Raw genomic sequence first — 72,089 nt, 5'->3', positions numbered from 1 at the left:
CAGACTCTCTTTATAGCTGGAAGGGGAACTGAGCATTTCTAGGGCACATCCCATCAGAGGCAACTGGCATAAATCATGACCTACAAGTGCCTTCTGTATCAGACATCAGACTTTAGACAGCTGAGACAGATGTGTCCTTTCAGGCCAATATTCATGTTCTCTTTCTACATGTCAGCCTTACTCACTAACATTCTCCAATGCAGGACAAAGTGTTATCACCAGCTGCAACCCAATTCACTACCTATGCAACAACAGTTTGTTACTGCAAAGGAAAGTGACCTGTAACAATACAAAATTATGTAATTATAAATAGTAATGTAATAGTGCTGCCTGAGACAAAAAGAAGCATTCCCAGGCAACAATGCTTCCTAGTTTCCTAGCTTCCTAGCTTTAAGACTGTTGGAGCAGAGCATTTAAGACAATTGCCACAAACTAGAGCTGTGCATTTAAGCCGTCATAAGTTCCTGCAAATTTGCCCAGTAATCTCAGCTGTAAATAGTTTCTTCATAACTTGTGCTGAGGTGCCACAGCAAGTGGGTGTGACACCAGCTTCATCAATTCTTTGGCTACAGAGACTAACTCTCATTAATCTCGTATTCTACATAGCCTATTATAATCCATGGACTTTGTAATCCTAGTAAGAATTTTCAAACAGCTTTGCATGTGGATATTGATCTACAAAAAAAGAAAGGGTCAGCCCAATGTGAAGCTAATTTCTCTGAAGTGTTTTAGAGATCAGCATGAAGGGATTTTACTTCAACATGTCTAGAATCATATTAATTATTAATTATTATTGGACCTTTTACCTCCCTCACATCTCCTTGGGACATGCAAATTTGAGGAGAGTTGGTCCCTTTTTGGTGAGTTCAAACCTTGTAACTACATACCGCCATGGGCATGTTTGTCTGCATAACTGTCTAACTTCCCTTGATCAGTGATGTGACAGGAGGTGTCAGTGCAGCCAAATCTGTTTTTCCAAGGAAAACATTCCTTAAACTTATTACTAAATGTATATTTTATCTGAATGCAGTTTTGTAAGCTAATTAGAAACAGAAATAGACATTCATTCCAGAAAAGATCTGGGGGAGGAGGGAGTTATGTGGCCATAGTTTCTGGATGTGGATTTACCCTTTGTTTTAAAGGCATTTAAAATTGCTGCAGGATTTCTTCTTGTACATTTGTTATTAGTATTTTTGTCAACTGTGTATACAATTAATTACATAAATGAGGTGAGGTTTTTTTCATTATTTATCCCCATTTTTTTACTTTTTTGATCTACCTATCACATTTGGAGATCATCCACAGAAAAACAGATCTTTCCTCCTTATCCATTCTGAAGGAGACATAGTTCTTCCAAGTCACACGTGCTAGTATTGTTTGAAATCCAGAGATTACAACAAAATGTGCTCTTATGTAACATACCTTGTTCTCTGTATCACCTTGTCATTGCCAGCTTCATGCTGACAATCACTGATTAACTCAGTCCCAGCATATCTGAAGTGAATCCTGATGTGATGTCTGATTCCTCAGCAACATTTCACAGAGACCAGATTTTTGCTTTTAACTACAATTTTAGGTAAGTAAATGTGAACATACTGGAAGATTCAAATAATATGATGTACATTAGACTCCCAGCTGCAGACTTATCATATTATCCTTTACAAACTTGGCTCAAAATCCAGCAGGACTCTGGACTACTTAATTAGTTAATTTCTGTTTTGATTGGAAAGACAAAAGTAAACCTTTTGGAAATGAATTCATCAATTCAAACTGCATAACAGGCTTTATTGAAATGCAGTCTGCAATGTTCTTAAGTCAGCCTCATCACTGAATGTTGGAACTTATCTTAATTATGGTTGGTTGTAATACTGTACTTATATTAATAATGTTCTTATGTTAAAGAGATTTTTTTGACCTTTTGCAGTACAGAAATCAATGAGAAGTTGATAAAGCCAAGTTCATTGCTGCCTAAAGTAAAGCAAGCCTGATTTGTTTACTTACCTAAGCCTTCATCTGTCAGACCCATTCTGAAATGATTTATAGACCTCTACCCAATGAAATCATTTAAAGTAGATTAGATTCAAGGAACAATCACCTCTAATATGACAAGCTGATGGAGGCTGACAGGTAACCAAGTTGCTCTGGATGGCAAACAAGTTCCTGAAATTCTGATTAAATTAAAATATTAATGGTACCACTGGGAAAATAAGATTGAATCATGTTAGGCGAATTCAGTATTAGGACCAAAATGCAAATAGAGAATCATTCTGTATGAAGAAAGCCAGATGAGGTACCAAGGGAAGTTACCTCCAGTAAACGAGAGAGCAGGAAGCGAATTCAAATGAAAAGCATTGTGTCAAGAGCTCACCTTCACCTTTCTGAGGTCTCTAAAACAACAAGGCCTAACAGGCTCTGGGGTTGGTCTGAACACTTTTGAGAGGTTACGTATTTATTTGGACTTGAAGCCTAGTACTAATGAACAACTCCTGCTTTCCTAAGGTTATAAGGTTATTCTTTGAAGCACTGATCCATGCTTTTCCCCCCTTTTTTCATGTTTGTTTAGTTTCTGTTTTCAATCCTGTACATTAAGTAGCTCTGGCTGCACTATAATTGCTATATAACTAAATGTATTGACACTGCCTGCTTTGGGATCTGTATTAATTTTGACATACAGGGTAATTAAATGTGCTATGTGTCTCACGTGCATTAAAGGAACAATAGATGCCTTATCTGCCAGACACACTGAAGTCTGCAATTACAACATGTTAAGAGCAGTTGTTTTTTGCTTCACAACACCTTTTATTAAGGTTCTTTTAAATATCTCTAGATGTTATTTAATGGCAGCTGTGAAGTAAAAACCATCCACCCCAAGTAACACTGATGGGATTTATCTCACCTCACTTTAGACAGGGTAAACATCTTCATGTGACCTAATTGCCTAACCCCGTTTTTAGTCAGCAGAGAGAAAGAGCTGTTATAGATTGCCAGTCTTCTGGTCTGTTTTTTATAGTTGTGTTTGGATGAAATAAACTACAAACTGGACATACATGCTCCCCCATTCTCTATCTTATGTGGGAAGAATCTTGGTGGAGGCAGCAGAAAGCACCTCTCTGAATAGTAAAGTGGCAATCTAGTTTCAGAGTACAGAGTTCTCCTGATTTTTCCTAGTAGGTACTATGTAAATTATGGTGAAAATGGTCAGTCCATTCTTCTAGAGGAAGAATGTGATTAACAGAAAAACAAACCAGCAGCTAGACAGCAGCAGAGGGAGAGCCTCTTAGGTACCATTATCTACAAGGAAGGTTAGTTTTGCTGGACAAAAAAAAAAAAAAAAAAAAACCGAAAAAAAACTTTATACAATATGAAAGCAGTGAAAGGAAGGACAGGACATGCATAGAGAACTGACCATGGTGGGATAAAAATGAGAAATCTAAAGCTTTTTTATCATCTCGGGGCAGGGAATGGAGGGGAGAGGGAGGTCTAGAAAAGGGTACTGCCAGGAGAATGTCCTAGGCAATAATCAGCTCTCAAAGGTATTTGATGAGTTTTGTGACTGCAGAAAAATTGAGGCACTGGAGAGGTGCTCATCTGGGGACTTGGGCAGAAAAAGAGACTGCTGTTGTTTTCTGACCTGAAAGCAAGACTAGGAGAGGAATGTATTTGCATTTCAATACCACAAACAATGACTATGTCAACACTGACATTACTAGATTAAAAGTCTGTTTAATACTAGCTGGACTATTGGAATTTCTGCAGTGTAATCTCACCAGTGGCAACACTAAATTGAAAATCAGCAGCAATGAAAAGAACCTGAAGCAGGTTGGTCAAGCCAAAAGATTGAGGTGCAGATGGAGCCTCAGGGGACCACCAGAACAAGATGCAGCTCAGGAGAAAGAAGTGTCCCACTGATCTTTAGCACATTTAAGTCATGGATAACCAGCTTGACAACTAACATAGTGGATGTTGGAGAATGCCAGCAAAGACCACACTCCTGGGATGACTTTTCCACTCATGTATTGTGGTCTGAAAAATCAGGCCTGTACATATATCACTTCAAAATTACCTGTAATTTCTCCCAGTTTGTAGGCACTATAGTAATAGAGAGGAAATTTAACCTTAGCAACAAAGGAGTCTTTGTGTTCTTACCATATGTGCCAGATGAAAAAAGGTAGAATATGGTAGTGTGTAACATATACTAAGAGCATTGCTAGATAAAATCCTGGCTGCTCAGAAGTTTAACTCATGTCATTAGGGAAAAGGATAGTAGAGCTCACACAATGCAAATTTTATGTATGTATCTTCCTCAGTGTCTGAAACAAATTCTCACACATCTGTGAATCATTATTTCCACAGTTCAACTACTTCTGTCTATACAATGCGGCTCTGAAGTACAGAAAAATCTCCTGTGGCCAAGTGGGCAAAGTACCATGGGAAACTACCATTTTCCTACACTCACTGTTCAGCCCATAATGATCTTGTTATGTTGTAAACTTCAACAGGACACCATGTCCAAGGTATAAAAAGAATAAGTCCAAGTCTTCATTTCCTAATGATGTTAGAAATTACTTTTTTCTCAGATGTTTCTTGCATGTTTCAGCAAGCCATCATTTCATGAGAGCTTTGAAAATTATTCGATGTCCTTAGGTACCAAAACAGCGATGAGGTTCTTTGAAGTTTTCATTTTTAAAATGTTTGACCTCTAGGTACATTTCACATTGTAGTAATGGAAGTGTGTCTGTAAGGTATTATTTCTAGTCTTGTTATATCTCTACCATTCAAGATATTAACTACTTAATCATTAATTTCAGTCCTATCACTGTCTGACACGTTGTCATACAGAAAAACTCTAAAAGTCCAGTTACTCTTAAGCTTCAAAACTAATATATTCTAGTATTTTGACAGTTAGCTTTGATATCACTACACAATTAATCCATCATTACATGAAACGGAGCAAAACATCTGTTATGTAAAATGCAGGGCAAACAGAAGTGGAAGCAGGAGGTAGAAAATCTGAGCATTTCTCCAGTGAAGAGGATGGAATAAAGGTTCAGAGCAAAAAGAAATCTACATCCTTCATTGATAAGAGCAACCAGCAAAGGGAAACACAATTTTGAGAGAACTAAAGTTGAGAGTTCATGCAAATTTCAGTTTCAAGTTTAATTTTGCCCCTGAATTTCCTTTTAAAATTCAAAAATTTAAATGAGACAGTAATGTCACTGTCTTGAGTACTCCCTGTGAATACATCCATGAACAAATCTTTCCTTCTTCTTTCAAGAACGTGAGTAATATTTTGACTGCATTGAAAAATATTAAGATTTAAGTTGTCTCCTATATTTGTGTTCTTCATTCTCCCTTTCTCTCTTTCTTTCTCTGCATAGATCTATATTTAATGTATATATGTATACACAAAAACCTGTTTATGCATATATATTTTTGTATGCATCTATCTATGTATAGCATGCACATATCTTAATAACTATCTATCTTCCTACCTAACTGTAGTGGCAGACATTTGTTTGAATTAAGATGATCACATTTCACTGCTTTTATGAAACAGAGATTGAGACTGTTATTTGTACCAAAAGCAATATGCTTCAAAAGACCTGGTGGTCATGGCTAAATATGATGATTTGATGTTGTCTTATATGTAAAATCTTTATATGCAATCATAGAATAATCAGGGGCATATAGTACTTTTTTTCTGTCCATTATATAGCACAGATTGCTAATATATGGTTTGCCACACGGTTCCTATCTTTTATGCACTCGCCCCATGCATAAACTGAAAGCATTGAAAACATGTGAGTAGCTGTTGTTGACACTGGGTAAATATGGAATCCATATATTAAATTTCAACATCAACTATGCAGATCTGAATTTCCTGAAGCTTTGATTCTAATGCCCTAGTAATGTTTATGCTATCAGTATTAGCTTACATAACCTTCAGGCTTTGGACCTGGGTAAGATTAAGCTGCTTCTCATTCTAGCAGAAAAATTTTTAGCTTTCTCCAAAACTCTAAATACTACAAGACTGCTTCATGGAAATATAAAGAGGGTCTACATTCACTAAAAAATTCTACATTTCATCTACTTTTGACAATTACTCATGGCCTATGGTGCATTCCAAACAAATAACAGTCAAGTGTTTTTTCAAATGGCAGGATTTTTTTTGCCTATTCTTGCTGTCTTGTGATTTGCCTTGTCACTTATGCCTGGAATATATATGGCTTCAACATAAAATCAAGAAAGTAGCCTCGAGATTCTTTCCTCATGGACTTCTGTTCTTGAAACCAAGTTCAGTGTAAAGAGTGTTTGTTGACTGATCAGGCAATGCTGATGGGAAAAAATATTGGAGCTCTCCAGCTACCTTTTGCAGAAAAGTCTCATTTAAATATGGAAACTTCGCAGCATCTCTTAAGGCAGATAGGTTGTGGACCCACCTGGGCTCATCTCTTATGACAGCCTGGAATTGGGGAACATGCCATTCCTGTTCTTCAAATGTTCCACCCTCAGTTTTCTGATCTACCCCAGGAATTAGATTTTACTTTTGCTGCAGCTAGTGAGCCATAAATTCTTGTGAAAATTAAGTTCTAAGATTAGAACCAAAAGCTGGCATCAAAAGATGACTGGCTAGTATAAAGATTTGAACAGAGGCTTACCAGAGCAGGAGGCACGAAGAAATGAGAAAGGATTCATCAGCTGTATCTTTTTGCGTCAGTTTTACTTTCAAATCAGTGGTACAACTGGGTCATCCAGGCAAGAGATGCTCACGCACTTATGTGAAATGAAAGATTGAAGGCCTCTGTGAGACAAAATGGGGAGATATGTTCCTGGAAGCAGGTACTTCTCCGATGTTCAAACACAATAAGCACTCAACAGAACTTCAAGATTTTAAATGGTATTGCCAAGTATCTCAAGCAGTTTCTGAGCTGACTCAGTGCAGCCTGGACTCTTTCTGACTGACAGCTGCCCTTCGTTCCCCTGTGCTATCCTCAAAAGCATAACAGTAGGTAACAGTAGGGCTTGCTTGTTGCAGAATCTGAGATTAAATCCAGTTTGGTGCATATTATTAAGGAGTTCTGACTTACAAAATCTTTGATAGTTCAAAATTTAAAAAACTGAAATAAAGGTCCAACTTCGGAAAGCTTCCCCTCAATTTAAATTTGACAAATAAATGTACTGTTAGCGTCTCTGAACAATGTGTTTATCTGGTTTTGTGTTTCTTATGGTTAGTGGAGGAGTTGGAGACCCCTTAAAGAACAAGAGGACTCTCATGAGGAAGTTTCTCAGTGCCTGCTGCCTATGACTATCCTAAAAAATTATGAGCTTAAGACAGAGCTGTGAGCAGACTTCTATGAGTTCTAGAAAATATGTTTACACGCCAGATTCTCAATTTTCTCTTATTTTCTGTGCTGAGCGCTTTATGAGTGCTTTGCCCCAAGCCTTAACTTTTTTGTGTGGTTTCATGATTCATGCTGATATATCTATTTTACTTCAAAACTTCTACTGCATTATGTGGTGCTTTTCTAATTATTTTCAAATATTTTGTTTAAATTAACTATTTTAATGTAAGCATAATTTTTATGTAAACATTTTAACAAGTGCATAATTCAGAAAAAGTAACTAGAACATCTAAGGTTAAGCTTCTGAATGCAAAAACCCACAGTCAGATATTTCAGTGAGACTCTATCTGGCAAAATAAAGTTAAATTCCTTCTTTGCATTAATTAACCAAATTGTAGGTTTAGCCATATTTAGCATATTTACCAAGCTCTAGTCTGGTTGCCATATTAATACAGGACCATCTGGGAGAAACAACTTCCTTAGACCATGTGAATATGACCTTTAATTTGTAAACAACATTCTCCTTTATTCCCAGTCTTTGAGTTATAACTGTGTCTAGAATGATTGATTCTTATCAGACTGATTTAACTTAATTGTTGTGGTTTCATATTTAACCTTGATGATTTTGTTATGATGCAAGATAAATAAACTCGTATATGTTCTTTCCTCTCTCTGTAGATCTGGAATACTTTCAGTCATGCAAGTAAATCTTGATGATTTCTTTCAAATACTTATTGCCTTTTTATACAGCATTTACTTCTAACACTGTCACAAGGAAACAACTGTTGCTGTCTTCCAGCTGGTACAATCTGTTCCCTAAGCAAGATGGTTTTCTGATAGCACAGACATTGATTTTAATTGTGTGTCGTGTCATTATTTGCTTGTTACTACTGTTTCTAATGGTGGGTATTTTCCAGACACATATCCACGAAAGTATGAGAACTGTGAAGGACCAGGAATCAGTCAGAAGTGGAAAAAGATGTACAGTGATTGAAAGGACTTTATGATACAGACTTTATAGTTATTATGTATATACACATTGTATGCTTCCCCAGAATTTGTATTTCCCGGGCATGTTTAGGCTTGTCCGCTTTCCTGCGGATTGGCTGGAGAAGGTGCAGAGAGGGGACAGCCTCCATTCTCCCCTTCTCTCCCCGGTTCCTCCCACGTTCCTCCCTCTTTTGCCCGTGTCCCTATCCTGGTTTGTCCCCCCGCTTGTCTGTCTCATGCTCCGCCCTATGTTCTGGCCCTTTCCCCTCCCGAGCTGATAAAAGACCGGGTGCACGCATGAATAAAGCATTCTACCTGCATCTCACCTTTGTGACCCAGAATCATGCAGTGCCACGGTCCCCCCCCCCCCCCCCCCCTTTTCGGACCGCGGCAGAGAACTGCTCAGATTGACATGCACAGCCAGATACTGCAATTCTGCAGGCAGTCTGAGGCTTTTCCCAGTACCTAGCTCTCCACTACTCCCAGCTGGTATTGCACAATAAACTATGTGAGTTCTAAAACTGCCTCTTAGATTAGTTCCTTCTCTGTTGCCCTTAGTTATACTATGTCAGTGTGGACATAGGGACATGGTATCTCTGCAGTGAACACTGAAGGGACTCTTGCCTGGGCCCAGAGCACTGTCCTTCAGGAATCACCGGGCCTGGGATGGATGACAACATCAGGAAGACGTGCATCCTTCTGTGGCACAGCTGACAACTCTCTCCCCTTGGAAAGGCAGACTGGCATCGCTGGTTCGGAACAGCTGACTGAGGTCATTCATGGTGTCCCAGCTTCAGTCCCAAAATAACAGCTCGATCTCATGTCTAACGTGCTGCAGGTGCTGGTTGTGTATTTTCTGTTATTTAAACTATTGAATCTTTGTCAGTATGATCTTGCCATGCATATACAACTAGGCCCAAAGACTGTAAATCACCCTTTAAATACACTATCAAAGAAGTAGTCTCATAATAGGGTTAGAAGAACACAGTCTATTGGTCTACTCCAAAATAGGATCACTAATATGTAAAACACATTTAACAGATCCTTTGCTAGCCTGTTCTCAAAAATATCGAGTGGCAGATGTTGCCTTAGCCTGTGTCCTGGTATACCAGTAACTGACCAGCTTCTTTCCCCACCTGCTCACTGATTACACTGGAGGTGTTGGGGCAGAGCTTGTACTTTCACACTGTCTTTGCACCCCTGTATAAAAGGACTCCATGTTCGTCTAAGTATACCAGAACAGGCATTTTTCCTTTCCTAGTTATCATTTTTTTTCAGTTGGGAATAAAGCTCTGCCAGCTGTACTAGTTCAGTCAGCAGCTGGGGGATTCTCATGCAGGTCACAAACTGGGCAGCCCAGCCCCATTCCCTGGCACCAGGGCTACAAACTCTCTGTTCTCCTTACCCCTGGCTCATGTGTTGTGGACTCTTTTTTTTTTTCTTTTTAAATTAAATTTTACATTCAGGAAAACACAAAGCTGAGTACATCACATTTATCTCCAAATTCTTGTCCATAGACATTTTTGCACTTACCTGGTGCTTATGCAAGGGCAAAGCGGAATAGTCTCTAGGTTTCACTGCAAAATAAACATCAAATTCTATTATCAGTAGTCTCAGCATGGGTTTGCACTATAAAATATAGACTATAGCTGCAATAATAACTGTAGAAATATAGAATGCATAAGCAATAAATACAAATGTAACTGAGAAAGCAGCTATTATATCCATTCAAATCAGTCTCTTACCAACTTTGTCCATTGTTTTCCATGACCCTGTACCTGATCTTCTGGTAATGGCTCCATTCATCATAATGAGTCCAAATGTCCTCGAAATATCTTCTTGTACAGATGAGGAACATTTGTTAAGTAGCAGGTATATGAAATTCATATATTTGTATATTTATGTGTATGCTGAAAGGTAAAATATTCATAACCCACTGAAGAAAGCTTAGGCCCTTCTTAAAATAGGGTAGCTTTAATGAAAATAACTGTGATATGAACTTTGCTTCCAGCTTCCTTTGGTAGATTAAAGGAAGAGCATAGAAATAAATATATTAACATGTTATTAATGTTTATTGTTGAAATATGTATATATGAGATGTGCTCCTTCATACATTATATAATGTCTAAATTACACAAATGTGGGGGAGTTTAATAAGTCATCCACATGGTTTCATCTTTTTATGTAATTTTGCTACATTCTAAATGAAGCAGGGAAAAGTCACTACTTTTATCAATTTTAAAAATTGTTTTACATGTGAAAGAAGCTGAACAGTAACACAGTGAAAATTTTTTAGGTAGCACTGCATTAAGGTCATTGATTTTTTTTTCTTCTTAATAAAGCAGGATGCATGGAGAACTGAAGAAAAATTATGATGAAAAATTATACAAGTCTCCAACACAGGCGAAGGAAGTAGGTTGATTAGCAGTAAACTTGTGATTGAAATATGCTGCCTGTAGAAGGTAAATTATTTTCTGTCAATACCTTTTTTTTTATTTTCAAGTTATCCCTAGTAGTGCATTTATTGAACCATATTGGTGAGTGTTGGATGGATGACAGAGGTTTAGTCAAGCTCTGGGCAGGAGTTGAAGGAGATATTAGGAATGTTTCAGAATAGCACTGAAAAAACAAAATGCTGTTTTGAGGTTCATGCTGCATAGATGATGACTATAATAAAAATATTCCTTGATGGCCACTTCAGAGTTGGGAGAACTCTGTAACAGCTCTTAGGAAATTTTAAGCATGTCAACTAGTAGTATTATTTAATTGTTGTTTCGGTAGATGTCTTCCAAGTAGCAGTATGCCTGGCAAAGCATATTTTAACGCACATGAACATGTGTCCCTTCTTTCTTACTGTATTGATTTGTAGCTATGAACATTTAGTAACTTCACAGAAGAGCTGTTGCAAATCAAATTGACTCTGTTGTGATAGAGAATTTACATACCCATTAACGTGGGAGCTCAAATCAGAGGGTGTTTGGCCATTAGCTTCAAAGACACCACAAAAGTGCTTTTGTACCTTCCCCTACTGCCTCCATCTTTGGGCTTGATAAAGGAGAATGGATACCCAAAAGAAAAAAAAAGTATTTGGCTTAAAACATAAGTTAAAATTTATTGCTTTTACAGTCCGTCATGATTTCAGAAATGTAGCTCGTGCTGCATATTCCAAACTTGGCACAATCACCAGGCTAATGCAAAACCCAGGATTTTTTTCAAGTCATAATGTAGTTTACTTCTGATTCTTGTCTGAGTCTCTGTCCTTAGACCACCTGACATGTATTAAGCAGTAAACCCAAAGCAGTGTAGCTGTTGCAGTGGTGAACAAGCAGGGAGTGCTGGCTTTCAAAATGCAATCTGAAAAAAAAAAAAAGAAAGGCAATGATGCCTAAAAAAAATCAAACAAAAAAAAACCCCAAGAAACAAAAAATTCTGCTCTTATAGTGAAGTCACTCAGAGCTTTTAGACAAGGTTTCCTCCTCCTTTCTCTTTTCCATTAATATTATCAGCTAGTGGATATGTCCCCTTGTGCTGGGGTGGTTTTGTGCAAGTTTGATGTCTTAGATCAAGGAAAACTGGAGGTGTAGAATTAGTTAATATTTTAAAAATAACTGTCAGTAGAACTTTTAAATCACTGTAAGAAGTTGTTCCACTTAGAACTTGTTATAAAATCTTAGATCAGTAGTCTTTTCCTTTTTGTGTCACAGTCACCCCTTTTCTTATTTATCTCAGGTCTCCAACACTCTTGTTTTTAAGCTCCTCCTAAGGCAATTGAACAATTGGAGGAGGGTGGTTGGAAACACTGGTAAATGTTTCAATCATCTGCTTTCTCTACAGTGGCAAAACAAATTTTGCTCTGCTATAAAACTGCATACAGGTTCATCTTGAGGGTGGAGGTGTATGTAGATGTGACAAACTAACCCCTGTGTAGGCAAAAATGTGGCATGAATATGTAGAGGAACCTGAAAGTCTTACAGGATGGTGAGCAAAGTGGTGTCAGTGGCTGCTGAGGGGTAGAGAAGGGCGTGGAGGAGAAGGTCAAGGGTGCTGCACAACTCTCAGCTGTCCATGAGAATGGACGGGTGTAGTGGGTTTCCCCTGGCCGGATACCAGATACCCACCAAAGCCACTCTCTCACTCTCCCTCTGCAATTGGACAGAGGAGAGAGAAAAAACCAGTTAAGCATTCATGAGGTAAGATAAGAGCTGGGAGAGGTCAGTCACTGATTACCTTCATGGGCAAAACAGAGTCAAAGTGGGGATAGTACTTAAATTCATTATTAACAGGATAAGAGTGAAAGAATGAGAAATAAAACATTCTTAAAAACGCCCTCTCCCCACCCCTCCTTCCTTCCATGTTCTCCATCCTCCTTGCCAGTGGTGCAGGGGGACGGGGAATGGGGGTTACAGTCAGTTGTTGTTTCTGTTGCTGCTCAGGGAAAGGAGTCCTTCCCCTGCTCCTGTGGGGTCCCTCCCACGGGAGACAGTCCTTGATGGACCTCTCCAGGGTGAGTCCATCCCAAACTGCTGCGCCGTGTGTCGTTCCTCTGCAAGGTGCAGTCCTTCATGAATGAGCTGTACCCACGTGGGTCCCCCCCAGGGGCCAAAAGTCCTACCCAGGAAAAACCTGCTCCAGTGTGGGCTTCCCTCTCCACTGGCTGCAGGTCTCCGGCAGGATCCTGGGCCTCCTACAAGGTCACAGCCTCCTTCATGCATCCACCTGCTCCAGCATGGGTTCCTCCATGGGCTGCAGGTGGGTCTCTGCACCCCGATGGTCCTCCATGGGCTGCAGGGGCACAGCTGCTCCACCATGGTCTGCACCACGGGCTGCAGGGCCTCAGCTCTGGTGCCTGGAGCACCTCCTGCCCCTCCTTCTGCACTGACCTTGGTGTCTACTTTGTTATTCCCATGTTCTCAGACTGCTCTTCCTTGGCTGGAATTCTTTCTGTGCAACAATTTTCTGTTCTTAAATATGTTAGCACAGAAGTGTTACTATAACTCTTGATTGGCTTGGCCTTGGCCAGCAGCAGGAAGCCTGTCCTGGAGCTGGCTGGCATTGGCTCCACAGGACAGGGGAAGCTTCCAGCAGCTTCTAACAGAAGGCACCCCTGTAGCCCCCCCCTGGCTACCAAAACCCAGCCACAGAAACCCACTACAACAGGCAGCACCTTTGGTGTGTTTCATCTGGTTAAAATCTCCACTTCCCAAGTGCTGAAGAAGTTAACAACGATGCCTCCATTCCCCTCTGGTTTGTGTGTTTCTTCACAGCTTAGATACCATCTCCCAGGGCAGCTGAGCCTTGAGGAGCCTCATTCCACTTTGGGACTGCACTTCTTCAGCAGCTTAGGACAGGGTCTATGGCTCTGAAACTCAGTACGTTGGAAATCAAACAGCAGGAGTAACATAGGATTCTTTTGAATCCAACCCCGAGCAAGCAGACTTTACTGCATGGAAGGGTTACTCAATGTAGAAGATGATAAGAGAAATTGTGGTTATCTTCACTGAGGCATATGAATTTCTAAGGCCTATAAAAGAAAAGTGGAAAGAACAAAAAGTTGCCAGGATAGCTGCAAAGAGGGATTGCTCAAAGATGCAACTGAAAAAAATACCTGTACAATAATTAATTAAGCTTCAAAATGTCCCTCTGAGGTAGGTAAGTATTATTAAACTAGAATATACAGAATTAATTAAGGTTTGCAGGGAAAAGAAAGGGCAGGGGGAAAAAAAAAGCTGAACAAATTAATGCTAGCCAAAGGGATAAGGAGAATAAGACTCCTACAGACAGAATCAAGGAAGAAACATATCGTAGGAAGAAAACATACCCATTAATAATGGAGTCATTATTGGAACTGATTGCCAGTGTTTTCTTCATTATTGGAACTGATTGCCAATGACTCCCTAAGGGAGAGCAAAGATGCCAGACTCTTTACAGGAAGGAGGAGAGAAGGGTATTACATCCTTGCTTAGCTTACCTTTTCCTTTATACTACCATTTTGTCAGGCAATCACCTAATTTTCAGACTTTCTTTGTGAAATGTTTTAAGAAAGGCTGTAGAGATACACACTCAAAACACCTGCAAGATGTCCCTGGGACTCTGTCCCTTTGTGTCAAGACCTGCCCCATAGCACAGTTATTAAGTACTTTCATGGAAGTTTCATGGATGCTGCCAATCTAGTTCTATTAGCTATCACTCCAAGAGGTAAGAGAATCACCAGACCCACATCTCATTGAATTCCAAAGGTGAGCTATTTCATCAGGACATGAAAGGCCAAATTCCTCCATTAAAAATAAAATAAATAACTTAAAACCCAAAATCCTATGTGGAATTTTCTCAGTAAGAGAAGGAGACACAGATCTAGTATATCAACCGCCATCACCTAATATCCCCCCCAAAAAAATATTTCATATGATGCTTCTAAATAGGTGCACTGGGTCTGGCTGCAATGGAGTTAATTTTCTTCATAGCAACCTGCAGATGCTGTATTTTAGATTTGTGACTAAAGCAGTGTTGTTAACATACTATTGTGGAGCAGCGCTTGCTTAGTGTCGGAGTTTTTCTCTTTTTCATACACTGCTTCTCCCAGAAGCAGTCTGGAGATGGGCAAAAGCTATGAACTCTGAGGTCTAAAGAAAACAAACTTTGGACCAATACTCGTTGAAGATGGTCATCTGGCTAATAGGAATGAAGAAATAGCAGAGGCATTGAAATCCATTTTTTACCTCAGTCTTTAATAATACTGACAGACATTGGGCTGCTGAGTCCCCTGAGTCAGAGGCCCATGAGTCTGTGATTTTCGATTTGTGGACACTGAAATTGTAAGGCACCAGCTGTATCAGCTGAATGTTCACAAGTCTATGGGGCTTGATGAGATTCATCCCAGAGTACTGAAGGAGTTAATGGATGTTACGGCAGGATCTCTCTCAATCATCTGCCAAAAGTCTTGAGAAATCTGGGTAGGTCCCTGCTGACTGGCAGCTTGCCAGTATTATTCCAGTCTACAACACGGGCATGAAGGAAGACCCAGGGAACTACAGACCTGTTAGTCTGTTGTCTGATTTTGGAAAAAAATACGGAGAAGATTACACTGGGCACTATCGAAAGGCATTTAAAGAACGCTGCAATCACCAGGCACAATCAACATGGACTCACAAAGGGAAGTCTTGTTAAACTACTTTGATATATTTCTATGATAAAGTCACCTTCCTCATGGATGAAGGGAAGGTAATGAATGTAGTTTTTCTGGATTCTAGTAAGGCTTTTGATACTGTCCCTCACAGGATCCTTCTGGACAAGCTGTCCAGCTGTGGGATGAGCAGGTTCACAGTGCACTGGGTGAAGAACTGAATGAAGGGCAGAGTCTAAAGTGTTGTAGTGAGTGGAGCTATAGCTGGATGATGACTTGTCAGCAGTAATGTTCCTCAGGGTTCAGCTCTAGGACCAGTTCTGTTCAATATTTTTATCAACAACCTGGATACAGGAGTTGAATGCACCATTGTTATTTTTGCTGATGCTACCAAACTAGGAGGTGCTGTTGACTCTTTGGAGAGACAAGAGGCTCTGCAGAGAGAGTCGAGATAGATTGAAGTGCTGGGCCATCACCAATGGGATGAAATTTAACAAGTGCAAATTCCAGATTCTGCACATAGGATGGGTATTTCCAGGCAGAAATATAAACTGGGAGAGGAGTGGCTGGAGACCAGCCCTGTAGAAAGGGATCTGGGAGTGCTAGTCAGCAGCAGGATCCACAGGAGTCAAAGGTAGCCCTGACAACCAGGAGGACAAACTCCGTCCTGGGGTGCATCAAGCACAGCATCACCAGCCAGTCAAAGGAGGTAATTGTTTCACTGTATTTAATGTTGGTGCAGCCTCATCTGGACTTCTGTGCGCAGTGTAAGAAGGATGTGGAGATCCCTAAATGTGTCCAGAGGAGGAGAACAAAGCTGATGAAAGGTGGAAGGCATGTCCTGAGAGCAGTGGCTGAGGACTGTAGCTTTTTCCAGTTTGGAGAAGAGGAGGCTGAGGGGCAACCCCAGCTTTTCTACAGCTTCCTAAGAAGGGGAAGTGGAGAGTGAGGTGCTGGTCTCTACTCCTTGGGATGCAATAACAGCAGATGTGGGAATGTTTCAAAACTGCACCAGGGCAGGTTAGACTGGACATTAAGAAGTATTTCATTACTGAGAATGCTGTAACATAAACATAAATGTAAACATAAGCAAACACTGGAACAGGCTTCCTAGAGAAGTGATCAGTGCCCCAAGCACATCAGTGTTTAAGATGCATTTAGATAATGCCCTTATTAACTTTTTGTCAGCCCTGAAATAGTCAGGGAATTGGACTGGTTGTTCATTGTAGGTCACTTCCAACTGATATCTTCTGCTCTGTTCTATTCTATTCTGTTCTATTCTATTCTGTTCTGTTCTATTCTACTCTATTCTAATTTTCCTGAAAAATTGTCATAAAGCTGAAAGATTCTTATGAATGTGTTTGCAGTTCAGAGTTGTTTGACACACTTGCACAAACAAATTTCAGCTCATTTTTTTTGCAAGCAGTTTGCTACAAATGCTCATTTAGGGAATTCGTTACTCACAAATCATGTTTTGATGTTTGTAATCATTCACCTACTTATGCACTTGGATGCCGCAATGATAATTAGAAGATATTGTTTCTTTTCCCCAACTGGATGACCTAACATGAATAGACAGAAGCAGTGCCTCAGCAAATCACCAGGGCTCATTATTCTCTCAGGGAACATGTAGAGAAAGATGGAGATACCCTGAGTAAAGTAGAATTGTAGGTTTGTTGGCTTTTCATATTTGTCTGCATTCTCAAATAAATTTAAGAGAAAATAAAAAGCTGTAAAATTTCAAGAAATATGTTTACAAGAGTTGTTTACATTGTTTTCAACTGTGCAGTATGTTTATTCCATTCACAGTCTAATTACAATCATGTAAAGTATCAGCCAGGGTTGGCCTGTATGAGTATAGCCTTCCAAAGGATCCAGGCATCTCTAACATTTGATTTGCTTACCTGAAATCTCACTAGAGAACAAAACTACATGGCATGCATTCTTTATTTTTTTCTTTAAAAACATTAATACCTTTGCAGATAAGAAAAATTTATTGAGAGCATGCTTAGTTATTGATATGAGAATAGTTGTACTAGAACCCTTATCATTTGTACTGTCAAATCTTTACAAATTAGGCTACATCTTTGCTGAATCCTGAAAGACAAATAGTTGTTCCTTTGTAATTACATATAATGAAGAGGACAGAGTGATAACATCTGCATTTGTTGCTCTTGGATTTTTGGTCTAACAGAGGGAAGAAGTTTATTCCTTGTTTTAATAAATTAAATGTTTTTGTTAATTAAAGAAAATGTGGATGTCTCCACTTTCTGTTACTCAGAAGATCGTTCACCCAAGGAAGATAGCACCCCTAACCACAAAACAGACACACTTTTAAAGAACCTAAAAAGTTGCTTTTAACATTTGTATTCTACTTTGAATTTCTATTCCATTTTAGAAAACGCATCTATGTATTAATCATTTCTTATGTTGATTTTCCACAGCATTAAGTAGGAGTTGCAAGTTGTAAATAACCTTCACACAGTTTATTGTAGAACAGGGAACCACACACTTGAGACACAGACAGACAAAAAGACTTTATTCCCTCATACAAAAAACTCATGTGATATAATTAGTATCTTTTTTTCAGCGAAGGAACCTTCTAAGATATTCCTAGTTTACTGAGGTCTGATTTTCAAAGAATGAAAGGTCTGATTTTGAAAGAATGAAAGGATGTTTTCTTTAGAAGAGAAGAGGTGAGCATGGATGTGTTATCAGAGCCATAAACCATGTCATAAGAGCTGACTTTCTTTCATTCATTCCTCAGAAAACTCTCAGTTTCAGCATTCTTGAAATTAATGCTGGAAAATACTTTTTGCATTCGTATGCTTAAGATTTCAAGTAGAAAACAAAGATTGGAAAATATTCTAGAAAAGACATTAGTTACTTTGGTCTAACTGATGTTTCCAGGAAAGAATGCAAATTGTGGCTATATCTTAAAAACTGGATATTAGCAGCTTGTCTTTGAAACTTCTAATTGCAAATCTTGTATATCCTTTGTACAGTTCTGGCAGAGTTTGTATAATACCCTTATAATTTCAGTGATGATGTGTCTTAGGTGCAGTATAAAAAAGTCCTGTAGAGTGCTGCAGATGATTCTTAACAAGTCTTTTGAGGAAAAGAACTTCATAATAGTTGTAGAAATAATCATAATAGTGTAGAAATATTTATGCAGCCATTTTTAATCTTATGAAGTGCAGAAACATAAAATCATTTTCAAAAAAACTGTTAAGACAAAGAAATCTTCAATGATTTTTCAGTTCCTACAGTGACTCTTTGAGCTTAATGAAGCTGAAAATAATACTTTTAACCTAGCTAACTCATATGGAACAAATGTGTTTAGACATTTAAACCAGAATTCCAGTTCTTATTAAACTCTCAAACTAAAATGATGTAACAAGAAACAGTCTGGTTAAAACATCTAATAGAAAGAGGTAAAACTAGCTTTAAAAATATTTCTGAGGTTTTCCGTCTACATGAAAAAGGCAGTTGGAGTACACTGTGTATGTGCTTGACATTCTGCATGTTCAGAACAAGAGACAAACCCAGGAAAGTGGTGAACCAGAGAAAGCATGAGGGAGAACATATACCTATCAAATCCAGACAAGCCTGAGGGAAGTATACATTCCTCTTTCTGTGAAATCATAAAGACTAACTGAAGGAAACCCTCTTGATTGCACAAGTAATGCTTTCTGAGCCTCTGCTGAACGACACTCCATCTATTTATTTTTCTGATAAGCAACCACTGAACAACTTAGAAGGAAAAATGGGAACAAGAGGAGGATTAACTGTTATTTCAGCGGTGTTCTGTGATGTGATGATGGCACTGAAAAGCTTTCAGGAAAATTAAGTTGTGAATTTTAATAGAAATATAATGTATTTATTTTTCTTTGATGGCTTTAATGGACCACAGTGATACTGAAATTTAAAAAATTTTACAGTGTTTGCTTATATAGTATGTTCATTAGGTCACAGTACAGACTGAAGTTTGGTAATAGGGACGCAGTGAGATTTCATTTGGATTTTAGCTTGTTACATATATGTTAATGTCTATCTCAAAATAAATCTGAACTGATCTAATTTGAGTGCCTGATTTAAACAATCTCTTTTCTTTCTGTTCCAGAGGAAACAAGTGTAGGTAGCTTTCCATGCAAAGAGACTTAGAAGAATAAAAGCCAGCATGATCATGCTGGAAGTCCATAGGCTGTCTTGTGCTATGTCTCCACCCTGCTTCTCTTCTACAAACAAATAAAAATTATGCTAAATTTTGAGTCTCTCTATTACTTTAATCTGCTTTCCTTTTGTGAGTAGCCTTGATTGCATGTAGGAATTCATATCTATGCTTCTAAAATGAGTTTTCTGATGTATTTTGTGAACTTTGTGCTGACATCTCATAGACATAGTCTGTGCACGAGGTTTCAAAGTGAGTTGTGTTTAAAGCTTACCTTTACATAAAAGTGTAGTCTGTAGAGAAAAGAAAAAAAAAAGTTAAAAATTGTGCAAAAATCAGTAAACAGTGTTATACTACACAGATTGTACTCAGTCATCAATTACATTATTTTGCCTAGCTGTAATTGGTTTACCTATCACTAATAAAATAAAAGTTCTCTACAGAGATACCCAGAGACTGCTATATGACCATAGATGCCATAATTTTTGCATGTGCAGATCTATTTTATTTTAGTGAGCAGGTTACGTATTGTGTCCTTATTTTCCTTTCTTACATCCCCAATATCAATACAAAGGGATGTAAATTCAGTCAGATCCCTAATTATCATGGATGGGACACAAATAGAAGTAAGACGAAATAAAGCAAAGGCCCAGATGATGCTCTGACAAACAAGAGACAGATACGCAACTTCTCAGGAAAAATAACTTAAAAGCTAATTGTAAAGTGGATTCTCTCATGCCAAGGACATATAAATACAGCCAACTGGATATTAAGACTACTGTAATTAGAAAGCAAAAAACGAGCAGACTAAGAGGTTGAGCAAAAGTGAGAAGGCAAGTATCTCTTAGCAAAGCAGGGAAATACCCCTTGCAGACAGAAGCTAGACCAGAGAGGTCATGAGCAAGACTTCCCTTTTCCCATACGTAATCCTGTATTGTTTCGCTACTACATTTCATTTAACCTGCCAATAAATCAATGTATCCTGGATGACTGAAATGGTCTCTGGTGTTGCTTGTTATTAATGGCCATGCACCTGCACCTGCTTGTGCTACACCAGGAAAGGTAGCCAAAATTCAGATCTAAGCAGAGCACAGTGCTTGATGACTGGGTAACTCCTGACACTAAAGGAGGGCTAGAGCTAGAACCAGTCAATAGGAAACATTAAAGGGGGAAGTACCTGTATTTCTACCCTCTTCAGAGCTACGGTTCCAAACCAGAAATTAGAGAAAAGCTTTCTCCATTAAAATCCAACCCCCAGGATCCTTAGCAAGAAAAAGCACCTGCCATTATTCTCAGACAGCAGAGAGAAAAGACCATTTTTCTTTTTTTTCTCAAGTAAGCTAGAAGCTGCTTTTGTGGGAGACAGCTTTAACTGCCTTCTTGGCTAAGGAATTTCATGCATTCATGACTTCCATTAATTCATTCATGGTTTAGCTTCTAAAAAAACCCTACCTAGACAAAAGATTCTGGGATAGTCCCCCCAAAGCTCACACCTCTCTGCTCTTAGAAATGGGTGACCAGCAGTTGGGTCAAAATCATGTTGCAGAGGGCTAGTAGAAAGGCCTGAACTGTGTACCCCACTTCCATTTGTTTAACTGGAATCCCACCATCTCAAAACCTGTCTAGGTCTGTGACAGGTTTGTCTGCTCTCAGTCTAAACCACATCCAATTCACTCCTAAAAGCCTCTGGTTCTTTAAGGCCCTGCAGAGGGATCTGGATAGATTGGATTGGTGGGCTGCAACCAATGTTATGAAGTTCATTAAGGAGTGTCAAGTCCTGCACTTGGGTCGCAAATACCCCAATACAGCAATACAGGCTTGGGGAGGACTGGCTGGAAAGCAGCACAGCACTAAAGGACCTGGGGCTGCTGGTCGACAGCCACTGAACATGATCCAGCAGTGTGCCCAGGTGGCCAAGAAGGCCAGTGGTACCCTGATCTGTATCAAAGATAGTGTGACCAGCAGGAACAGGGCTGTGATCGTCCTGCTGTGCTTGGCACTGGTAGGGACCACGCCTCAAGTGCTGTGTCCAGTTTTGGGCCCCTCACTACAAGAAAGACATTGAGGTGCTGGACTGAGTCCAGAGAATGACAATGGAGTTGTGAAGAGTCTAGAGAGTAAGTCCTATGAGCAGTGGTTGAGGGAGCTGGGATTGTTTATTCTGGAGAAATGGAGCCTCAGGGGAGACTTTATCACTCTCTACAACTACCTGAAAGGAGGTTGTAGAAAGGTGGGGGTTGACCTTTTCTCCCAGGCAACTAGCAGCAGGGCAAGAGGACATAACCTCAAGCTGCACGAGGGAATGTTCAGGTTGAACATCAGGAAGAATTTCTTCACTGAAAGGGCTTTTAAACTTTGGAATGGACGGCCCAGAGAGGTGGTGAAATCACCATCCATGGAAGTGTTCAAGAAATGACTGAAAATGGCACTTAGTGCCATTGCTTAGTTTAGTTCAGTCAAAGGTTGGACTCAATCTTAGACGTCTTTTCCAACCTTAATGATTTTATTATATTCTATTTTAAAACATGAATCTGGTGAGGACTATGCCTTCCAGAACATCTGGTGAGCACCTCAGATAGGCATCCTTGAATTTATTATAATACTGCATGGAAATGAGGACTAGTCAGGACTTGTGAGTTGAGCAGGAATATCTCTGTTCACATGAAAGTCATTCAAGCAAATAGCTGCTGCTGTTCTATTATTCGCAAGCACTGAAATAAACTGGGGTCTGCCCAATAGTGTGAAAATAGCTGTAGTCTTCAGTGTGCTGTCTCATATACAAAAATGTACTTATACCAAGTGAATTTATTTAAATGCATTGGTCTCCATTTTTAGTCATTGCTATCACTAGTTCGTGACAGCCATTTGTCACAAATAATTTAGTAGATGCATATGTGTTCTCTCAGCCCTAACTGTAAAGGACACATTAAGATCTTTTTAATAGCCTATGTGCCACAATTTTGGGGAACAAATCCATGCCTATGCCATATTATATTAAATAGTGTTCCACTAATAATGTTATATAATTAGTCATACCAGTTCACATAATAAGTTACTACAGTTGTAACAGTAGAAATGGAGATAGAAAGGAGCCTTAGCTGACTTAGAGATATTTTGGTTGCAGACAAAATGGTTAACTACTAACTTGGACACCCAAATCATATATTTGTTCTTATAAGCTGTCACATCTGGAAACAATAAACAAGGATGAATGGTTTCCTTAAAATACTGCCCCAATTTAGAAAACTTGAAATTCAGAAAAAGAAATTTTTAGAAAGAAGTCCTGCAAGAACTCTGTAAAATACCTACCCAGTGAAACTTTTAAGGATTTCAAAAATGCTTATTTTCCACAAAAGGACAGAAAATAGAAACATTTTAAGATTTGTACCCAAACAAATCAAGAAATGAAATGTCAACAAAAGTTACAAGATGATGATTCAGGGAGATTTGAATTTGATTTTCGCATATGGGAGGTAAGATCCCTTAAAAGTTCTTGTGAGGAAGTGCCTAACTTTCTCAAGTTTCAGAAGCTAAGGAATATTTCCTGACAAAAGTTCACCTGAAATAGTTATACATTCATTCAAAAATTTGACTGTGTTGCTCAGCACTTCCTAAATAAAAATTGCCTTGTTCAAGCTGAGCCTGAATCTCTGAGGACAGAAGAAAAACACCATTTACTGCTGAGATGCAAAAAAGCGTGTAAAAGTCTCAGTGGCTTATCCTGATGAAGATGACAGCATTAACAAAGAGGAACACACTATATTATACACCATTGCCATCTTATTCTTCAGGAAAGTCTCATAAAGATGTTAAAAAGTTACTAAGGCTAATAGGAAAAGGGAATCTGCAGTTATTAGTAAGGACATTGTAGTCTATTTTCAGTAACATTTTTTAATCTCCTTCCAGTATTTAGCTTGTAGGACAGTCGAAAATGAAGAGAATGAGAAATGAATGGCAGTAAATTCTAGATCTGTGTCATATATGTTTGTTCCACAGTGCTCAGCAGTTACCTTTAGTTTCAAATCCAACATTGATCTCCCCCAGAATTTCCTTGAAAATATTTTAGCATAATATACTGGGTTTTATTGTACATTTCTGTTTAACTAAATAATGGAAATTCAGGAAACGTACAGAAACTTTTTAGAAATGTTGTTTCCTGTTCTTCCTACAGTGGAAGAACAGTATCCAGAGGGTGAGGTTAATCCTGAGATACTGGCATGTATCCCCTGTGCACCTAAATCAGTACATTGTATAAAGGCAAAGGTGAAACATTTTTTGTGTCATTTTGGGTTTTTTTAAAGGTTACTCATACTCACGTTTGCCAGCTCTTATTTGACTCCAGCAACATTTAACCATAACTACTTTGAGAGAGGAATCTGGGTGAAAGTAGTAGGGTATAAATCGGTATCCAGTTTGGTTTTGACACCACTAGTGTTTAAAGAAAACTTTGTGTTATTTGCTTCTTCTGGGTCTTCTAAAAAAATTCTGGAGAAGCCTCACTAATGTTAAATTGTATTACAAGGAGTCTGACTTGCCAGATAAGCTACTATATCATGGTGGTATCTTCTTTAGTAAATAAAATAACAGTATTCATATAGACTCATTATTTTCTGAAGCATAAGCACTGTGGCAGAGTGAAGAAAAGGGGCATGCCCAACTGAGAACTAGAGGCTCATGGTATCCCTGTACTCTCTCAGATGTTTTTTGTCTAATGCCTGCTTTAAGAAGGGATATTCTTTTATTCCTATCTTCACTTCTAGATGTTCAATATTTAGTGACAATATAATGAACATCATACATTACTGACTGCAGCCACGTATAGTGCTGGAAAGCTTGGCTGAGGTTTGTTCCCTGAGGACTCTGATTGACCACTCTGCTAGCGCTAACGAATGGTGGCATATTTTTGTGATTGGGATTTATGTCCTTGTGGGGCTGATCTAAGAACAGCAAACTCATTTTTAACAAGTGACCTAACTTACATTTGAATTCAATCCTCCAGAAAATGAAATACTAGAGCATTAAATTGCACTAGATTTTAGACTATAAGGCAGGTTCTCATAGACTGACTAGTGACCAAAATCTAATTAGTCTGTTTAGTGAGCCTAGCATGTTCCATTGTGTTTGCTAAGTCAAAAAATTATATCTCAGAAATTCTACATTCCTGTAGTATGCCTTATGAACACACTACTACTGTAGTTTGGGTAACCATTCTCGCTAGACTTTGCTTAATAGACCTTATATTTTATGTTTTGAATGAACAACTCATACAGGGTTGAGCCAAGGGCTTAATCACTCTTAATACAATAAAGCAGCACTTTAAAATATTATTAACCTCATCTGTCTAGATTTGGAACTAATAGACCATTGTGTGTGTATTGTCTTTATCCCTGCCAGTTATGTACATATTTATTAATCCACTCTTCCAGAGGAAAAATTTCTAAAGGAAAACCAACAGTAACCTTCAAGTGAGCGGGCACAGGTTAGAAGGGCACTAATTAAATGTCAGACTTGACAGATTAAAATTATGAAATTTAAAATCACCGTGGAGCTCTTTGTCATTGTCAAATTAGGAGTCAGTGTGATGAGGAGCATGGAAGTGAATGGTTTAATGGATTGAATGGGAATGTGGCTTAGCAGCAGCCTTTTCTTGAATTCAGATCAGCCTGTAGTTCAGATCAAAGGCTGCTAGTTCAATTTCACATTCAAAAAGAGTTGTAGCTTACCTGCATCAGTAATAGATGTGTGTATATGTATGTAAGTTTAAAGAAAAAAATGAGAAAAAAATAAAGACAAATATGTTTCATGAGAAATAATTTTGCAGACATGATTTATGCATTTAGATTAGAGTAGCAACATCATTTTTTCTATTATTTGGCTATGGGGTGTTTAATGAGATTTTAAAGTCAAAGTGTTCATGAACTGCTCATTATTTGCTTTTGTAAGGAACTTTTCTGTTTAGGAAAGTGGAAGATATGGAATATTTAGTGCTGGGTAGGTTATGTTAGAGGAAACAAGGCTAAATACAAGTGACCAGTCCACATCCTGACAATACCTGTTCTAATATACATTAGGAAAAGTGCTGCTGACTTCAACAGCATTTACACCAATACACATGAATAATACTGAATAAAATGGAAAAAGGGATAAATAAAATGTCATGCGTCAAAACATTGTTCATATGTAAGTTTGCTTTATGAGGAAATGCACTTAAATGGTTGATATTGTTAGAAGTTTCATTTGCATGCACATACATAAATGTACATGCCTGAGTATTTCTATACGTGAAAGTGTATGCAACACTTTTCAGACATCGGTCATAGAAAATTTAATGATCCAAGTCCTGTAAATTAAACCAATAATGTATAAAATTAAAATATTTCCTCTTCTTAAGTCATTACCTTTATGTTCACAAAATTTGCAATACCCCTTGACTCCTTTCTTAAAAAAATCAGAAAATTATTACATTTCCATTCTGAAAAAAAACTTCCAATACAGGAACCGTTCATTCAAACATAATTTTGAATTATATAGGAGATACTGTACAACAGCAACTGAAATGAATAGGATCAGTTTTTAAACAGGATTTGGTAGTTATTTAAACTAGTGGAAAGTCTTTTAAACCACTGGGAATCTTTCTGTTGAATTCAAAAGATGTTGGATCAAAGCTGAGTTCTTTAATCAATATATCTAAATTTACATTACAAAAAGCATCAATAAAAATGTCAAGCCATTAATCGCATTCATAATGTTTGGGGTTATTCTTGAGAGAAGTGATACGTTATGACAAAATTATGCCAGGTAACTCTTGTCCCATGCTCCAGTTTCATCCAGGCACTGCTTAACACATTTGACAGAACTGGCATCTTCAATTCAAATGCAGATTTGTAGTAAGATGTCTTTAGCATACCGTAAACCCCACAATCAAGGCATCTACCTTCTACATCAATACACACATGCACTGAACAGGGAGACAAGACTGAACGTGAGTCTACAATAGCATTTCTGGGGAATACTGCTTGGTACCTTCATGTGTGATGACAAATTCAATCCTAAATCTCAGATAAATCACTAATCTGTTGTGATCAGTAGCACCCCAGGCAGACAGAGAAGTTCCTCAGCCATCACTTGGAGAAAATTTCCTTAATTCCCAAACTTTATCCATGTTTCCTGACCAAGGTCAAAGAGATGAGATGAGACACATCACACCCTTTCAATAATCTTAACAAAAAGAGGACTGTGGAACAATCACACACAATCAAAAAATGATTTCTTGAAAAAAAAGAGAGGCATCAGCTGCTGCCGTCAACAACAAAATTAGTTCTCCTACATATTTTACCTACTTCAGTGACATTACTCCTAAAAAGATGTTCTTGAAAAAATAATGTAAGACCTCTCTAAGCATCAAAGGACTAAAATTACTGTAGAAAAAAAGGCCACGTACTATCCCTTTCCCATCCTGCTTTGACAGAATCTACATGAACCAAACACATGGATTTCTAAATACAGTGTAAACAGAAATTCACAGAAAAGGGGAGGAAAAATAATTTAGGCTAATCTGAATCAGACAGTGTAGAGAACTGCTATTGGATTTTGTGTATGATATTGTAGAGGCCAAAAATAGTATTATGATTAGATAATAAAAGGAACTATAAACTAAACTCCCCAAAACAAAACAAAATTAAATGAAACTAAACTAAACTAGAATCTCTGTGGAAGACCTATTAGATTTCCTTGTGTAACTTCCGCCATTGACCCTTAAACTGTACACTCTTTCAGTTGCAAAGTCATTTGCAAACAAAAGTGTTGGGTGAGGAAGAAGTCACTAAGCATAGGCACCCAAGAGGAACCTTTGCAAAGTAAGAGATAAACAACTTCTATAAAACCATATTTAGGTGATTTATCTCAGGAATGAGAAACTTCATGGGGGTTTTATGTAAGTATTCCAGTCTCTTTACCCATCTGAGTTAACCCATGTGAAGAGTTTTTGGTAGAGATATCAAAGGATATTGAGTTTTTCTAAAAGACATTAGTCAGCATGGTCACTTTTTGGCATGGAAACAGGTATGGCATGAATGAAAGAACAGAATAAAAAGCATACAACTGAAAAGTCACTTAGTTCAGTTGTGTATTCTATTAACTGCTCAGTAAACTAGCTAACACTTGTAGTTCTGCATAAGCAAATAATAATTGTCAGTATTGACCATTAATTTTCCAGCAGCCACTGAATATCTTCCATTTAAACTTCAATGAGAATTTCTTCTCCTGTAAGAAATGGTTTCAAGTTTTACAAAGAAAGCAGATACTTCCACATTCAAATAAATTTTTATCCACATGAAGTTCAGAAAAAATACCAGTCATTCTAAAGAGGTTATGATGCCAAATGTGACATTTATTAAAGGCCTTTTCCTCATTTTTCTCTTTTATGAGCACTTCCTAAATTATTTAAAAAATGCCAATGATTCCTCTTGAGTTCAAAACTTTCATTTGCCAGAATCATACATTATTTATCCATTCAGAAATATCACAGTGACATACGTTTCCAGTACATTATCTTATCAAGGGGTGCAAGTCACTTAGAAGACAAAATCTTTAGTGCTGCTGTACGTTGACCTTATTTTAAAGGGGGCTGATGAATCCCTCATTGAGAAAAGCCCTCTGAATGGTACAGAAACAGAAGAACAGCCCCAACACTGGTATTATCTAAGCAGAAAGCTCAGAGAAGATGCAGGTGAACTCAGTGAGCACAGGAGATATCTACACAGTGACTGCTCCTGTGGGACAGCTCAATGAATTGTCTCTTTCTCTGGAGATCCCCCAGGAGGGACCAAGCCTTTACACAGCCCCTTACTCAGATCCACGGCCAAGGAAGTGCAAGCTTGCCTTGGAGTCTGTGTCAGCATAGGTTAAACTGCTGGGCAGGGCTGTGCAGGTCCACCCAGGTAGATCAGACTAAGGCCACTCCAACTGTGTACCACATTCTGCACCTGTTTTGAAAATATTGGCAATTGTATATAACATTAAACTTCCTTGGTTTTTTTCAGGATTTCCTCCTAACACCCCTAGTTCCCACACTAGAATCAATTTTCTTTGTTATGAGTCTTTGAGTTTAGGGGTGAAAGGATGAACAGTGGTCTTTGTTGTTGGGTTTGCTTGGTTACTTGAGTGTTTCACCGACCTGTCTCTCTGTATGCACTTCATTTGTAATACTACCTGACATAACACTGTTGGGCCAGGGAAGCAGCATAGACCTGTGAAATTAGTCCAGGTGGCTGACCACCAGGTTATTAAACCAACCAAAGTCTTTTAGGTGGTTAGAAGGAGAAAAGGACTATCAAAGAGGGATCCAATGTGTGAAAATACATCCAATAAGGGTGGAGATTTTTAGAAAAAATAGATACATATGCTTATCACCTGTGACTGACTTACAAGTTTCTTGTGGTGGATGGTTAATGCAGATGTAATTTGGTGAACAACACAGCTGACAGAGTCTGGATTCCTGCACATTTGTGATACAACTGATCTATTAGGCAGCTATGAAGGGCAAAGGCTGACTGAAGTTTTCCCTACAGCTGGGATGTTCACTATATTTCCCTCTTGCTCAGAGTCTGGTCTCTAAAAAGGATCAAGTTTTTGTCTCAGTGGACTCTCTAGAAAGGTTCTGTATATAACTATTTTATTCAAACTTTGAGGAAATTAATATCTCTCAGATCTTTTCCTCCCTGCCAGCTATGGCTGAAATTGGCTGGGGCTTCCAAAGTTATTAAGGAGTCTCCAAAGTTATTAAAGAGAGAGGGGCATGAACATGGTAATTGCATAAACTGCTGCATGAAGAAAACCAAAGATCATAATCATAGCCCAGAATGGAGAGATGGTTTTCTGTCCCAGTGGATAGAGGGTAACATTCAAGGAATATGTTTGTCATGCAAAATTACTCTTTTCGGTCATACTTATATGAGGCACAGATCCAGCTGGGTTCCATGCCTTCACCAGCAATATCAATGTAACATAGCAGGACACTTAGTCCTTTTGGCATGCAGTAAGTGCATCCTGCCAATTACATTTGGCAGCTGTCACTGGATTCATCCTTGACAAAGAATAACAGACAACCTGACTCAGGGAATTGCTGGTGGGACATAGTGACTTTTGCCTTTAGGTGACCTGAGCAAAGCAGGTCTACAGTTTGCTTTCTTGTTGGCTCACAAAACACTTGAGCAACATGCAGATCATGAGCTATTCATTCAAGTGCAATTCTCAGTCTAGATGATATTATATGGCCAGAAGCAGGGTTGTGCTGGCATCAAGGCTGCTAGCTATGCTGATGTTCAAGCTGTGAAAACAGGTGAGTCAGTGGGAGCAGTGCAGCAAATCTAGTTTGTACTGCAATAGAGCAGTGGGAACCTGCAAGGATACACTTCCTTCCTCTGCCTGAGAACTATCAGGGAGATCAGGAGGTAACTAGTAACTGATCTAGTGACTTTCAAAGTTGTGAAACATCTGGAAAGAAAACTATAGTATCAATTAAGTGGTACTCTCACAGGTGGTAATAGTCCCACAAAAGTCATCAGCACTAATTACATGAATGAGAATCAATTATTTTAATTCAAAAGTTTAAAAAATACAACTCCGGAGTGAAGTGTGCTGGTGGCCACTCATTTTGGTCCATCCTCAAGATGGTTAGTGCTGCCAGCAAACTGCTTGCTCTCCCTCATTCACTGTAGGCAAGGTGATTGTGACTAGCTTAAATGGTACAACTGTCTGTTCAAGCAAACACAATGTGCAGCAAAATGTGAATGTTCACACGAATTCCTCCTTGGCAGAAGCCAGGAGCTGTTCTACAGAAAAGCAGTTGCAAGAGCTATACAAACAGCAACATCCAGCATTACTGGACCCAAAAGAGGATACTTGCCCGAATGAAAACATAAGGCCAGAAGGAAACACCTGAGTTATTGAGTGTCCCCTGAGATCTCAGACAGTGCATTGTATAATCTCTTGCATATATGCATTGAGCTCCCCCTATTCCCAACAGAGTTTTTTCCTGAAATTGAATGTTTCATGATAATGTGCAAGTGCTGAACAATCAGCTACTAGAAATGTTCATTTAAGAGTCTGTATTAAATTATGATGATGAAGAGGTCACGTAAGATTTGTTATCATGATTTTTAGACTGTCATTCAGGTGGTTTCTAATCTAGGACAAAAGTGATCGAATAGGAAATCATCCATAAATTTAAAATAATTACTCTCGCTATGTTGCAAAAATTTAGTAGCAGATTGCTGTAAACCCTTAAAGATCAAAGAGGTAGAGATAAGGCCTCAAAAAACAGTCTGTAAATTTGTAATCATATATCCTTAAAGAACCATTTAGCACTACAGAAAAATAGACATTGCTCACTAAAAGGGGCAAATTAATCAGACAGCATTAATTCTAGTACTGTAGTTGCTAATGCAGTTTAATCTCTGTAGCCATGCTCCTGGTTACAGGGTACAGTATTTTTGCCCTTTTTTTAGAAGCCAATTTGCTAATACTGGTTTTAATGAAGACTACATATTAAACCATAAACAAGGTAGATCAGGTCCCAGCCAAGTGTCAGGGAAGTCTGATAAAATTTCTTGCAACAGAAAAGAAAGTGGACCTAGCTGAAATGTCTTCCATTAAAGTACTTAAAATTACAGGATAGCGTTTTCCAAGCAGTGTCAAATAAACTTGGAGCTTAGAACCTCATGAGAGTTAACTGGAATTCAGGTGTCTGTCTATTTTTGGCAGAAGGAAAAGTAAATTTGGACAAATCAATACCTTACCAACATTGACATCATAAATTCGAATATTTTTAAAATGCTATTCCATTGTGAATGAGATTCAATGCTTCGAAAATCAGGGAAAAAAGGGAAAAAGAAAGTGAAAATTACACAATACTACAAGACGTATTTGTATAATCCATCCTATGTGTCTGATGTAATACACTAAACATGAGAACCATTGTTTCCATCTATCATTCTCATAAATTAAGATAAGATAGTTCATCTGCAAAATGAAATGCAATCTCAGTCTGGATCCCAAGGCCCAAATGTGACAGAAAAAAAGAATTAGACAGACTTACTAGCAGACTTACTACAGTCTGATGAGTCATGCTGATTAAGTGGTAGCTGTAAGAAATCATATATTATTTTATCCATCCATTCATCTGTTCCATGTATAAATAAAGCATGTAATCTCTTTAAATAGATCTTTATAGTCTATTGCTTTCCAGAGGCTTTAAAACAAGCAATGACAAAAAGGCAAGTATGAAAATAAGACTGTCTTTACTTACGTGTTCCCCTAATAAAATTATAAAACACAGTACAAATCCAGAAAACACTGTGAAATTAATTTATTCTGACTTCTTTTAAAGTGATTGGATGTTTGGTCACTATTTTCAGCAACAGCAAGCCAGGACATTTTCTTATAGTGAATCTGATCCCTGTAATTAATTACTGGGGTGTATTATTGCTGCCTTGATCTGATTGTACTATTTTAAGCAGATAGAAATTCTGTGACTCCGTCAATAAGATATAGAAACACAGACAATATGAGATTCATCTCATCTTAGATCCATTAATTTAGGAATCTACAATTTAGGTGAATACTACCAACTAGTCATCCAGGTTTCAGCTATAATGAATGGAAAAAGCAGATCTTCCAAAGATGGTGAGTGCCACCTATTTCAGAAAGGATGGGTTGTTCCTGCCTCCAGGTGCCTCCTTCAGCTCTCCTAATTCAGCCATGCATGCAGGTTAGGAGAGTGTTACCTCCTTGGGAAGTCATGATGCACTTGCTTTGGGAAAAGCAGCAGATGAATGAGAAGGAAATGATGGAACATCAGCCCCAGCGAGGTGCTGCTCAGGGGAACAAGGTGGTCAACGCACAACAGAGAGAGAGACCGAGCATGGGAAGAGGCGTGTGTTCATGCTCCACATGTTCCAATGATGAGCTGGTCTGCAAAATAGCAGTTGTACAGCTTCAGGCTACAGACCCTTAAATTTAGGTGCCCATCTTTTATGGAACAAAGGGATCTCTAGGCCTAGATTTAGTTTCCTAAACACAGGTAGATAATTAGTGCTGGATGATCTGTCCTGGGCTACCAAGATAGATGCAATAGATATAAAACAGGAACCTGTAATGGTTATGCTCTTCTGGACCAGCAGGTAGAGGTCAGGTGAGGTAAGCTAGGACATCCCAGTTGCCACTTGTTTGGGGGCATCTGAACCAAAGGATAGAGCTTCATTAGTTAAAATACGCACTTAGGAATGTATTTCCCATATTGATACCAATGCATGAAGATACATCTTCATCTGCACTCTGCATCTTACTTTAAAGGGTCCAGTATCTTTCAGCTCTGTGCAGATACCTCATATAACCTCAGGCACCTCAACTAGGCCTAGACACCTGTGATAGTTTCGGTCTAGGCCTTCCTGGAGACCAGCTTGTAACCAGGGAAGTACCCTATGCTCCCAGTATTCCATGCTATCCTTTACGTAACCAGAGGTATAAATGAGAAAGGAAGAGAAGCCTTCGCTCTCTTCTCTTCCAGTGAGGTTCAGGAACAGTAAGTCACCGCATTGGTCTCACTTATCTGGAAGCTGAGGCCTGCAGCGACTGCTGTTGCCTGCCATGTGGGAGGTGGAGAGATTTGACTGTGTCTGGTGACCCTGCTTTCCTTGAGGGAAGTGGTGAGATTTCATTTTGCTAGTTCTTTATTTTGTTAGTTCCTAGGTTTTGATTGTGCATATCTGGTTTGGTTTTGTCCGGTTTTGTCCCTTTTCCCCTTTTCCGTTTCCTTTTTCTTGGGGAGGGGTTGTACAAAGTATTCTCACTGTATATAACTGTGATACATGTAAAATATATTTTTTTTTTGTATAATTTGCTTGGTTTTGGTTTCTTTCAGTTTCTACAGTTTTTCTTTCCTTTACCCAAAAGGGGAGGGGAGGGAAAAGGCTTTTGCTAAGTTTTGGAGACTTGGCAGGAAGCCAGCTCGAAACTTGATCAACACCCATGTGCAGGCAACTAAACAGAGCCTTCTGTATCTGGTTGCAGAGATTTTCTCCCAGACCTATCAGTAAAATGTGAGGCACACCTTTGGAACAGAAGAGGTTATAAACGGTGTGACTGCACTGGCATAGCGATCCTGTTTGAGGTACTTGTATTGCCAGCACTTTGCAAAATGTAATTATATCATATCCATCTGCTTTAGCAGAAAATCAGGGGACCACTACTGTGCTGTGAAGGACAGTCCTACATCTTTAGCCGTTCTGAGATATCGGTGTTAAGTGACCTGTCTTCTAATCAAGGATGCGATGATACTGCATTTCACGCATAAAATCCGAGTGTACGAATTCATTCAACTGTCTTTAATTTGAAATATGGGCATTAGCAGTTGTACAATTTGACAGACTGATCATTTTTATGATGTGTCTCTTGGTATGGCAAATATTTTATCTCTTCATCACCTGCACTTAAATCTTCCTTGCCTTTGGATGCTGTGCATGTGCAATGTGTAATAAAGAAACAGAATTACCTCTCACCCTGGAGAAGGTGATCCCTGCGAATCAGCACGGTGGCTATTGGCAGGCAGTACACATCATTTGCATTGTGGCTGCCTGTACCCTGCTTGACCTACATATGAATACTGCAATTCACCTAATCCCTACTGCTTGCCCAAAAAAACTCCAGTATAAAAAAGTATGATAATTGCTGCTGCTGCCTGTCACAGGCATAGCATCATACCATAGTATTCATGAGAACTTATGCAAAATGGTGCTCAACTGACAGGAAAATTAAAGGGTTAATAAATTCAGACCCATTATTTTTCACTAACTGAACATGTAGGAAATAAAGGAGAGGTTTTCTTTTGGCAATAAATTAGCTCCCACCCTTCTTTTGTTTGTTATTACAGTCATGGTTCAAAGCCCTCTACAAAAACAAGGTCCCACTTTATTATAGGACAGTCAGGTTCAGAGCACAGCTTGCAATAAAGAAATTAGCAAACCAGAAGCTGCAATTCTGTAGAAACACTCAAAAACGAAGAGGATTTAAAGTGACAAGATCCAATTAAATTTAATTACCCAAGCTGTATTTTCATTTTAACTGACACTTTTTATTAGGGAGCCACATGCACTAAAGCTAGAAACCTGGGCCAAATTGCATCCCAGTAATACAGTTATCTTATGCAAAATTCTGAGTATCTAATTTTCTAAAATGAAATTAGAGACATGAGGTTTGTAAAAGGTTCTCTTTGTCTGATACTATAAGATGCTGTTTGCAATGTACCTAAACTACTGTATATCTATGCTACAGTAACACCTGATGTACCTAATAAAACTGATTATTGGGAAAAGGTTTTAGCACACCTTTATTATTTTTTAATATGGAAGTATTCAGTATAAATCAGAGGTTTAATCACTTCAGTATAAATCAGAGACTAAACAGCAAGGTTCAATTCAAATCTAAAACTCTTGAAAACTGAAGCATAAAATATGATTCTGACAAGAGAAAGTTATTTATGAATCTTTTAATTTTAAAATTAAACAGGCATATAAAGCTGGACCAAATGATAATTTTATCATCATCTTATTTGTTCCCATGGCAGAAAAGAGCAAAGAAGGGCTGCAGAGAACAAACCACTGTGACACACTTAGGAGTTCTTTCCATGCCTCTGATTTTAAACAATACATTGCAAAAATTTTGAAATAAAAAAATTGAAAAACACCAGGTGAGTCACTGAACAATTGATAAGAAAGCAAGAGAAGGGATATATTTATTTAAGAAGGTCAAGTCAGTGGGAACAGCCTAGTTTGAGACCTTTAGCATGAGGATTTAAGAAATGCATGAGATTGTATGGTGATCCTTCCATCCCGAGTGTTGAGTAGGATGTGCCAATGCCTTTGGTGGCTGTGAGTGGGAATATCACTGGTGTCAGCACCTCAGTGCCCACATCATGCCTGCTGGCAGCCCTCACAAGGAGTAGGATTAGCACTCCCCCAGGAGCAGGATAAAGAATGAGTGCACGCTGTCTCCCTTCCTTGGCTGGACCATAATTCCCCCATCAGTATAGCAATAGTCCTGCTCAGTCCCACGGAAGACCTGCACTGCTGTGCTCCCTCCAGCCATTCTTCACAGCCTCTCAGGCTGGTAGAGACATGCATGGATGGCATGAGGGCCTCTCCTGCCAGCAGCAACAAGACTCTGAAGGGCTGTTGCAAGGAGGCCAGGACCAACCACAAGCTCCCTCTTTTTTTTGCCTGGAGGAGAGGAGAGATGCTGAGGTGCCAGGCTTCAGAGGGAAAGTGCTTCCCCACATGAACTGTCTCCTTTACAGGTATGCACACAGCGTTACCAAGAGCATTACCACAAACTGCATTTGAGAAAGTGAAGTTGGCTCCCTTTTCTGTCAAGTACTGCTTCTAAACATATCAGGTTTCTAAGCAGAAGAGGGCTGTGCCTACAAAGGCTCTGTTTTGGTATAGGAGAAGGGAGAGGAAGAGACTGGGATAGAGTCCCAGACTTTTATTTGTAAAGTGTGAAAATAAAGAATTCAATTACCTCATGGGAGTGAATTCAGAGCCAAAAACTTATCTGTAATCTATTTAAAGAGTGGAATTAGGTGCAGCCACAGTCGCATGGCTCTCCACGCAGTTTCTCTATCATTCCTCTTTGTAACTTTTCAGCTTAATTTCCTGTGAAGACAGTAAAGAATGTGGGTATTAACACCTACCAGAACAAACATGGTGGCAGACCTGTTGGAGTGGCTCCAGAGGAGTGCTGCAAAAATGATCACAGGGCTGGAGCACCTTTCCTACAAAGACAGGCTGAGAGAGTTGGGGTTGTTCAGCCTGGAGGAGAGAAGTCTCTGGGGACACCTTATAGCAGCTTTCCAGTACCTAACAGGGGCCTACATGAAAGCTGCAGAGGGAGTTTTAAAAGAGCATGTAGTGATACAACAAGGGAGAATGGCTTCAGACTAAAAGAGGGTAAGTTTGGATTAATACAAGGAAAAAATTCTTTACTGTGAGGGTGTTGAGGCACTGGAAGAGGTTGCCCAGAGTAGCTGGAGGTGTCCCATCCCTGGAAGTGTTCAGACTGTATAGGGCTTTGAGCAACCTGGTCTAGTGGAAGGTATGATTCTACTAATACCTTAGCACTCTCCTCTACCCACATTAGGCCAGAAGAGTAGAGCTACCACAAGAATTGGATCATTTATTTACCAACTTTCTACTTAATAACACATTTGAAAAAAAAACATTGCCATGCACATCCTCTCCCAAAATTGAATAGCTTCCTTGAGGTAGTGCCATATGATATATTACAGGAATTAGAATGTAAATGCTTCATACCATCACTTTTATTTGGAGGTGTCACCCTGGCTAATTGCATGCCCCTGTCCACAATAGCAGAAAGCCTGGTGGTGAAGTGGTTCATATTTGAGGCAAACTCATAATCTGTTACAGGAAATTTTATCCAGTGAAGGAGGCTGGACCAAAGGGGAAAAATGGGGCCATAAAACAAACAAATCCCAATTTTCATGAGCTACTCTGGCTCTGTTCCTCTACTGGAATTTTAAATGTTTAGACCTAAGATTGACATTCCTTCGAGGAAAAAGAAATCTATGTGCTCATATATTCCAAAAGTAGGAGTATTCACAGCTAACTTAATGAATACCTTCCCCCAGTAATAGAAACACAATGATGGCCAGAAAGTATTCAACAAAGAGCCACCAAGCTTACACAGGTAAGTTAGGCCAGTTACTGCAGTTGATTGCACCAAGGGGACCATGCACTTAGCATCCTTTCTGGCTGTCTCTTACCTCCTATCCTGAACAGCTGTTACATACTCCCAAGGGCTGCCTATCGGAAGAATCCAGAGAAAGTCTCAAACTTGCCTTCAGATGCATACTATGACTCCTTACTGGGTCCACCAGCAAACCCCAAACCCACTGCACGTATACATGAAAGGTCCTTTGTCAGACACATTCTTTTCCTTCCTCCTTTCACATCAAAATTAATGAGGGAAGAAACAGGTTTAAGTAAAATGCACTATAAAAAATTTTTTTTAAAGATCAAGTAGAAAGAAGGGGAGAACATACCTATGCAAAATGTAAAGGGCTACATTATCCCAAGAACCGGGACTCCCCATCATGGCTAACCCCAGTTCATACATGGTTATGAGCTGTTTGTGAACTCACATGTGTCCCATGCCCACCTTTGTATGACCCCCAGCTCCTCTGATACCTATCTTCGCAGTGCAGCATAGGACAAGTGGACAATGGGACAGAGGTCTTCACCATCCTGATGTAATTTCAGATCCATTCAGCTCTCAAATCCCAGAAATCCTGAGTGAAACATGGCTTGCCAGGTACTGATTTGTCTCCACTTTTTTGCTTCTCACTGCCCAAGCAACACAGAAATTCAAACACAGTGTATGCTGATTCAGTTGCTAATTATAAAAAAAAAAAATTACAAACATGAATAATTTTGATACAATTCATTCTAAAGATACTACACATATTATAATCTGCCCTGACTAGCCCTTGCTGTAAATAAGACTAAGGCCTAACTCAGACCCTTTGAAGATAGTCCTTCTCCTGAGAAAGACAGGAGAAATGTTCATGGTGGTGTCAGTGGGTATCTGGGGTGTCACCTTCATACTCAGAAAGCAATAAAGTAGAATCTGATTAACATTCTGGACAACTAACTAACAAATACATTTCACTTTACTACCAGTCTTTCCTAAAAGCAGCAATAATGCAAAAGAAATAAATTGTCTTTCTTTGCATAAAACATTAATTTCTCTAACCTTTTATAATTTTCTTGTTATTTCTGTCACTTTTGATATGTTTCCACCTTCAAGTATTCATTAAATGTGAACATTATAGGACACACAGAATAATCAAAGAGCTTCTTATTCTTCCAGTTGAGGGATATTTAGTGATGTGATAAATCAGTTTAACCAAGATATCAAACATCAAGCAGATTGTCAGAAAAAAAGAACAAGCTGTTATACAAGTCATATACATTTTAATTTTGTAACTTCCAATTACCTGCTCAGACAGCTTCTCCCTTTATTGCCATTCAAAGTCCATTAATTAAAAGTCACACATTTAAGAACAATGCCTGAAGAAAAAAAATCCAATTTCAGCCCATAGCCACATATTTGTTTAGAAGGATGAATGACTGAAGTGGAAAAGCCCACCCAGCATCCAGTCGCACACATACCATGAATGGCTCTAAAGTGCCTTTCGGGTGAGCAAACAAATCGTGTAATTCTATCATGTGCTGATTCAAAAATAAATGCTGGCAGACTCAGTAGGCTCTGTCTGGCTCTGGAGGGTGTCTAGTTTCTAGCACCAGGGAGAATTAACAGGTTTGTAGTCATTTCCATGCAAGTCTGTAGAAACAACTATAGAAGTCTATGGAAGGTATTCATTAAGATTGAAAATGGGGGAAACAGTTTCTCTTGGATGAATGAAAATATGTCGTTTAGCTGGTTGGTGAGCCTTGCTCACAGGTTCTGAGCTAATTCAGTCTTCAGATTTGATGTCAGAAGAATATTCCCCCATACTCCAGACTGGCTGTGCTTGCTGGAAGGCCCTTCATTCTCCATAGGATAATCTAGGAGGTTTTTTAACATGTCCCGACTCAGCACAGGATTTTGGGGTTTGATGGGGGTCTTGGTCTCTCCTGCTCTCTTTCTGAGACACACTGTTTTGTGAAGCTTGGTCATTTCCTACAGGGCTAGGTCTGCACTGACATGCTGAAAGTGGCAACGCAGTCAAAGCATCCATTCATGTCTCAGGCTGGGTGTCATATTTCGAACATAGAAGACAATGATTTAGTTTTACTACAGTTTGTGTTCTACATCTTCTGTAGGACTTTAGTTTTCATGGTGGTCACCTTGAAGTCTACAAATTTTATTGCACATGTATATTCGTGCATACATACAGAATCAATCAGAATGAAAAATATACGCAGTTAATTTGACTAAAGAATGCTGGAAATAGGTCCAAACAAATGCCAACACTTCATCAAGCAAAGCAAGACTGGGAGAAAATCCAGAGATACCATTTGTTTGCCTGGTTAAGCTGTATTGTTATGCTCTGTCCTCCTTCAGTACACCCCCACTTTTTGTACTAATCTTCTCTACATCTACTGCCAGCTAGGCCAAGCTCAAACAGCAGTGTCAATTCAAGGGTCAGAGAGGTCAACGGTGACACCCGATTTAAGTGTTATTCACTCTGATGCTGTGACAAGACAGATACAGCATGGCCTGACTAAAGTGATGTATGTTAAATTTGTTGCAAATTACTGGCATGATGGATCTATTGATGACCCATTCTAGCTGTCAGGATGTCTCTATCAGTCTCTCAGTTACGCTTTCTCCTGATGCTCAACCCCATCCCCCTCTGACTGCTCCCATCAAACACAGGGTTGCTTCACAGTCCCTGAGAAACACCAGGTGCAAAGCACAGGGAAACAAAGCATCAGCATCTGCTGTGAACCTGAGGAGCTTTGGAAGTCATCTCGTGAGGGATAAAAGTTTGGTGATTTATAGACTTGTGTCACTGTGCAAGTTTGCATTATTTGGACACCTATAAAAAAGATTTGTTAATAATAGCACTTCAAGATAATTCCTCTCTTCATGCAAAATGTTGGAAACACAATTGTTTGAGCTCTTGCTTGAAGCACCTCACTCATCTGATAAATGCTCAGAAGCAGCACAGTTAGGTTTTTAGCTTTTGCTCTCAAGCAAAGCTGACCCAAAACATCCACAACTGAAAGTGGGAGAACAGAAAAAGGCAGACAGAGACTACCCAGAATGTCTCCTTCCTACTTCTCCCTTCTCTTCCAATCAAAGGAATATCTGGCTTATGTGGCAAGTGACACCACAGCCGTGGGAGGGAAGGACAGCAGCCACTTTAGAGCAGGTTGCTGGAAGAATCACAGCTTTCCTGCTGCCCAGTGCAGCTGAGACTCTTCCCTTCATGCCCCATGGGAAACAGGGTATGTGTGGGAACCCAGGTCTGACTTTTGTCTTTGCAGTGCCGGAATTTGGGACAGGCATGGAAGTCCAATTTAGTGAAACAGCGTGAAACTGATGGAGACCAAATCCTCTCAAGTATAATAGATCATTTCTACTTTCAAACCAATGTCCCTCCTTTGAGTGCTTTCCCCTGGACGGGTGCCGTAGTAATTACAGAAGTACAGCCCTTACACACATTTTAGCGCAGATAGGCAAAGCCCCTAGTCACGATGATAAACTATATCCCATTCCATAATTACATTTAAGGAACACCTTATGTGAATTTCTTTGAAAGCATTCATATTGTTTGGTTGGTTTTTTGCATTACCTCCACTGTAGCTCTGAGGCTTCCTAAGTTAGTTTTGTTCTTCTTACTTCCTACTGCTTCTGTACCTGTTGTTCTTTCCTTCTGACCACAGAGTCAGAACGCCTCTGTCTGAATGTCAGAGTCAGAATGTCTGACTGACATCTCTTTCATCTAGTGTTGCAGAGCAATTTTGTGATTTCTTCACAAGCAGAGGGAGAGTGCAACTCATTGCAGTCCCTGTATTCTCAACAATTTGCATTGATGGCCCAGGTGTTTCTGCTCTCCTATGTTCTCTTGGATTACACTGAATGTCACCCAAAAAACAAGGATATTCAGGAATGTTGAAGTGCAGTGCCCAAACTGGAGACAATCATGATAGTTAGTGAGGAAGAGAACATTTGCAAAGCTGAAGATGTTCTCAGAACACACAGCTATTAGGAAGGACCATTAGGGAATATGGGGAGTGGAGAAAACTGCTTTATTGCTTTCAGTTGAACTTGTCATTGGAAGACCAATATGGCTATTAAATTTCCAGTTCCACTAACATCTTCAGCATTTTTCATCATGACACATATCTGACCTCTTCTATTTTAAGCTGAGTAATCAGAACCCTAAAGAAAGTAAGAACAGCAAAGAAGCTTGGGCAACTTTATTTTAGAATTGGAATAGTGTCAGACAAGGTTGTGGTTCCCTAGTTCATTTTAATCCCTTGTGACTGTTCATCCATGGCAGAGATGAAACACTGACAAGCAAAAAAAGACTCTTGAAAAAATTGTGGACCCTTCAGCAATTATATGTTGCTAGAAATAAAAAGAATTTTGCTTAGTTATGTGTGGATTGAATTGAGTCCCAAAATAGTACAATATCTGTACTTAAATGTTACACTCAAAATTTTCAGGTGAGCCTTAAAACATCTTACAGCATTATAAATTATTATATGTGGTATCCAGATCTACCTTTCCTTCATCATAAATAAACGCAAAGCAGTCACCTGGATGGTCCAGTGCCTAAAAAAGAGAGCTCAGCTCAGCTCAGTTCATACTCTGGAAGCCATCAGGTGATGCTGAGAAAATAAAGATACGAAAGGTAAAAGAAAGTAATTTTCAAAAGTCTCCAGCATGATTTGCTCTTCTCTTGTGGAATTTTTTTTTATTTTAATAAATCCACCAGCATAGGATCACATTAAGACTCTTTCTTAATAGCAGACTTTCAAATCAGAGCACTCATATGTATTTATCTGAACTTCATATCATCTCAAAAACTGACAACGTGAGAGTCATGGCACTCCTCAACCACACTACAGCAAAATGCAGTAACTTATCACACAGTAGTTAGGAAACACTGGCTGACAGTGAACACTGCACCACATAGAAAAAATCATAGAATTGTAGAAAGGTTTGGATTGGAAAGGACCTTAAAGATCATCCAGTTCCAATACCTCTGCTGTGGGGCAGGGATGACATTCACTAGATCAGGTTGCTCAGGGTACCATCCAGTCTGGCCTTGAAAACCTTCAGGGATGAGACATCCACAGCTTCTCTGGGCAACCTGTTCCCATACCTCACTTCTCTTTGGGTAAAGAATTTTTTCCTGATATCTAATCTAAATCTTTTATTTTAAAATCTTTCCCCCTTGTCCACATCTTATTAGCAAGACTGACAGCATTAGCTGCTATGTCCCTGTGCTCTGCTTGTTCCAGGAGGCTTAATTAAATTATTATCTTCAAAGAATTTGTCTATATCTCACAGAATCACAGAATATGCCGAGCTGGAAGGGTCCACAAGGATCACTGAGTCCAACTCATGGCCCTGCTGTAACTCTCTTGGTGACACTGGCCAAGAAGATTAAAATATAGCTTTAAGTTGTCAGATAAGGGAGTTGTCCACACCACTCACTACCACTTGTTGGAACATTCTTAGCAGTCATCCCAAGTATGAAGGATATCTTTTGGGGACTAATCACCATAGCATACTCGTCACCTTCCACTCCAAGGGCAAGGCATGTTTTTATAGCACCATCTTTACTAACATAAGCAGAACACTTGTGTGCATACACATTTTTAAGTGTGTATGCACACAAGACTGATCTCCTTTAGGGAAGAAGATGTCAACACAGAATACACTTTAGCCATGGTGACTTATCCTACCCTGCAAATACTAAAAGTTCTATAATAGAGCTGGAGAAATACATGTAAAATTTTATTTCATTACTGGATAATTTAGAGACCCTATTTGGAGAACTAATGAACCTAGTGTAGAAAACAGAAACACTTCACATGGAAGTGAACCCCTTTCTCCTTACCCATGGATCTATTTCCAGTCCAGCTGGTAGAAACACTCAGGTTTGCTCCCTCTTGGCTGGAAAATTCATTCCATATGTCTAGGTACACACGCATAGAACATCTAGTGTTCTTGTGATAAGGTGAGTGATTTGGGGTGGAATTTAACTTCTTCAGGCAAAGGCAGAAATTGGACCAGAAATTTCACTTCCTGGGAAGGTTCTAACCACTAAGCAATTGCTTTGAAAAGCTATATTTCAAAACAGAGTGTGAACTACATCCCATTTTAAGAGTGAATCTTGTATCAAACCCATCAAAGGAGTTAAATGACAAAGAATGTCCCTTCTGCTTTGGTGATGCTTGGAACCAAAATGCTCAGTGGTGTTGAGATCCACACACAGAATTGTAACCCTCAAGACCCAGGGAAATTCATGATCAAAGACCACAGTGTGTCTGATATAGAAGCACTTACAGTCTTAGAGTAACAACAGAGTGAAGGTTGTTGAGGACAGTCATTTTGAAAGAAAATAGCTACAATTCATTTGAATCCCTTTGTCCATAACCCCCAATTTCTGAAAATTAATAAAATCAAAGCCTAAGGTGATTGACTTCAGACATGAGTACATTTTTTACTCTAGGCATGGTTATCCCCATGGTTTTGTATCCTCTTTCTTTTCTTTCTTTCATCCTTATTTTCTTTCCTCCACTCACTCTTTCAATCCTCCACACTTTAGGTATCTCTTTCTCTTTTTATTATTTTCTCTTTATTTCTTTCTCTTTTCACCTTTCCTTCTTTTTCTTTTCTCTCTCTTCTCTGCTCTGCTCTGCTCTGCTCTGCTCTGGGGTAGAGAAAAAAATAGTGACTACAGCTTTTCAGCCCAGTTCAGGAAAGATACAAACATCTGTGGGACTATCACCCTATAAAGCAAATTCTCTAATTTGTCTTGGAATGGACAGATCTTTAAGTGAATACACTTGCAGGCAGTGGAAAGAAACTCTGGAGTAAATACAAAAAATATTTTATGAAGACATAAAAAGACAGACAACTATGACATCATACCTTACTACTTGCTATTCAGAAAGGAAGAAAAGGGTGTTTTTTTTAAGATACTATAACATGGCATATAAATCAAATATGGATATTTTGTTGTATTAGTACGTTTTTTATTATGTTAATATGTTCCTCATTGTATTGGAGAAATCTATGTCTCTAGTATAATCCAAAAGACATCCAAATATGAAAGCAAATCCTGGCTAAAATGATCCAAATTCCTTACGCTTATTATAACAGTGATATTTTTGTCATGTTAGAACCTTTTTATGTTACATTACTGAAAACCAATGAAAATGTGATATGAGAATTGCATATGCATATGCACATAGTTAATAATATTCATCAAATTACTATTTTGAGAAACAACTTTTCCAGCTATAAAATGAGTAAAAATCACAAGGTCATTTCTAACAGGTTGACCTCTCTGAGCAATGCCACTCATCATCTCCTGCAGAAGACTACCTGCAGGTAAACTCCTGAGACCAGATAATATGCCTACAGGAGACTGAAGTACTGAAGGGATATAAAAGTGCTGACAACAATTGTCATTTGCCATCAGTAATTCCAAGGAATTTGGCATTTGGATGAGGATAGCTTTCAGCATAACATTTCTTCCAAGTTGTATGACCACATCTTGAGAGATCCAGGTTGAACCTATTGACCACATCTACGTATCTCTGACCATTAAATTCCATCTCTTGATGCCTATACACTGGGGAATGTCCTCAATGTTCAGAGAAGCAGGTATGTACCCATGACTACAGAACAGGGCTGCATAAATAACAGCTTTAAACTATTATGATTAAACCTTTCAAAAGTCTTTCCAAACAGCGATGTAATGATGATCGGATTAACATCCATCATGTAATAATAATAGGTAATGAATAATATATCTTGATTACAGCTCATCTCAGGCCAATTATCACTAAAACAGATATGAACAAAGCAAGCCAGATGGTCTGTTAAAGAATGTCTATAAATATCCCATCCACGCACCCTCTGGCATAAAGTGCCAAGATCTGCTTCCACTATTCACAGCAGGGAGTACCTTTCTCAGGGAATAATCTTCCTCAGCAATTTGTTGAAACTGAAGTCCTTATTTGAAACTGAAGTCCTTATTTGAAGGATAAAGTACAGCATAAAGGGGAGTTATAAAGAATAAAGTTGGAATAAAGTTGGAATAAAATAGAAATGTAAATGCAGGAAAGTCTTGTGGTAGAGTGTCTCTCAAATATGAAGAGTCTGTACCATGTAACCTCTTTGTGACTCTGATGCTAAACCTCCAAGATAAAATAAACTTCCCACAAAATGGCTCAGTAACAAACAAAAAATGATTGTGTATGAAACCACTCAAGCTATAATGAGACTAATGCAATGTGCAGTGCTTTAAATTGCTGAGAAGTTTGGAATCTTTTTTCTTTGTCTTTCCTGGGGCTTCTCTGTGTGCTGTAACTTCTCTATGCATGGAGAGTATAGTTAGTATTTTCATTTGCTACCTAAGTAGCAAATTACCCTGTAAACAGCCCACAAGAGCTGGTCTGTAATTGAATTGTAACTGTTGACTTTAGACATTTGGTATATTTGCTGCAAGAAGTAAATTTTCAAAACTTCATCTTGATGCAGTCAGACAAAATGAAAGGTAATATTCTTTATCTGCCACAGATTGCTGCAGATGAACTGCTTTCATATGAGCTTAAATAAGATTTAGTGTATTCCATCCTTCAGCTGGCCACAATTGAAAGTGATCAGGATCAATATAGCTGCCCCTGAATGCAGCCCAGTATTGTGCATTACAATAGAGGAAATGGCTGTATTCAAAATTTTCCTGTGTCAAATTAATTTCCATGTTATCTCCAAATTCAATTAGATGGGAACCCCGTGTAACTAAAAAAGTGTCCGACATCCCTTAGTGACAAATTACGGTGCTTAGTGTGCATATCAAGGTGAAGTGTTGAGCCTTGCTAATCTTCTCACTAATTCTCAATTACCGTAAAATGAAGCCATAAATCACACAGACAGGGGATCGATGGAAATGTTGTTTTCAGGGTGATTGGCAGCCTCCCCAAAGGTTTTCTGTAAGTTGGTTTAAGGTTACCATTCTCTAAGGGGAGGGATGAGGTAGTCTTGCTCAATCTCTATGATATAGGCCCACAGGCCTTTTGGGGATAGTGGGGAGGGACAGCACCAATTTCAGCCCATCAGACATCCAATTTTTCTCCTTTTCATACCTGCTGTAGTAAATGAGAAACAAATTAAATTTCACTCCACTATCTCCACAGAAACCATTTAAATTTTTCATGGAAACTAAATTGTCCCTAGACAAATAGCCCCCTGATTCTATGAAAATATACTGGAGCGCTGGGGACAGAAATAAATTTGTGTCACTCTGGATATGCCATTCTCTGTAATGTCATTCAGTGCCGGCCAATAAATGAGTCCCTCCTGGAACACAATGGTAAAGCCTTGTGCTCTGGTGGATTTGCATTGTTCCCCCACTCTGGAGCGGTCTAATATTCTTCCTGTTATTAATTTGCAGCCTAGGTTTTACATTCATGAGGCCAAGATTGAAATGTAAATGAGGCACAAAATAAGTAGTCAGCAGTAGCCCTGGCCGAGCAGCCTGTGTCATAGACTCATGGACTTACATGAAAATAGTTATCACTCAGAGAGATTAGCAGCTCAGAACATCAATCACTGCTGCAAGGAAACAATGAATAAAATTGCCCCGACACGAGGAAGGAAATTACCAGAGCTTTAAAGTGGAAAGGGAATATGTAATACTACTACCTGTTGTCGAAGCACTAAGATGGTTGTAATAAAAGAAGATGGGCTCCTTCTCTCGCTCTTTCTTCCCCTCCCCTTTTTCTGTTGATCGCTGATATTTAAATTGTGCCATTTTTCTCATCTCAATTTATCTACTAAATGAGCTGCAGTTCCTTGGCCAGAGGTATATGATACTTCACATAACACTCAAATGAAACCCACAGTTTTGAGTCTGAACCAGCTTTAAAATGATGACACCCTATATATCATCCAATCTCTTGGCAAACAAATAGGTATATAAAGCCAGAGTCCTCATGTTTCAGGGAGGCTCAGAGGATGCTGGACTTCAGACTGGGAGACAAAAGTGATTTTACTCTGCCATTGTGCTTTCCTAATTCTCAGATGGTACAGAAGTGTGCAGGACACAATGCAAGTGGGGTATTCCCAGGCCAACTCTTCCTCAACTAACTCTGAGCAACTCTAAGGAGCTCTCCCAGGACCTATCAATAACCAGGATCTGGAGAAGATTCAGCTAATTTTCCTTTACTTCATTAGCTCTGATCACACTCTTCAAAAGAGAGTTTGTGGAGGTTGTGGAGCCTCTCTGCCTACTCAAAGCTATCCCAAATTTCTCCTGATGGCTGGAGAATTTTCAGGTGCATGTATCCATAGATAAGAGTGGCCGTGGTGACCTTGGTCCACAACTTCTGCTCAGATAAATAATTTCTTAAAATGCACTAGTTCACACCTCTACTTAGTATAGCATGGTTTCTACAGTGATATTAAATTTGTATAGCTGAGTGCTCAGAAGTAATACATTTTCTGGACTAATTCTTCACCTTATTAGAGTATGTTACATTACCTGTTGGACTTTTTTAATGTGTGTGTTCTCCGTATTCAGTAAATGCAAACGACTATTCCATCTGCCACAGTTAGTTTTGTCTTTATGAGGACATTTGCTTGATTATTACGTCTGGATGGCAAGAACACTTTCTTACAGTGCTCGTTCTTTAGACAACAGAGATATAGCCACATTTTACTAAGAAACTGCCAGTTTTGGGTCTAACATTTCATTCCCCAAAATTTAGATTTTCAACCATAAAAATAGCTTTTAAAGTGTGTCCTAGTAAAATGAATTCAAAGAAAATGCCAAAAAACCCCACTAACCCTTCCTATTCTGAGGTAGCTGATAAATGTGGTTGGTCACAAGAGTGACACACACATATGCCTCTGCAGTGGGCAGGAGCATCCCTCTGGCTTTCACAAAGACACTGGATTCCTTCTCATGTATCTATCTTCAAAAAATCTGTTTGCAGGGAGAAGTGTATATCAGGAAATGGTTCAGACTGGGTATGCTTTCAGTTGCCATACAATTCTTAAGACTGTTCAAAAAGATATCAAATATGAAACAGTTAAGAATAAAATGTCTCCCTCTTAATGCAACTTGATTTGGGACATAAGATAAATTATTTAAAACTTATTGCCTTAGCTATCACATTCCATGTAACACCTCTCAATTAGGATGTAAATGTTTTTCATGCACAAATGCCACAGGATTCTGAAAACCTGTATGTTTTGATACCAGTTTTTAAAACAGGCAAACTGAGTCTTAGAAAATTGGCTTAGGAAATTGGCAATATCAGTAAGACTGGAAACCAAATCTCCATTTTCTGTGCAAAACACTAGATCATGCTGCCTTCAGAAGTCAGCTTTCTATTCCATTCCTTATCAGGAGGAAGAATTAATTAATGTATGTAAGACATCGAAGTAAACCAGTAGAAAAATTCTGTGTGAATGCATGATATCATGAATATTTCTTGTTATATAGACAATGGACATTTTGGTCAAATAATCCCTGGAGAATCAGGACTGAGCTGAACAAAATATTAGCATATCAGAGCTATTGCATATCAGAGAAAGCAACACTTGAAAAGCTACTTTTTTCGCAATAGAGATGCTACTATTTTCATTACATGTTCATTTTAAAAGCACAATACAGCCATATACAAAGCGAATTTTGAACAATAATGTGTAGTAATGTGTTCAGCAACCTTTATTCTGTTTCTTTCTGCAGAACTTCACTAAAGATAATGCAGACAGAAAAGAAAAGGAACTTAAAAATTTAAAAGAAGCAAAAGTCAACATAAAATCAGAGTTTCAGCTGTGTATTAAAACGTTCTTTAGAGCGTCTGAGGAAGTGATCATGGGTGAGCTTGCAGAAGATACTGAGCCTTAAACTGCTTTGTTCTTTTTTTGCCTAGCTTAAAAAGACAAAGTCAGGCCCAACTTGTTACTGTAGCTTTAGAGCCCAGCAGCAGCATGCAATTTGTGGCTAAGGAGCACAAGCAACACGACTTACACGGTTCTCACACCAGGCATCAGCTTCTGTTCTCAACCCCCTCCTCTTTTCCTCATGTTGCCATTGTCTTCACTCTTAATGTCTCAGAGTATCTTTTTAATTGCTTATCAAATGGATAGTTATTGTATCATAAAATCTTCAAAGCCATTTCCTAGTCCCATTCAGTTGAGGAGCTGAACTTTTATACAATGATATATCACAATGGATTATGCTAATAAGCTTGTTAATAGCTCTAGCGGTGTTAACTGAGCGCATTAAAACAAACTGGTCCTTGCAATAGATTGGGAAATGTTTCATAAGGGGCATGTGATCTGAGAGCGGTCACGACAAGGCTAGTAAATAATAGCAGAAACTGGCATGACCAAAGAAATACTCACCTAAATTATTTATATGTTAATCAAAAATACAGTTGTTAAGCAATATCATTAGTTCATTACTAATTGGTTTATGGATTTGTGATGAATTACTTATTTGCATGCAAAGTAAACCCTCAGCCTTTTGTTCATCATTTCTAACCTTCGAATCTTTGCAGGTTTCCTCTCTGCAGCCCTCGTCCTTCGCTAAAATGATTACATCAGCTCGTCAGACAAAGTAGATTTTCCAGGTAAAGACATAATTTTCTTCTGAAATATGTGCAATATACTATTGTCATATATTTTTTAAAAGTCATAATATATCAGAGTTTCATGCTTAAGAGATATGCAATTAATGCTATACAGTGTATATTTCTCCTTAACCTCCACCAAAAATCCTACACTTTGAACATTTATTAGTAGTGGAGACAGTGATCTTGTTTTGTTCATATATATCAAGTTGGACTGTCAGGCATGATATTGTGGGGAATGTTAAATTCCACTTTGCTTATGATCAAATTGGGCTGAATACAGCCTAGGGACTTAAGCACACCTCCATATCTACTGTGGGACATCCTAGAGATGTCCAGGGTGGTCTGAACAAAGGTGAAGATCAACCTTTCCTGTGGCACCTGAAGTCACTGGCAGGTTTCTTAATTATGAGGTTTTCAGAACTGCAGTCTCTCATCAAGCACTTCTCGTCCTTTGTTTCCGTCTCTTCCTCATCTTCTTATTGCAGCTTTCTTGTCATCTTCTCTGGCTTTCTACTTCCATTTCCCTCTGTGTAACATTTTCTCTGCCCAGTTGCCCCCTCCACACAACACAGTGACTTGTGTTCCCAGCTTGCACCCATTTTTTTCTAGCCTCACTACTTCAGACTGAACGATCTAGACCCAAGAACTATCATTGTATTTATTCCACTTTTGAGGTATTTTCCTTGTAAGGAACGCTTAAAATTCCTTTATCCTTTTTGCATGTTCCTTATCTCTCTTTCCTTTTTTCTTTTTCTTTCCCTTTTCCTTTTTCTCTTTTCCCTTTCGCTTTTCCCTACTCCCTTTCCTTTCCTTTCCTTTCCTTTCCTTTCCTTTCCTTTCCTTTCCTTTCCTTTCCTTTCCTTTCCTTTCCTTTCCTTTCCTTTCCTTTCCTTTTCTTTCCTTTCCTTTCCTTTCCTTTCCTTTCCTTTCCTTTCCTTTCCTTTCCTTTCCTTTCCTTTCCTTTCCTTTCCTTTCCTTTCCTTTCCTTTTCCTTTCCTTTCCTTTCCTTTCCTTTCCTTTCCTTTCCTTTCCTTTCCTTTCCTTTCCTTTCCTTTCCTTTCCTTTCCTTTCCTTTCTTTCCTTTCTTTCCTTTCCTTTCCTTTCCTTTCCTTTCCTTTCCTTTCCTTTCCTTTCCTTTCCTTTCCTTTCCTTTCCTTTCCTTTCCTTTCCCTTGCCTTGCCTTGCCTTGCCTTGCCTTGCCTTTTTCACTTTTCTTTTCAAAACCATTTTAGTGCAAAATCATGTAAACCATGAATATAATTAAATTAATATTGTACATCAGCTTGAAACATTTTCTTTTGAACAAATTTCACTTTTCTCTCTCAGAATGCAAATAAGAACAATTATTTTATATTTAGAAAATATATTTTTCAAGGAGTTGGAGGTAAGTGTAAGATTCCCAGAGTTTCATCACATATTGTTATTATTAAGATGAAGTTGCAGATGTATTAGTGAAAATACATTTGCAAGGACCAAAAGTCCAGGATATGAAAGCAACGTTATGTGAGCAAAAACTCGTCCAGGTAGAGGAGAACTCTCTTCCAACCAGTCTCTCTATGTAATGAACATTACATAAAAACCTCTTGACATGAGGAGAGCAGACTTCAAGCTGCTCAGGGACTTAGTAAGATCAATCCCCTGGGAAAATGTTTTTGCAGGTCCTGGGGTCTATCAGTACTGGTCACTTTTCAGTCACCTCTTAAGGGCACAGGAGCAGCAATTCCCAAATGTCAGAAGTCAAGCAGGAGAGATAGAAGGCCAGCTTGGCTGAACAGGGATCTTCTCTTGGAAATAAGATGGAAAAAAAGGTGTATGTCCAGTGGAAGCAAGGTCAAGTGACATGGGAAGAATATAGACATGCTGCTTACCACTGTAGGGAGAAAAATTGTGCAGCCAAGGCACAGTTGGAGATGAACTGGCCAGAAAAATGTGAGGCGCAATAAAAAGAGTTTTTTCAAATATATTACGGTCAACAGGCAGTATGGAAATATCATCAGCTCATTACAGGATGAGGATGGTCACCTCACAAACAGGGACAGAGACAAGGCAGAGGTGTTTAACACTTTCTTTGCCTCTGTCTTCTACACAGATGACAGACCAAGGGGATACCAGTGCCCTGAGCTGGAGGACCATGACTGTGAGAATGATCAACTCCCAGTCAATGCTGAAATTGTATGGTATCTGCTGCTCCAGCTGGATCCAAACAAATCTATAGAGCCTGATGGGATTCATCCAAGAATCCTCAAGGACCTGGCTGATGTAATCACAAAATTTCTCTCAATGATTTTTGAGCGGTCTTAGGAATCCAGAGAGGTCCCAGCTGACTGGAAGCTGGAAAACATCATCCCAATTTTCAAGAAGGGCAAGAAGCAGGACCCTGGAAACTACAGACCTGTCAATCTCACTTCAGTGCCTGGTAAAGTTATGGAGAAGGTTATTCTGGGAAGTGTTGAAAAACACCTGGTGGACAACTCAGTCATCTGTCACTGACGGCACAGCTTCATGAGGGGGGAAGTCCTACTTGACAAATCTCATTTCCTTTTACAACAGGGTAACCCACCTAATTGATTTAGGAAAACCAGTGGATGTAATCTTTTTGGATTTCAGCAAAGCTTTTGATACTGTCTCTCACAGTATCCTTCTGGACAAAACGTCCGGCACACAGCTGGATAACCATGTTACCTGATGGGTGAGCACCTGGCCCACAGGTCAGGCACAAAGAGTTAGAGTGAATGGAGTAACATCAGACTGGCGACCTGTCATTAGTGGGGTTCCACAGGGAACATCTTAGGCCCTGTGCCCTTCAACATCTTCATTAATGACTTGGATGCAGGACTAGAACTAAGTTTGCTGATGACATTAAATTGGGAGGAGCTCTCAACTCCCTCAAGGGCAAGGAGGCCCTGCAGAGAGACCTTGACAAATTAGAGAGATGGACAATCACCAACTCTATGATGTTTACCAATGGCAAGTGCTGGATTCTGCACCTGGGATGGGGCAACCCTGGTTGTGTGTATAGACTAGGGAAGGAGAGGCTGGAAAGCAGTGCTGCAGACAGGGACCTGGGTGGAGGCCCTGGTTGATGGCAAGTTGAATATGAGTCAGCAGTGCCCTGGTAGCCAGGAGGGCCAACCATGTCTGGGGGTGCATCAGGCAAAGCATCACCAGCCAGTTCAAGGGAGGTGATACAGTTCAAGTGTTTGGACAATACTCTCAGGCACATGGTGTGACTCTTGGGGGCGATTCTGTGCAGGGATAAGGGCTGGACTCTATGGTCCTTGCGAGTCCCTTCCAACTCGGGATATTCTGTGATTCTGTGATTGTACCAATCTACTCTGCACTGGTGTGGCCTCATCTTGAATATTGTGTGCAGACTGTGCACCACAATACAAAAAGGACATTAAGCTATGGGAGACTGTCCAAATGAGGGCCATGAGGATGATGAAGGGTCTGGAGGAGAAACCTTATGAGGAGCAGCTGAGGACATTTGGGTTGTTCTGCCCAGAGAAGAGGAGACTGACAAGAGACCTCATTGCAGTCTTCATGAATTTTATGAGGGGAAGTAGAAGGGTGGGTACCCATCTCTTCCCTCTCATGACCAGTGACAGGACTCGAGGAAACAACATGAACCTGTGTCAGGAGCAGTATAGGTTGAATATCAGGAAAAGATGTTTCATCCAGAGAGTGGTTGGGTATTGAAACAGACTCCCCAAGGAGTTAGTCACAGCACCAAGTCTGTCTGAGTTCAAGAATTTATACAACACTCTCAGGCACATGGTGTGATTCTTAGGGTGTTCTGTGCAGGGCCAGGAGTTGGACTCGATGATCCTTGTGGGTCCCTTTCAACTCAGCATATTCTGTGATTCTATGAACTAACCAAATCTCACCTTTCAAACATATCCTGTCGTTGCTTTGCATTTCCCTTACAGAAATCTATCTTCTGAATATCTTGAAAGCCTTTCTATCAGTTGACCTTCTAAGATTTTGTCTTTGCAAACGCAGAGGTTGTAGTGCATTTTCCAGCGACTGTTGGTTGTTTTTCTTTGCTATTTATCATCCACAATCTGCCTTAGCCCAGCAAGCCATGCATCACAGTCTAATCCAAGCAAGTCTCACAAGGACAATAAAAACCTGACCAAAATGAAAAAGAAAGTGAAAGATAACTCAGAAAAAGACTACCCAAGATAACTAACAACTTTTGATGGTGTGGTAAAGCAAATTTATTATTACTGATCATAATTTATTGCGATGTAATAACAGTAATAATAATAGTAGTAATAATAATAATAATAGTAGTAATAATAATAATAATAGACAATATAAAAGGACATCGAAAGAGGCTCCTGCTTCCCAAATATCTCTTGTCCAAAGAGGTGAATGTAGACAAGGTATCAGAAAGTGAAACTTCACGTTAACACTGTACTGACTCAAAAGAAACTGAAACCCTGGCTCATCTCTGTACATGTCTGTTGCTAACTTCAGGACACCTGCAGAAGGTGGCCTAGCAAAGCTCAGGCCACCCAGTGTCCCACCCAGTCTCCAAAACAGTGAACCTTAAGTTTCGCTTTCTCTCTTACAGTCATATAATGGATTTGGATTGAGATCTAGCACAGACCTCTACACGGGTCTGCATTCACACGGGAGGTGTAAGCTGAGTTTGGGATCGAGTCCTGTGGTCTACTCCACAACTGTAGCCAAAGAGCTGAAGCAAATTGCTCAAGCCTGCACAGGAAGTCAGTAACAGAAGTAGAAAGTAACATCCAGTTCAGCCATGCCTTGGTTCAGTATCACATGCAAGTAAATATTGCAAAAGCTTTGTAAAATTCTGTATCTTTCTGTGGTGGAGACCTTATGTCAGAAAAATCCATGTCCAGAAGTCCTCTTTAAATTAATCTTGGATGAATGCAGAAACCATGATGAGGTTTTTTAACTCCTTATTCCATGCTGAAAGACAAAAAAAGAAAGATTCCTCTTTTTCAAGCAAATTAAGGCTGAAGAAATGTGACAACTGACTATGAAAAATTTCCCACTAACCTCTCACAGCATGAGAAAGCCAATGCATATATTGAATCTCTTCTTTGCTGCTCATATGTTGCAATCCTGACTTTATGAAACTACATTTGTGGAAGAGTGGAGGAAAAGAAAATATTTTCTCCATGATCTCTCAGTTCTTAGACCTTTGCTGACACAAGAAGACTTTGGCAATTATGTTAGTCTCCTTCCCTATACCTAGAAAGCAGATTTGTGTTACAGCTATTTTAGTAAAGAACTATTTCTGAAAACCTAAAAGAAAATTGTCAAAACACATTATTTTTCACTTAATTTATGGCTCTTTCAGAATAGAATAAGAGATTCAATGCTTTTTCTACAGAAAGACCAAGTCACAACAAAATCATTCCAGCTTACAATCTGATTAGACTTGTCACCTCACTTTTAGATAGTTAAAACTAGAATCATAGAGTCGTAGAATTTTCAAGGCTGGAAAAGGCGTCTAAAGTCATCAGTTCCAACCATTGATACAGCACTGTTGAGTCCACCAATAAACTATGTCCCAAAGTGCCACATCTACATATCTTTTAAATACCTCCAGGGATGGTGATTCTACCGCTTCCCTCAACAAACATTTTGGCAATAACTTTTTTCCTGATATCTGACCTAAACCTGCTCTGGTGCAACCCAAAGCCATTTCCTCTTGTTCTATTGCTTGCTACTTGGGAGAAAAGATTGAACCCCACTTCACTACAATTTTCTTTCAAGTAGTTGTAGAGAACAAGTTCTCCCCAAGTTCTTCAGGCTAAACAACCCCAGCTCCCTTAACCACTCCTCATTACACTTGTTCTCCTGACCCTTCACCATCTCTGTTGCCCTTCTCTGGACACACTCCAGCACCTCAATGTCCTTCTTGTAGTGAGGGGTCCAAAACTGAACACAGGATTCAAAGTGTGGCCTCACCAGTGCTGAGTACAGAGGGACAATTGCTCCCCTGATCCTGCTGGCCACACTAGTTTTGATACAGACCAGGATGCCATTGGCCTTCTTGGCCACCTGGGCACACTGCTGGCTCATATAGAGACGCATGGTGTTGTCATGACTGAAGTGCAGGACATGGCACTTCACTTTAATGAACCTCATACCATTGGCTGCAGCCCATCAATCCAGCCTGTCTAGATGCCTCTGCAGAGATTTCCTACCCTCCAGCAGACCAACACTCAACATGGGGCCATTTGCAAACTAACTGAGGGTGAACTCAATCACCTGGCCCAAATCATCAAGAAAGATATTAAACAGGGCTGGCCCCAATACTGAGCCCTGAGGAACACCACTTGTGACTGGCCACCACCTGGATGTAACTCCACCATCATGCTCTGGGCCCAGCCATCCAGCCAGTTTTTTACCCAGGGAACTATGCACTCATCCAAGCCATGAGCAGCCAGTTTCCCCAGGAGAATGCTATGGGAAATGGTGTCAAAGGTTTATTTAAGTCCAGGCAAACCACATCCACAGCCTTTCCCTCATCCACTAAGAGAGTCTATCTATCACAGAATGTGATCAGGTTGGTCAAGGAGGACCTGCCTTTCATAAACCCATGCTGGCTGGACCTGATCCCTTGGTTGTCCTGCACGTGCCATGCGATGGCACTTAAGGTGGTCTGCTCCATTACCTTCCCCAGCAGTAAGGTCAGACTGACAGTGCTGTAGTTCCCCAAATCCTTCTTACAGCCCTTCTTGTAGACGGGCATTTGCTGACTTCCAGATAACTGGGACTTCCCCAGTAAGATAGGACTGTGGGTAGATGAAAGTATCTCAGTGAGCATTTCCATCAGCTCTCTCAGTACCCTCGGGTGGATCTCATCCAGCGGCACAGACTTGGGTGTGTCTAAGTGGCACAGCAGGTTGCTGACTGTTTTGCCTTGAAATATGGGGTCTTCATTCTGCTCCCTGTCCCTATCTTCCAGCTCAGGGAACTGGATACCTAGACGACAACTTGGACAACTATAAAAGACTGGGGCAGAGAAGGCATTAAGTACCTCAGCCTTTTTCTTGTCCTTTGTTTCTATGTTTTCCCCTGGACCCAATAAAAGATGGAGAGTTTCCTTAGCCATCCTTTTGTTACTGGTTATTTGTAAAAAATATTTTTTCTATCTTTTACAGCAGTAGCCAGATTAAGTTCTGGTTGGCGTTTGGCCTTTCTAATTTTCTCTCTGCATAACCTCACAGCACCCTTCTGAGATAGTTTCCACTTCAAACCTCTCTGAAGAAGGATCTGACTAAGTCCAGTAGATATAAAATCATGGAGTTTTCTGAGGTGGATGTAAGGAACTTCACTTATCCTAGCTAAAGTTATACTACCTGTTGAATGCCTGAATTTGTTGATGCTGACTTGCACGTCCATGTGGGAATTATTGGATTTTTAAGTAATGCAAATCCTCAATTACACAGGCAAAATTAAGATTGGAACTACTGCAGCTCATTTAAGCACTCGAAGGCCAGAACGACTCAACTACTGCAGCAGAGTAATTCCTAATCAGCAGCAGTGAACATGAGCCAAATCTGTTTCCTGAAGCAGGGAGGGAAGACTTTGGCAGACCTCAGTCAGCAAATGGAAACCCATTCTCTCTCTCACTACTATCTTATAGACCTTGGCCTACCTTCCTCCCTCTAAATTGATTATATAGAGGTTTGTGGAAGGAATCAACTTTGTCCCCATGTTTGTGCTTTCATTCACCCCAGGCCTCCCAGCAACTGCCAATCCCAGCATGTATGGCAAAATGGGACTGATGTTGGCTTTGGTGACACAGCTTTAATGAGATTGGGGGTGCCAGAACACCCGCAGGATGCCCCTCAGACACCCCCAGCCTTTGAAGACCTGGAGTATTTTTGGGCAGTAAGTTGTTGTCTTCAGAATACCATGCTTTCTTCCAGGGAAATGGTGACAGGGACTGTCCTCATCCTCTGAGGCTGCATTTTCCATGGCTCCTTCCAGGTCTTACCTTCTCACTTCTCTATTCATGAAGTTACTTGGCCAAAGAAAATAGTACAGGTGTATATCACTCATGCAAAAGGAGGTGTCAAGCTGGAACCCATTCACAAGGAGAGAACCTGACATGCTCTAGTATGACTACCATTAAGGAAAAAAACAACAGTCACCAGTAGATATCTGCCTATGAAAAAAGATGGGATGAAAAGTGGAAGAAATCTCACTTTTTTGTTAGCCTGATTGTAAAAAAAAAAAAAAAAAAGGGCACAAAGAAAGAATCAACCAGCTACAAGGAATGAAGTAAGTGATCTTTTCCCATTATAATCAGGACACAGAGCCTGTGATATCTCTGGGAGCTCAATCTAAATAAGGTCCCATCCTCTCATCTATTTCACATTATGAATAAAAACATGAAATTAGTTTTATGTCAGAAGAACAACCCTTAAGACACTTGTAACTTATAATTATAATTTCTAAGCTGTTTGGCTTGTCAGTATCAAGGAATTCACAGACTGAGACTTCCAGAACTTTATAGGCTGAGACATGCTGTGCTAGCTACTGAAAATTAACTATGAATCTCTCATCCACATCCTTATTTATTAACTACAGTGAGAAACAGAGGGTTTAAAAAAGGACTATATGTGCATAGCCTGCTAGCATGGAAGAAGCCATTGGTTGTGTTCTACTGCTGGTCGATAAACTACTAGCAATGGATAAATGTAGGGGTTTCTTCCTGCAAAAGTATTCAGTTGTTTTCTTGTAAACAAACACGGCAAAAATTTCATCTTCACTTAAGAGAACAGCTGACCAGTGTCAGTTTCAGGATTCTGCTGGATTCATAGGTAGCAATAAAAGAAAAAGAAGACATCTTAAGACTCTTTTTGCTATGCAAAATTCCATTCCCTTGTTAGATCTGGCTGAAACTGTTAGCATCACCTGTGATATATTTTGAAAGAAACAATATTTTTTACATACTTGAATAAGAAGGCTGACCAAAAAAAAAAAAATCAGGAACTAAAATCTGCTACAGGTTCTCAGCTTTCACCAAAAAAGAGGAAAGTAAACCACAAAAATAAAATATTATTTCCCCCAAAAAAAATCACATCCAAGATATTTCAAGGACAATCTTTACTGAAATTTTGTTTTTCCAAAAAAAAGTATTTAACTTGTCAGGGGTACTATTCCCTGATTTTGCAGTTTTTCCAGATTCTATTTTCACCCTGGTTTTCAAATCTTTTTACTATAACACTACTGACATTCTACCTTTTTCTATTATTTTAGGAATTTAAGGTGTTTGCCTGTGTTCCAGATTTTGTTTTAAGGGAGGCAAGGTAGGATTTTTTTTGTTCTCAGAGTCAGCTAGTTCCATTTTGTGAGTGAAATACTTCATAACAGCAAAACAGCCTGAATCTTTAGAAGGTATTAAATGATAAAACTTAGTTTCCCAAAATAAAGGCGGGTAACAATCATTCTCATCATTTTTAGATAGAGAAATGAGGGCACACTAGGCTTTAATGGCTTGCCCAGCTTTTTACAGTTCTGAGTACCAATGTCCAGACAAGGATACATGTCTTTGATTTCTGGGTCCCAAGCACCCTAAAACAAGACCCCATTAGAGGTACTAATAAGAGGTACTACTTTAATGAAGTTTCACAATATTCTTTTTTTTTTTTTCAGTTTCTTCTGACATTGTTTCTTTTTAGCAATGTCACCTGTTTTGCTTCTCCCCCTCCCTACCTATGGGCATTCATGATGCACTCCACCATTTGAAATTTTAAAAATTTCAATTTATCAGCAATGGAACAAAGCCAAAAAGAAGAATCTCCAGAATTTCAAGGGGGTTGATTTCATTAGATCCATTTAGGAATCAGTCCTGCTTTTTATTTTGCAAGATCAAAATTCAATGACAATAATTTACATAATTGAATCACTGTTGTGCCACTTACAAGTACAAAGTTATAATTAGACCTGGGACACTGATGTTTATTTTTCTTTTTTGTGAACAGAACATTTCTGAACTTCTAATGGTGCTGGTACTCAGCCAAACCCAAAATAGAATTTGAAATTAAATTTAATGTAGCAAAGAAATGGAAGAGAATGTTCTTAACTCTGGTATTAAAAAAGGCTTTTCGGAGTTTATGCATTCTGGCTGTGACAGCGTTAAACGACTGATCACAGATATGTGATATATATTGACTGTACCAGATTAAAAGTTAGACTTTATTTGTAGCATAAATCTAGTATATGAATATGTAATGTACATTCTTCTTTTATAGCAGCCATAGAATACTCTGAAACTTTAACCCCCAGAATGCTATCTACATATTTCCCTTCATATTTTGTATTCACAGAAATAATCACATTAGTTGTTGAATATCTTTTAGTGACACACTTTTCTTTTAGTAAATAAAAAAGACTGCCACTTTTCATCATTTCACAACACCTAGAAAGGCAGTAAAATCTTCAGAGCGATTGCATCTTTCTTTTGCTGGCTCTCGCACACGTTCCCCCTAGAGAAGCAGATGTTTGACTTGTCTCATGTTAAAGGCAAAAATTGAGTTACAGCTTCAGATTGCAAGATTTGCAATGTTTGCTATGGTTTATTAATGTTAACCAAATAAAAATGACATTAGCGAAAAAGATCTACATGATATCTCAGAACTCCCAAGATTAGGCCAGATGGTCACTTCTAACTGATATAATCTAGTAAGCTTTGTTGAGAGACAGGTTATTGATTGAATTTCTGCCTTTAAATGCAAGCTCCATATCTGCACATGTCCACAGTGATATCAGTTGCTTGAAATCCAATACAGAGGTGTAGATTGGGAGATGATGTTAGTTGCTACCTATTAAAACTGTCAATTCCATCTGTTGTCTAACACTTTAAAATACTGAGTGTAGTTTTTAATAGAACAGTATTAGATTAAGAGGCCATATATTAAGGCTCTTACTAGCTGAGAAGTGTGGGTAAATGTGTAATTAAATGACACAATGGAAAAGGAACTCCATTGGCTGGAACTGGCCCAAATTAGCATCAAGCAGGAAGCCAGTGCTGTGATTTAGGATTTCTGTAGCCACCAGCCTTCCCTATAAATGAATAATTTGCAACCCTATAGAAATTATCTTTACAAGCAACTAAAATGTGGAAGTGTTGTGAGCCTTGCAATTATCCAGCTCCTCATACTGAGCTTCCACAGGTACTTCAAAGACTCTGTACACCTGCTTAACTGCCACGCTCCGGTGGCATTCCCAGAAGGGCTGTCTCAGATGGCTGGTGACAGCCCCATCAAAGATATGTTTCTGGAAAGTGGTAGTCCTGAAAGGCCCCAATCCCTCAGAATATAGTTGAAAACCACTGTTGGGGGTTTGCTGTATATACATATATATATATACACACGTATAGGGTGGTGGTTCAACCTACCCTTTCTCCACAGGTGTACAGTATCTCAGGGCACTTGCCAGGTACCAAGGGCTTATGGAGAGGGAGGGTGATGGACAGCCAATTCCAGTATTGCCAGCCCAAGATCCAGCAGCTCTTGTTGCTTAAATTTAATCAGAGAGGGAAGTGGTTCTCAAGCCCTTTGTACCCGTATGATTACAAGAAAGGGAAAACCCTTGTAAGGGGGAGGAGGAAAGAGAGAGAAAATAAGTGAATGGATCTTAAATTCAGACACATAGACAGAGGAATTGGCTTGTTTTATAGCTCCTAATATTTGTATATAGAAGCTAAATAAACATACCCAGCATGTTGGAAGAAAAGCAGTAGAAGTCATCCCTGGAAAGGGCCAGAAGCAGCATTTGCATAAAAGCTTATGGTTTATTTTTCTCATAAATTTTTCTTAGAGTAAGCAAGTAATTGTTGACCCTAGCTGGGCCAATGCCTCCCGAAATAGAGAAGAATATGAGTTTTTTGCCCTTTTTTGCATCAACTTTCAGAATACATTACATTTTAAATATGATTTTTGAGAGCAACGTTATGGTGGCCTATGGAGGATGTAGAACAGGGTTCAAGAGAGAAGAGTTTGGAAGCAACTTGAAAAATTCTGTTTGCGAACTACTAGTGAAGTGTAGTCAAAACAGCTTTACAAATTCCCCCAATACATCACAAAAGAGTTTTGGATACATAAAGTGTCTTCATGTTATTAACCAGTACAAGGTACATGAAACATTCATGGAAAATTAATGTTAAATGAATACTACAGTATACTCAGAGAATACAAATTTTGAATTCAGAAACACTGCATTCCCAGCAGATACACAATTTGAAGAATTATGCTTATTCCATACAGAAACAGGGACAATATTATGTGATGCAGCTGATAAATTAACCAGCAAAGGTCCAGTTGTATGCATCAAATACTCAAAATAAATCTGTAGGACCAGAAATAGGGTAGCATTAAACTACTTAGAATAACAAACATCTTCAAGAAAATCAAAAGTTGCTATACAGATTATTCAGAGAAACAATAAAAATTCAGCTAATGAATTATTTAGACAGTTCTGCTTCCTGCTTCCTATGGTAAGAGCAGAAACTATCCTTCAAAAAAGAAGAACCTTCACAATCCCTTTCTCTTAGGTTTTAAACATTTGGTATACCACCACAGAACAGATGCAGTAAGCATTTCAAGTGTGTAAAATAGCAATTCTACTCTCACCGTGGCTCTCTTTTAAGGGTCATGATTCACCAGCATAGCCACTTTGGTGGGACTCTCCCTGATATGATGGAAACCACCAAGACCATCCACAGAGATTTTTTAAGGTATTTCATAAGAGGTAAAGCTTTATATAACATGTGAATGGACAGAGAGAGAATGGGTATTTCAAAGCTTTTAGCATGCTTTAAACTAGAAGTGTTAACTTTAATTACTTTAATGAGCCACTGAAAATCCTACTTCATAACACAGACTTTATCAAACTAAAGGTTTAAAATCTTATATATATTTCAAACTTTTTTTATTAACCCAAAGGGTAGGAGAAAAATAGTGACTGTAATAAATGGGTCTTTTAAACAGATAATAGGCTTTCTGACTGATGTTCTCAAATGAGACCTGGGAAATGAGTAGCTAAATATAAAAAATATTATTTTAGTATAATATCTCCCCTTATCCAGCAGAAAAGGCAATTCACAGAAGGAACCATCACAACAGTTGAACCGAAGTCATGGTAAAATATTTACTAGAGCTGCAAGTCAGTTGAGTTTTTTAGGAAGAAGATGGGTTTAGTGACAATATAGATGGGAGGAGTCACATAAACATGAGCAACTCAAGTTGCACCTTACCTCATCACACACATCATATACTATGGGGTTTCCAAGGTTTACAGACAGTGCGGGTTCCCCTACCATATGATTTTTTAGATACCCTTTTCCTTTACACCCAGGACTTCTAAGCAATCGGACTCATGAGTCCTTACAGGGCTTATTATGCTTGTGAGTGGTTTTGCATTTGTGCCCTTGTAGGAATCTAATGCTAATTTTACATAGAAGGGAAACCAGTAGATGAATTACAAAAATAAGATATTAAAGGCATGATGACAATGGAAATCATAATTTGGAGATGGAAAAAAAATATTCTAATCTAGTATAAACTAATTATAGTGAACTGCATGCACACACACACAGACACACAAACACACACAACTGAAGAATAATAAGACATTGTATTTCAGCAGACCAAGGAAAAGCAAGATCATGAACATTGCATAAGATGATTAAAGGGATAGCATCAAACATATGGAACATTCTCATGCTAAAATACACAAAGGATTCCATTGCTATTGAATTTTCACCAGCTGCCACCATGGCTAATACTGTTACAAGAACACATGGATGGGACATGTTTCCAGACTAGCACCAAGGGGGCTCAGCATTGCTGACTGCTGAGTTTTTGTCCATGTCTCCCCAAAACTGTCCCTTACCCACACTCTTCTGCCATGGTATTTTCCAGCTCTGGCTCAGAGCTGCCATTTCTTTCTGGTTGGAACTGTGCTGGAGATGCAAGTACTGTATCAGAGGAAAAAGAGATAGGGGCTAAGAGAAGAATGGAGAGGAAGAAAAAGAAACAGGACAGCTGAATGTTCTTTCCTGATTCCTCCTCACTCCCTTTATTCTCAGGCAAAGTGTATAGTGTGCACACTCAGACTTTGATAAAGGATACAACACCCAACAGCCTCCAAGGGCACAGTCTGACCAGTGGGAGCCACTGAGTGCGTAGCAGGGTTGAAAGTCTATTGCCTTTTGAAGAAGTTTTGCTGAGTGCTGAGCTCTTTCAAAAAAAAGTGACCTGAGTTACAACCACTGAACAACCTTGAAAATTGGTTTTCTATGAGTCCGAAATGCACCTAAGTGCAACTGCGTAACAAGAGCTTGATCCTCAGTGCTGGGTTAACTGAGTTTGTGATTTTGCATAGTAAATATCATCAGGTCAGCTATGTACCTGTCTCTATCCTTTCATTAATAAGACTTGCTTACATAAAGTAGAAGTTACTGAATCATGTCAATTTTTTTCACAGTATTTTCAATTCCGGATGAAGGAGAGGGTGACCTGCCTGACACGGACACACTGAGTAAGACTGTCCTTTCTAAAAAGGTATTGCAACCACTGTTCTTTTTCTGTTATTTAGGTTTGCTTATTCCTAATATCACCTAGCACAATTTTTTTCTCCACTTATATCTTTATTGTAACAGTAAGTGTCACCGGTGCAGCAGCAAGAGCAACCTAGAGAAAAGATTGCAACTCATTATCATTCATTACTGTAGTGAAGAGAGATTAGAAACATAATGGAAACTGAGAAAAGATGTACCTTAGTGTCACTTACCTTGTACTTCTCTCAGAGCCAGGAACTTCCACAGGCTGTGATAGTGTCTCGGTCACTGACTACCAGTCAGTGATCTTGGGTAGGTCACTTGACCTTCCAATGACTTCATTGCCCCAGTGTAAGCTCAGATAAAAAGTACAATCACATGGAAACCTAGTGCTGTATTTCAGGAGAGCTTTTCTGCTTTTACAACTATATTTCTGAGCTTATGTAGATAGAGCTGCTCAGTGATTTATAGTTATTTAATACTTCCCATTATGAGACCTCACTTTCAGATGTTGTAACTTTGCCAAATTCTAATAGTCTGAGCAAAAATGTTTCATGTTGTATGACTGCCACAGTGTGACAAAAGAAGTAGTAGTAATATTTAGAATTTTAAGGATAATTTCTAAAGATGGAGAGTTTCTAAAGAAAAAAAAATGGGGTTCACTGTATTAATTATGATAACAGTATCACAGGCAAGCCCTCTGCTTTGGCAGAGTAATATGATATTTGCCAGGAAGTGCCATCTCAGCTGGGAACTCATCTTTTGCCACCATCAGAAAACCTACACTTTTTGAACAAATTATTCAGTTTTGTAAAAAATCTGTTTGCTAATATTTACTGGAAAATAATTTCAATTCAGAGGCTAAGTTATCTGAAAATTGCCATCAACATATAGGATGTCCTACTCTATCATTAGTCATAACTAGCTGAGCCAACACACAGGGTCTGTGTGTGATCTGAGCATAGTTGAGCACCTCACAGCTCCTGTGCAGGACAGGAGTGCCTGTGTGATAGCTCTGGTTCAGAGAAAGACTTACCCTTCAGTACCTCTGTCCAATGGTGGCCTTTAGTTTTGAAGTAGTACCTGAATCATGAGAAGAAGAATAAACTGGTGAATGTTCAAATATTTTTTATTTTCTGGGCTTGCTACAGTCACACATTAGCTCACATTAAGGTGAGGAGAAGCAATAAGTCCAGATTCCAACAACAAATAACTTATAAAATTATTGTGGGAATGAAACTATGTTTATGTTGTAGCTGGATGGGGCAATGATAGTATGTGAAAACAGATTTGATCTGGTTTTATTTTATGCCAAGGTCTTATGCACTTTGGATACCTACCACAAGGAAGACCCAAGGTCTGTACTGATTCTGGGGGTTTTGTCCAATGACTGAAGGACACGCTGCGGCATCATTACCTTGCTACTTCAACAACACTGATCCAAACCGAGTCAGACAGCCTCCATATGACAAAATTCTGCTTCTTGAATATAATACAGCTTCATACTCTGAGACCTACTGCTTTATCAGCACAGTCACAGGTTTTTCTGACTACAGACTCAGCTTATAATGCGAGGTACAAACATCCAAGTGGTCTCTACATGAGCTAGATGAAGTAGAAGTTTATCTGTGAATGTACATAGCTCAAGCTTTGCCCTACGATGTCTACACTGATTCACTAATGCCAAAATTAGTTTTAACTGCACTGAATACCTCTACTATGCAGTATGCCATATAGACTCATATATCGTGAAAGAAACAGTGACCAGAATTCAAGCTTCCAGAGAGGAGCTGGATGACTGACACATGGCATGTTCTTTCCTTCTCCTGTCAATGGCACTAATAAATAATCTGCAATAGTGTCTCCCAAAAGCATGGGTTTGAAGATGGTAGGGCAAAAATAACCCCAGAAACATGTTCCTCATCTTGGAAATCAAAGCTCCAAAGTCATTATACACATAAATTCCTTACATTTAGGATTTTCTGAGGGAGAAGAGAAGCAGACCGAGCCTGCTAAAAAGTGAACACCAGCAGGTTTCTCAGTAGCTCTTAGCATCTGTGTGGGTGGTATTCCTCCTGAGAGCACAGCCAGACAAGCATTGACGATGTTGGATCCTAGTCTCAGTATTTGAAAATGATCCAGGACAGTCTGACAAAACCTTTCTTTAGTATAAAAATGACTAAAAACTTCCTATGGTAGAATTCTTCATAAAATACCTGCCATAAGACACAGTGGGTCACTGAATTCAGGCAATGGATGCTACATAATCTCATCCATGAATTTACCGAGGTCTGTCATACTCTTAATTAAAGCTCACAGTTCATAGTTTAGGATTTTTTTCCCTACTCAACCTATTAGAAGGTTGTTCCAAAATTTAATTGATGGATAGAAGTCTTTGAATTATCATGCTAGTCCATGGATGGCATCTGTGCAACATGCCATGGGAAAATCCATATGGGGTCTGTCAACACTGCATCAATATGGGGTTCCCAGCATCTGAAGTGACATAAGATTTATCCATTATCTGTATTCCCTTTTTTATTCTACCTTATAAAACCAGCTCTTTTATTATGCCAATTGTTGACAGATCTTTCTTGCTGAGATCCAGAAGGAGCTTTGCACTGCATGTCCCTCCCCTGTGCAGAACAAGTGCAAGTTTCAAAATTCAGTAAGTTGAGAGCCATCTGTGCCTCAGTCCAGTAGCAGAGATCACCAGCAGAATCACCTCTTAAGCACAGCACAGATGTGGTGAACTCTCTTCAGTCTGTTGAACAGCCACCAATGTGCATGGAAAAATTATGAAATGTCACATTTAAAGAGCTGATGTCTGTTGTGAAACCCACTCTTCTCTGTGCAGATGTAGGTAGCATGCCCAAATATTTTAGGCAGTTAAACAAGTTAATAGAAATTACAAGTAAAAAGTAATTTAATCTAAAAATGTTGTTTAGGGCATAAGTAGTTCCTAGTGGTTTCTGGTTTGGGAGGTTTTTTTAAGTAGTGTTTATTAGAGAAAAAATACTGCTATTATTGCCTTTTTCAAAACAAAGTACTGCAGCTGCTAATGCAAGCTCTAATTAAATGCACAAGCCTGAATTTGATATTTGCTTGTGTCTCATGTCATTTCTCAACTCAAACTGCAAGACAGACTCAAACCTGACACCTCTGGATCCTTCATAGAATATTCTTCCCTCTGTACAGACTTCTCTGTCATAAAAAATGTGGCTCAGATATTTGTGTGTGTATGTGTGTGGGTAATGGATGGAAATTTAACTAGCTTTTATTATCCACTGTTAGTATTAGCCTAAATCTTTTGGTTAGTTGGGGGTTAATTGCTAAAAGGTTTTATGGTATATCTAATTCAGTCAGTCATCCTTCTATGCCATGAACCCTACCAGACTGCCAGTGTGCCCTGAACTCAAACAGGGGGTAAGAGCCCATCAGTTATTTAGTATGTGCTAGAAGCATGCATTTTCTTTTCACTCCATGTGAAAATAGTTAACCACAAGGAAAGAGTCCCACCCCTCCACTTTGCAAAATGGTGAAATTAAGTTTTCCGTACAGCTACCAGGGGACTGCAGTAAATTACCCTGGTAACAGAGTTTACATTGATTCTGAAAAAAGCACTTGTCCATATGTAACAACGATAACCTTTTAGAAGGTTTGGAAAACAAATCTGACACCCCATTAAAAGGCAAATGATTTTTTCTCCGCACAAGAAAAAGAAACTTTTAAGACATAGAAGGCTATTAATAAATAATGGGTCTTTTTTATAGGAAAGGCTGACATGAAAGCTTAAGCTATAAACTGTATCAGAGGCAGTATTTTGACTTGTGTGGTTTATTTGTCAAAGCAGTGAGATGGGATCTCATTTTTATTAGCTGCACAAAAGATATTTTATTGAATGTCACATTGTAATTTGATTTTAAAAGGAATAGAAAAAAATTACATTTTCTCAGATACATAATACTCCAAAAACATGATAGTCATACTAACCACTAACCACAATGAGTAGCAATATAAGCCCTACAAAATATACACTAGTACCTTACCAATGCAAATGTGTATTTTGAGATTCCATGTACCAGAATATTTTTCCTGAATCCGATTTCACTTGCTACTGTCAGAATAATATATAAAAAATATATGCAAGTTATTAAATTATGTATGTAAACAACTAACATGAGATTTAGATTTGAGAAGAAGGACAGCGTTTAATATTTTAAAATTTGTCTTCAACCTCGTTCACATAGTTTATTTCTTTACAAGAAAAAGATCATAGCTGAATGCAGCAGAGAACAGTGTTTAATACCTAGATATAATGGCGATAGGAACAAAGACTCTCAACATAATATAAAGAAGCCTGTGTAAATTATACTCTTTTTCACTTTACCGTTGACTCCCTGAAAGTTGTTTAGCCTTCTTTGGTCCACCTCCATGTCCATATTTGTAAGCCCTACTGCGCCAAAGGTAACAGGGAGGCTCAGTGTCTGAAGAAAGAAAGTTGCAGATTACAGTACTGTTTCTGGTGCCAGTTTTGTCACAAAAGACAGTGACATCATCCATGGGTGGGTAGCCTGGGCTTGGTCCTGGGATGAGAGCTTTACAATGGAGTGCTCAGCCCCTTCTTTTCCCCTCCAAAGCCACCTAATCACACTGTTCAGCGCTGTCACACACTGATGGTGAGCCCATACCCAACACATGCCAGCCAAATGCATTGTTGCAACACATCAGTAACATCCACTACTGTTTAAACTACTCAGTATAACTCAACTCCCCCAAAAAACACATCCTATTCAAAATCAAGGTCCTACTGATATGGATACATATTTTAATTCTTAATATTTTCATTAAAACTAAGCCACTGAATTTTTATATTTACTTCACCTAGAACCTCACTTTTGGTCATCCACTGGAAGCACACAGAAAGTAGTTTTCCAACTGCTCAATTTCCACAAGTGAAACAGAGGGAAAACAAAAGGAGAAACATTGGTAGGTGAACCAAAATCACGTTGAAAAATGGAAGCAGAAAGACGTGTTCCGCAATCCCACTGCTACTTCACCAATCTAAAACCTGCTTATCCCACTGAAGTTGTCACTGTCCCCGGGACCATTAGCAATCCTATATATCTTGCAAGAGTCTCTAACTTCTCAGCTGGAAGGAGGTAACATTAGCAGCTCCTCCTTCAGGATTCAGTAACTGAATTCAGCACCCATCCTTGGATAATCTTATTTAGATAGAAACAATTCTGGCAGAAACTTCACACAGTAAGAACTTCACAGACAGTTAGCAATCCACGGTCCTCACCAGGGATAGTTTAAAACCTGATACAAATCCCAGCGGGAAGCATGCAAGCAAGATACATGTTAGGTCATCCCAAAAGGTGGGATTCAAAAACAGCCAAGGAAAATTCAGCGCCAATAACTTGCAACAGCTTTTGCATTGCTAAAATATTTGAGATTAAAAATCAGTAATGACCTTTTTTGGTATCATAGTGTTTATTTTTGGGGCACTGACTAAAATGATGGGATGAAGAATGCACAAGCGTATTTACAGCTGCTAGAGGGTTCCTTCTGTAAAGTCCACATAGGGGTGTTGAAACATGCTGGAGTATCTTTCAAGGCATAGAATTTCTTTAACACTTCAGTGCAGATTTATTCCCTCTCACTTTTATAATTTTCTTTTTCCCTTTCAGCATGATTTTGTTCAAGAGGTGAAATGAAGATTGATTTCCCAAACTGTATAATTTGGTGATTGGGCTATTTTTCTAAGTAGATGTTCCTGTAGGTAAAAGAAGAGGATTGTCAAATTTTGTTGGTTCTCAGGTAAATGCTGTTTCAAAATCAGATCCCTACCATTTCCTCTTCCAGCTGGTTTTGAAAAGAAAGCAGTAGCTACCACCTCCCTGTGTTAAAAGCTCTCTTCAAGAGAGCTGTAAGGTAGCTATAAAACAGCTCGAGTGCTCAGAGGAACTGAGATGGGGAAATGTCACTTTCTGGCAGCTGGCTGGGGTGAAGCCAAAGTATGGTAGCAGCTGATGAGCCTGTAAAGATCAAACCAGGTCTGAACACATAGAAAAGCATGACTCTGTTCTCTGGGGACCCCTCCAGTCAAACAGAGAAGTTCGTAGAGGTTCTGGCTGGTTGTGAAATTAGACAGGAGTACCTGAATACACTTTTGAAAAATTCTTATGTTAGGCCTGAATGATCTAAGGAAGCATTACACTCTTTACTAAGACCATAGAAATTTCTGGAGGTGAAATCAGAAGGTGTGAACAGAAATTCCGTAGAGCATAATATGCAGATGCTTTCATAAGAGGTAAGAGAGATTTAGAACAAGAACCTCAACAGCAGCCTCCCAAATCCTCAATGATCCTAAGAAATGGCCTCACTCCAGAGGTCCAACAGTAAACCTGTAATTTGCAGTTAATTCTACAAAATGTAGAAAAATATCCAAATAGAAAAATGTTGTGGGTTTAGGGTGGGGGTTTTGGGGTTGTTTTGTTTGGTTTTGTTTGGTTGGCTTATTTATTTGTTTTAATACACCCCAAGGTGTGTAAACTGTTGGGGCTCACAGACTCTTTTGGTGGGCTGGGGCTTTTTAAGGTAGAAAATATCAACAGGTAATATCAAAGTTAAATGACAATACCACAGTACCTCCCACTTGCCTTACCTATTTGTATCTCTCAAATCTTTCTTTGGCCACACACAAGGGCCTCCAGTCTGTCAATAAATTTTGGAACATTCTTAGAAAATACCCATTTGTGACCATTAATAGTTTTTTTATCTTGGGAGAGATCAGTCCTTCCATTGCACATGTGTAATAGCACCAATGAGTAGAATAAACCACATGACCCCTTGTGTTTCCTGAATGGTTTAATTGAAATACCAAATATTCCTATGGCTACCACATGTCTGGTTTTCCCAGCCAGTCACACTGGGCAGATGAGGGCAGCTCATGCCCATTAGAGACAATGCATTTATTCTGCAGACAAACTCCAGATGAGAGGGATTCAGGTTACCATAGAGGAGCACAACACCTCCCACACATGTACTCCTAAATTACAATCTTGCTTTTGGGAACGAAGGATTTCTGAGGGGTCAGCTGGGCACCTCCCCATACCCTCTCCTTCCTATTGTTTATTGCTACTCAACTGTCAGGGTACCTGTACCCCTGCCAATCTTATTATCATCGGTTTCATCTGACCAGTAGCATACTTCATTTGCCAATTAGCGTATCCTAATTATTACTGGGCACCTGACAGTGTCCACAGCAAATTTTGCCAGGAAGAAAGGAAATGTTCCCACTCTCCTTGATGACTGGAGTGTCCAGTAGTGCTCCCTGCCTCTGCCTTACCTCTTCCACCAACCTATTAAGGCAAGCATACATTTCAGGGCTGCTTTGCTAAATGACTCCCTGAAAGCATCTGCTAATGCATTCCTGAAGCAGTTTTTGCACACTTGGACTTCAGCTACAAGCACAGGCCATACG

At 39.1% G+C, this 72,089-nt stretch overlaps 1 long non-coding RNA gene and 1 pseudogene across 1 annotated transcript; one reads left to right on the top strand and one right to left on the bottom strand.

The window, feature by feature from the left end:
* The first annotated feature begins 32,848 nt into the window (after nucleotides 1–32,848).
* LOC108641601 lies at nucleotides 32,849–35,318 on the top strand. Its single transcript, XR_001922117.2, has 3 exons — nucleotides 32,849–33,330; nucleotides 33,695–33,794; nucleotides 35,189–35,318. It is a non-coding gene; the product is annotated as an uncharacterized LOC108641601 (long non-coding RNA).
* A 7,127-nt stretch (nucleotides 35,319–42,445) lies between these two features.
* Nucleotides 42,446–57,142, bottom strand: LOC115307987 (annotated as a pseudogene).
* Nucleotides 57,143–72,089: the final 14,947 nt, after the last annotated feature.

The sequence above is a fragment of the Manacus vitellinus genome, unplaced genomic scaffold (genome assembly GCF_001715985.3).
Source record: "Manacus vitellinus isolate BGI_N305 unplaced genomic scaffold, ASM171598v3 scaffold_7_pilon, whole genome shotgun sequence".
NCBI classification, from domain to species: Eukaryota; Metazoa; Chordata; class Aves; order Passeriformes; family Pipridae; genus Manacus; species Manacus vitellinus.
This window is presented reverse-complemented; position numbering and strand designations above follow the sequence as displayed.